The sequence below is a fragment of the Hibiscus syriacus genome, unplaced genomic scaffold, assembly GCF_006381635.1.
Source record: "Hibiscus syriacus cultivar Baekdansim isolate YM2019G1 unplaced genomic scaffold, ASM638163v2 tig00112217_pilon, whole genome shotgun sequence".
Taxonomy (NCBI): Eukaryota; Viridiplantae; Streptophyta; class Magnoliopsida; order Malvales; family Malvaceae; genus Hibiscus; species Hibiscus syriacus.
In genome coordinates, this window is record NW_024063270.1 from 951,413 (window position 1) to 1,023,501 (window position 72,089).

Consider the following 72,089-nt stretch of genomic DNA (forward strand, 5'->3'; position numbering starts at 1 on the left):
TGAGAAATTTGTAACTCAATATTAGCCTCAATGTGAGGCGTTACATTTTTGTCTTTTAGTGTTAATTGGTTGATACATGTCAAACTCGATTGGTTCACGTAGTTAAATTCATAAAAAAAATTAATAATATTATTGATTTTAAAAGTTCATTTATTTAAATATATCTTATGACAAATTCAAAATGATTTGATTTAGATCATTATTTTTTTTAGTCCTGTTTGATTTAGAACAAATAAGTTTTATAGAAAAAAATTAAAATTGGATTGTAAAATTCTATATCTAAATTGAACTAATAATGAATTATAAAATAAAAAACTCAAGCCGAATTGAATTATATAATTCGATTTAGATCATTTTTTTTTAATTTTTTCAATCTCAACCCGAATTGATGCAACTTAAAAATGGGTAGGAGTATGAATCAAGTGACATCGATGGTAAAGAAATTGTTGTTATTCCTTGAGGTCTCTGGCTCGAGCATCAAGAATATCAGATGTGTAAAAGTTTAATGTCAAATGATTGAAAGTTATCCTTGAACATATATTATCTTGTACTTACCCCAGATTAATAAAAAAATTGTAAGAATTGGTTGATGCAACTTACCGGGTAAAGGGTTATTGTTAGGATTTGCGGAAGCTCGAATTGATCGATCAAAAAATTGAAAGGGGTGAATTGTCAATAATTTGTTTAGGGAGTAAGGGGAGTAAAAGATGGAGAAATTTGACAAAAGATTTATAGCAGTTCGACTTCTCAACCAAGTCTACTTCCACTACCTAAGCTCCTCACTTGGGATTTTCTAACAAATTCACTAATTTGTTCTTTCTTTTTCAATGATCAAGAGATAATCTTTACACTCCCTATCTTTTCACTTGGCTAAGATAGAATCAATCCCCTTTTAAAAAATGTAAAAAAAAATAAACAATAAAACCTCTCAAAGGTAGGGTGTTTACAAATCTAGCTCACTAAAAACACTAATATTTACAAGAGAGATAAAATATGATTGGAAAACTATTCTCTTGTGTTTGATTGCTTGGATAGGTTTTCTAACCCTTCTTCAAGTGTCATCAACTTGTATTTATATGATGGAATGAAGATGTGGTCGTTTATAGCCGTTTGGGGATGATTTCTCTGCAAAATAAAATTGCCTAGTACAGAGGGTATTGATAACTCCGTAAAAAGATTATAATTTAGGTATTTTTGCTTAAGTTATTGATTGTCTAAAAGCAATTGACATGGTATTTTAGCTTCATATAGTTGCATTTAGGACATATTTTCATGTGGTGGATAAGTTTTGCCAAGGCAAAGTTTATTTGATTAAACTGATATTGCTGATGAGAAAGCTTGTTTGTTGATTGTGATGATGTGTGAAATGACTGAGGAAGAATTTATTTGCCGAAATAAATTAATTTGCTAGGGCCAGTGGAACACATAAGACGAAGACAGTGAGAAACATATTTTCTTTGCCAAGGCAAGATTTATCTTGCAAGTCTGACGCGGATCTGACGAACAACTGACATCACATGGCCAACTGTCCAATCTACCTCACGTGTAATCAAGCCCCCAATATTCTGACAACAACCAGCAGCCTTTCCATTTATAGCTTGGACAAGAAAACATGGGTATTTAGGGAGCATTTAATGATTTGAACCCCTAGGAAAATTCCCTTAATAAATACCCAGTCACAACCACCAAAAAGAGGAGGCAGAGGGGATAATCATACAGAGAAAATACCCTAGGTTTGGAAAAAGGCAGTCGCGGCGTCATTTTTTCCACCGTCCCCACTCGTCCGTCCTTGGTTCCCTCCATAGCCAGGCTTCGTCAGGGGGTGACCAGGCCCTCGAGAGAGGCTGGTGCGCTAGAGTAGTCATGGTGGTGGTATGATGTCACGACAGAGCTCTGTTTTGGGAGTTTTTCTTCCTCTTGTTCTTCATATTTTATTTTTCTAAGGGCTTTTACTTAATGAATATTTTTGGGATGATGTTAACCACACCATAAACTGTTTTATTTGGTGTTGAGAATGCTTGGATAATATTTTATTTTACCGTTGATGAATGATTAAGTATGTTTTTGTTAAGTGTTGTTTTGTTCACTGTTTTAACCTTTTTCCTTGACATTGTAAGAGCTTCGAGAGATTGTCTGGTGCTTAGGTGAAACATTTCTAGACCTTGTAAGAGCTTTCAAGAGATTGCCATTTTTCTATAAATAAATTCTTAGATTCGAGAGAATTAAGATAGATCTACGTGAACAATGGAATGGATTCGGGATAGTGATGTTCAAACCTGCCTACCTTAGAGATAAGGAGAGAGTTTTAATCGACTAAAATGGATAGACAACGACTATATTACACGCTGAGGGGTATTGCCACAACAACAGTCTGACAAACCAAGGGTTGTAGCTCACGCCGAGTAGTATTGCCATAGCAATTGTCTAAAAATACTCAGTAATCCTGTCGGGCAGCCTAAGCATAACATACCAAATCATTCATAGCATGAAAGAACTTCTCGCCATAGCAAAACCAACCTAAGTGCCCTGTTAGAAGTCTGATTATGTGAGGTTTCTGTTTATTTATAGAGTTTTGATAACTTTCGCCTTGACAACTTTTATTTGTTTACCTTTGCATATTTTTCTTGTCTCGACAAAACTTTTCTGCTCACTTCACTTTACAATTTTTCTTGCCTCGGCCATACTTTTTTTATTTGTTCATACCATTTACCATTGCATATTTTGCTTGTTTATATCATTAGACTTATATACTTTGGATTAGTTAGTGACACCTATTCCTAGCTGTAGCAATCTTTTAAAATCCCTCCAATCCCTGTGGAGACGATACTCACTCACTACTATATTACTTGCATCGATTGTGTACAGTTGCACAGATTTGTTTGCCCTAGCATATACATTTACAAGCAATCAGGTATCGATACTCCTAAAGGGAGTATCAGTACTACCTTTGTTATATTTAAATTAAACTAGCCGTTGGGCCTGACAGTATCGATACTATGCCTATGGTATCGATACTACTTCGTAAAGTAGTATCGGTACCCCTTTGGGTATCGGTACCATTTTTGCATTCTGGAATTTGAGCAATGATGGTAGTATCGATACTTCCCTTACCTTTGGTATTGGTATTGTTCATGAGGTATCAATATTGTAAGAACAGTATCAGTACTGCTTGTCCAAAAAAACATTTTGTGCTCAATTCCAAGTTAAATGGACTTTGAATTATTTTTGAAAACTTTAAATAAATTCAATTCAAGTCCAAAAACATTTTGTCATAAATTGTTATATCAAAATATAGTTTAACAATCTCCCCCTTTTTGATTTAACAAAACATTTGAAAATTTGTTTTTGGCAAAACTCCCCCTTAATAAAATATTTAATGAAAAAGATACCAAATGTTGGAAAATGTATGAAAATGTTCAACTTTCCCTTTTTCATTAAGAAATTGAAATTTTCAAACTCATATTTCTCCATCTTTTTGTATATAAAAAATAATTCAACTTTAAAGTTCAAAAATAACATTGGAGAGTAAGTGATAAACTTGACATTAAAAACATTTGAAAAATCAAAGCTCACCCCTCAAAAAGTGCATTACAGACAAAAATTTGACTTTTAATAACTTGACACTTAAACAAAATTGAATTTCAAAAAGATTAACACACATGTTAGTAGCACATGAAATTCAATATATCCAAGTCTAAAATACTTTATGCAATACCAAATGTTGAAATTAGGTACATATGCATAAATTCTTTCAAAAATATTATGCAATTGAAAATTTTGATATCAATTGTTAGAGAGAGATCATTTTCATTTTAACCACATGCATAAAAATTTAAATTTAGGTCAAAAATTAAAATTTGTAAAATCAAAGCATTTTAAAAATTTGATATCAATTGTTAGAGAGATATCATATGCATTTTAAAACCAATTTTGACCAAAATTTATTATTATGAACTAAAAATTATGAAAAATCATTAAATCTTTAAAGTGTTCATCATAACACCTTTTTAACATACATGAGATAGAAAACATAAAATCATTTAAAATCAAAACTCATGCATGCTTAAACTAAATGAGCAACCAAATAATCAAAATTAAAAGCATTAAGCTTAGAGGTTACGCATTCCTTTTCAAGTGTGGCTAGAGCATTTAAATATCTTCATTTTCATCACCATTGCTCCCGCACACCTACAACAGACATTTAAGTAGATTTTGGTATCCAAATTGCTTTGGATCCTTGGATGTTAGTTTCAATGCCCCTTGTTCCCTTAGGAACACATACTTGTCTAATTTTAAAATATTTTCTTTTCTTTATAGGACAGGCATGTTTCATACGACCATGAAAATGACAATGTAAGCATTTTGTCATTTTTAAACATAATGAGTTGTTTTGAGAAATTTTTTTTTCTTTTGTTAAGCTTTTAAGCTTAACTTTCAAATCAAAATTTTCTTTTTTCTAAATCATTGATTTTGACTTTTGAAAGCTATAAATCACTTTTAAAAGAATCATTTTGTTTTTCAAAATCAACTTTTGCTTTCAAAACCAAATATTTTCAACTTTAAGTTTTGAAAATAATTTCTTATATTTGGAATTCACGATCTCAAATTCTAAATACAACTTATTGTAAGCAACTTGTAACTCATCAAAAGAATAAGAATCTAATTCATTTGAGTTAGAAGTTGTAACACCCTTAACTCATATCCGACCCGAATACAAGTCGGAGGTGTCACATTGACTTTTCAAACTTTGACTCTTAAAGAAAATCCCAGGAATTTTTAAAACTTTCATTAAAATGAAATACTTTAATTTACATAAGACCATAAAATACAAAATCGATCAGAGTATTCGTAATTAACACTTATTACATGCCAACATTCTATACATAACCAAGTACATACTTTGTCAATTACTTCTGATCTGATCTCTTAGTAGTATTGATGTCCGTACTACTTCTATTTCCACTTTTCCTGATTCTTGGTACCTACGTGTAAATCACTTACACGCTAAGTCATAGACTTAGTGAGGCAATAAATGAATATACAACAATAAACATATGAATGTTCATACTTACAATTGTATCATGACATTTCAATATACATGTATCTATCGCACGATAACATATAATGCACATACGAAACTTACCTTCTTGTATCACTTTCACTGTAAATCTGTATCTCAATTTTATAGCCCATGTATATTTTTGAGAATAGAGGTATGTGAGTACATTGAGGTTGTGCACTAATGCTGTCACCACAGCTCGTATCAATTCCCTCATGGGGTACCAAACCTTAGTTCAGTATTCGTCCCGTAGGACCACTACATCCCGAAAGACTACGTCCCGAAGGACTTCTCCTTAAGAACCACATACATAATACAATGGCTCCAATCAATGTACCGAAGTACCACATATAAGTTCCACATTATTATATATATGTCCCGAAGGACCACGTAGAACCCTCGACTCTTGGTATGCCAATTACACCTATAGTTCTCATATCATATACTATGGGCATTATTCCTATATTTCATATGTTCATGTACTCATGTCATTTCTCTTGTGATCATTTAGCTGATGTCATTTCTCTTGTGATCATGTAGCTCATGTCACTTCATATCATGTTCTTATATCACATGTCATATCACATATCATATCATGAACATATATATATCTTATGCATGTATCACAATAATTATCATGTATGCATGTTCACAATTACTGTATTATAAAAATCAACATAGGGATTAGACTTATCACAAGTCTTATTCCATTATAATATACATATAGTATGCACTTACCTTAGCTTTGCTTTGATTTGATTCTAATCCTTTGATCGTTCAGGGATAAGCTTACTTTTAGTATCTACATAATCGCACATGGATCTATATCAGTATTATAACTAATATATTCTAATGGTTCATTCTTTAGACTAAGAGAAAAGTCAATTTCATCTTTTAATGAAGGTATGCATCGATGCACTACTGATGCATCGGTGCATAAAAGGTATTCGATGTAGTATTATTGTTGGGATGCATCGATGCACTACTTATGCATCGATGCATGAATTGCATTCGATGTTTCATTATTAATGGGATGCATCGATGCACTACTTATGCATCGATGCATGAATTGCATTCGATGTATTTATTTTAAAAGAGTGCATCGATGCACTACCAATGCATCGATGCACATTCAAACAATTTCTGGGTTTTAACCTTGATGCATCGATGCACCATGAATGTGCATCGGTGCACTCTGCCCAGAATCCTCTTTTTGAACCTGAAAGTTTATTCATTTGGATTAAATCCTTCATGTTTAATCCCCTTTTTCATTCTTAACTCTAGTACACATCCTTAAACCAATTTATACTCATTTATTTCATCTTAAACCTTCAAATCCTATCATTCATATGTAATTCAAGAATTACATCAATAATCCAACATGTTTGAATTCCACTTTTAACACTTCGTATATCTTAACTAGATTGATGACAAGTCAAATATAACTTTCAATTCTAGTTATGAACTCTATTCCAAGATTTCATTTAAGAACTTCAAATCTTAAATCTCTCCTAACTCCATCATCCTTTGATGTTAAGATAACTTAAGTTTTCCTTAAGCTTAGTTATCATCTAATAATCAAAACCCAATATTAAATTTAACAAGAAACTCAATAATCAGAAATCTTACCTTTGCTTTGGTTACACGCACAAGGAAGAAAGAAGAAGAAGAAGAGAACTCTGGAAGCCTTTGATGTTCTCTCCTTATCAACCCACTTGTACTCATATATATCCTTATCCCTTCTTTAATAAATTTTCCTTGCAAATGACTCTTTGGCCCTTCCATTCCTTATTTCTTTCAATTAAATCCTACACAATCATTTATATATAAATCTTTATACTATTCATTCATTCTATTTTAATCACCAAAATCTGAAACTTTCAAATTTAGTCACTAAACCGGTATTGAGGATGTTACAACTCTCCCCCCTTAAGAAAATTCGTCCTCGAATTTTCATTATGCAGAGAGGTAGGGGTACTTAATCCTCATGTCCTCTTCACGTTCCCATGTTGCTTCCTCTACTTTGTGATTCCTCCACAAGACCTTAACCAATGGAATAGTCTTGTTCCTTAGTTGTTTAACTTCGTGAGCTAATATTTGAACAAGTTCTTCCTCATAAGTTAAATCTGGTCGGACTTCAATTTCTTCAGGAGTCATAATGTGAGATGGATCAGATCTATATTTCCTAAGCATTGAGACATGAAAAACATTGTGTATCTTTTCAATTTCAGGTGGCAAAACTAACTGATATGCTACTGATCCTACCCTCTTAGTAATCTCATAAGGTCCAATGAACCGAGGACTCAACTTTCCTTTACGTCCAAACCTCAATATTTTCTTCCACGGAGACACTTTCAAGAACACTTTATCTCCAACATGAAATTCAATTTCTTTCCTTTTTAAATCAGCATACGATTTCTGTCTATCAGCTGCAGCTTTCAGATTATTCTGAATTACTTGAACTTTCTCTTCCGTATTCTGAATCAACTCAGGACCAATAACTTCTCGATCCTTAAGTTTATACCAGTTCAAGGGCGTACGACATCTTCTTCCGTATAGAGCTTCATAGGGAGCCATTTTGATGCTTGACTGATAACTATTGTTGTACGCAAATTCAGCAAGTGGTAAATACCTTTCCCACGATCCTTTGAATTCAATGACACAAGCTCTTAGCATATCCTCCAGAATTTGAATAGTTCGCTCGGATTGACCATCGGTTTGAGGATGAAACGCTGTACTGAAGTTTAACCGAGTTCCCAATGCTCTATGTAATGACTTCCAAAACTATGATGTGAATCTAGGATCCCGATCAGAAACTATGGAAATAGGTACACCATGCAATCGTATAATCTCTCTAATATACAAATCAACATACCTATCTATGGAGAAATCAGTTCGTACTGGAATAAAATGGGCTGACTTAGTCAATATATCCACGATTACCCAGATTGAATCCTTTTTGTTCGTAGTTAAAGGCAAACCCGTCACAAAATCCATCGTTATGTTTTCCCATTTCCATTGAGGAATTGAAATTGGTTGTAACAATCCTGATGGAACTTGATGTTCAGCTTTGACTTGTTGACAAGTCAAACACTTTGATACAAATTCTGTAATGTCTTTCTTCATTCCCGGCCACCAATATCGACTCTTGAGATCCATATACATTTTGTTCCCTCCCGGATGCATTGTCAATGGACTACAATGAGCTTCCGTTAACAAATCATTCTTTAATTCATCATCATCTGGAATTACTAATCTTTCTTGATAATACAAGTTCTCATCAGACTTAATCTCATAATCCGTACCCTCTCCATTCTTTATCTGTTGTATCCTCTTTAAACACTTTTCATCTTTAACTTGCAATTCTTTAATTCGATTTAGCCATACGGGCTTTACTGTCAGTTCTGCACAAATTGCACCATCTTCTCTTAACAAAAATCTAGCATCAAGAGTTCGCAAAGCTGCAAATGTCTTTCGACTCAAGGCATCAGCTACCACATTTGCCTTTCCAGGATGGAAATCAATCACCACATCATAATCCTTGAGAAATTCCACCCATCTTCTTTGTCTTAAATTCAACTCTTTCTGAGTCATCAAGTATTTTAAGATCTTATGATCCGTATACAAGTAGCACTTTTCACCATACAAGTAGTGACGCCAGATCTTTAAAGCAAACACTACTGTCGCCATCTCTAGGTCGTGTGTTGGATAATTTTTCTCGTGCGGTTTTAGTTGTCTCGAAGCATAGGCTACCACTTTGCCTTCCTGCATTAATACGCATCCCAAACCACTATGAGACGCATCACTATACACTATAAAGTTCTTTCCAGACTCGGGTTGAACTAACACTGGAGCTTCTGTAAGAATCTTCTTTAACTTTTTAAAACTCTCTTGACATTCTTGAGTCCAAACAAATTTTTCTTCCTTTTTCAACCATTTAATCATGGGTAATGCTATAATCGAAAAGTTTTTAACAAACCTTCGATAATAACCAGCTAACCACAGAAAACTTCTAACTTCCGATACATTCTTTGGAACTTCCCACTCCAGAATAGCTTTAATCTTTTAGGGATCCACTCGAACTTCTTCTGCAGAAATTACATGTCCAAGGAATGTCACTTCATTCAACCAGAATTCACATTTAGAGAATTTAGCATAAAGCTTCTTGTCTCGTAAAATCTGTAAAACAATCTGTAAGTATGAACTATCCTCTTCTTCTGACTTTGAATATATTAAAATATCATCAATAAACACCACATCAAATTGATCCAAATACGGTTGAAAAATTTTGTTCATTAAATCCATAAAAGCAGCTGGTGTATTCGTAACTCTAAACGGCATCATGATAAATTCATAATGACCATATCTTGTTCTAAACGCCATTTTCGAAATGTCTTTTTCTTGAATCTTTAATTGATGATAACCCGAACGTAGATCAATTTTTGAGAACATTGAAGCTTCCTTTAATTGATCAAATAAATCGTCGATTCGGGGAAGTGGATACTTGTTCTTGATGGTCACTTTATTGAGTTGTCTGTAATCGATACAAAGATGCATTGATCCATCTTTCTTCTTAACAAATAGAACTGGAGCTCCCCAAGGTGATACACTTGGTCTAATAAACCCTTTGTCCAATAACTCCTTTAATTGAATCTTTAATTCTTGTAATTCCTTTGGAGCCATTCTGTATGGTGCCATTGCAATGGGCGTTGTTCCTGGTATTATCTCAATCTGGAATTCTACCTCTCTGTCAGGAGGTAAACCTGGCAACTCTGCAGGAAATACATCGAGAAACTCTCTGACTATAGGAATCTCTTCAATCCCTTTCTCCTTGGTTCTAACATCCCGTACATTAGCAATAAACCCTTGACATCCCTGTAGTAGTAACTTCTTTGCAGTCATCACTGAAATCACACTTGCTAATGGATTCCATCTTTCACTAAATACAATAACTTCTATCCTTCGGAACTTCTCAATGTCACTCTTTTCAATCTACAGTCGACATCAGCGTAATAATGATATAACCAATCCATCCCCAGTATCACTTCGAATTCATCAAAAGGTAATTCCATCAGATTAGCAGGGAATTCAATTCCATGAATCCGTATGGGACACCCTCAGCTCACCATATTTACCTGAGTACTGTGCCCTAGTGGATTCGTCACTATTACTTCATTACTAGTAGTTTCTAAAGGAATATTCAATTCTCTTACTAACGTACTAGTAATATATGAATATGTAGACCCCGGATCAATCAATACAATAACACATTTGTCAAATAATAAAAAGGTACCTATTATAATATCTGGGTCATCACAATCCTCATTGGTCTTGAGGTTGTACACTCGAGCAGAGGAGTGTATCTCCTGTTGAGCAGAGGACTCTGACTGACTTCTTCCTCTGCCTCTACCTCTTCCCCTCTGGGCTACAGAAACAGACCTCTCTGGTTGTACAGATTCACTGGTTAACGTTGGACAATCCCGAACAAAATGCCCAATGTTCCTACATCTAAAGCAGACTCCAGAAATCATCCGACATATCCCTGAATGATTATTTCCACAATATGGGCATTTTCTGGATTGACTCTGATTAGATCTCCCAGCTCCAGATCCCACTGACTGAGTTTTTCTACCCCTCATTTGATTTGATCCTTTAGCGGAGGATGCCACTGATTCTTATCTAACCTGGGGTCGAAAACCAGCATCTTTGCCCCTTTTTGATGGTGCGGAACTCGAAGAAACACCCGTTCTTTTGACTGTCTGAGCTCTTGAATTTTCAAACCTCTCGTTCTGAGCTCTTTCCAGAGCCTTGGCACGGTTAACTACTTCTTGAAATGATGATAAATTCAAGACAATCAACATTTTATTTAATCGATGACGTAAACCCTCTACGAACCACTCACAAGCATCCTTTTCAGTAGGAACTAGCTCGGCAGTAAAGCGGCTCAACTTATTGAATTCACACTCGTACTCATATACAGTGTGATTCCATTGCTTCAGATTCATGAACTCTTGCTTCATTTGACGAACAAATTGATCTCCGATGTACTTATGCTTGAATTCTTCTAAAAACAAATACCAGGTTACTTGGGCGTTAGACATTCTCAATGTAACATTGGTCCACCAGATCCTTGCTTGTCCTCTCAACAAGGAAATTATCCATCCAGATTCTCAGCATCAGAACAATGAAGTCCCGTAAGCATGACTTTCATGTCATTAAGCCAAATGTCCGCAATAACAGGACCTTCATTGGCTTCCCCTTTAAACTCTGGAGCTCCTAATCCCTTCAACTCTTTCGCAACATTCATTTTTGGAGTTAAAGTAACAGGAGGTTGGAAACGCGTCAATACTGCGTCTAACGTTCTAAAGAATATATCTTGATCATTTACAGGCACTCCAGAGGGTGTCTTTTCTTCACTCTACCTGGCCAGGGCAGGTGAATTACTGCTTTCAACGGGTCTATCGTCTCCCGCTTCATTCCTAGAACTACCTTGTCCGGACATCTATAAGAATACAACCATATAGTTCTATTAGCAAAACAGCATACTTACTATTCCATCAGATTAGAAGTTTCCACTATTTTTGTTGGTATGTATACCTTATAAGACACTCTAGACTTCAGTTTATGCCGAGAATCGACTAAACCATAGCTCTGATACCATTAAATGTAACACCCTTAACTCATATCCGACCCGAATACAAGTCTGAGGTGTCACATTGACTTTTCAAACTTTGACTCTTAAAGAAAATCCTGCGAAATTTTAAAACTTTCATTAAAACGAAATACTTTAATTTACATAAGACCATAAAATACAAAATCGATCAGAGTATTCGTAATTAACACTTATTACATGCCAATATTCTATACATAACAAGTACATACTTTGTCAATTACTTCTGATCTGATCTCTTAGTAGTATTACTGTCCGTGCTACTTCTATTTCCACTTTTCCTGATTCTTGGTACCTACGTGTAAATCATTTACACGCTAAGTCATAGACTTAGTGAGGCAATAAATGAATATACAACAATAAACTTATGAATGTTCATACTTACAATTGTATCATGACATTTTGCATGTATCTATCGCACGATAACATATAATGCACATACGAAACTTACCTTCTTGTATCACTTTCACTGTAAATCTGTATCTTAATTTTATAGCCCATGTATATTTTTGAGAATAGAGGTATGTGAGTGCATTGAGGTTGTGCACTAATGCTGTCACCACAGCTCGTATCAATTCCCTCATGGGGCACCGAACCTTAGTTCAGTATTCGTCCCGTATGACTATTATCTATGTCCCGTAGGACCACTACATCCCAAAGGACTTCTCCTTAAGAACCACATACATAATACAATGGCTCCAATCAGTGTATCGAAGTACCACATATAGGTTCCACATAATTATATATATGTCCCGAAGGACCACGTAGAACCCTCGACTCTTGGCATGTCAATTACACCTATAGTTCTCATATCGTATACTACGGGCATTATTCCTATATTTCATATGTTCATGTACTCATGTCATTTCTCTTGTGATCATGTAGCTCATGTCATTTCTCTTGTGATCATGTAGCTCATGTCACTTCATATCATGTTCTCATATCACATGTCATATCACATATCATATCACATGAACATATATATATCTTATGCATGTATCACAATAATATCATGTATGCATGTTCACAATTACTGTATTATAAAAATCAACATAGGGATTAGACTTATCACAAGTCTTATTCCATTATAATATACATATAGTATGCACTTACCTTACCTTTGCTTTGATTCAATTCTAATCCTTTGATCGTTCCGGGATAAACTTAGTTTTAGTATCTACATAATCGCACATGGATCTATATCAGTATTATAACTAATATATTCTAATGGTTCATTCTTTAGACTAAGAGAAAAGTCAATTTCATCTTTTAATGAAGGTATGCATCGATGCACTACTGATACATCGGTACATAAAAGGTATTCGATGTAGTATTATTGCTGGGATGCATCGATGCACTACTTATGCATCGATGCATGAATTGCATTCGATGTTTCATTATTAATGGGATGCATCGATGCACTACTTATGCATCGATGCATGAATTGCATTCGATGTATTTATTTTAAAAGAGTGCATCGATGCACTACCAATGCATCGATGCACATTTAAACAATTTCTGGGTTTTAACCTTGATGCATCGATGCACCATGAATGTGCATCGGTGCAGTCTGCCCAGAATCCTCTTTTTGAACCCGAAAGTTCATTCATTTGGATTAAATCCTTCATGTTTAATCCCCTTTTTCATTCTTAACTCTAGTACACATCCTTAAACCAATTTATACTCATTTATTTCATCTTAAACCTTCAAATCCTATCATTCATATGTAATTCAAGAATTACATCAATAATCCAACATGTTTGAATTCCACTTTTAACACTTCGTATATCTTAACTAGATTGATGCAAGTCAAATATAACTTTCAATTCTAGTTATGAACTCTATTCCAAGATTTCATTTAAGAACTTTAAATCTTAAATCTCTCCTAACTCCATCATCCTTTGATGTTAAGATAACTTAAGCTTTCCTTAAGCTTAGTTATCATCTAATAATCAAAACCCAATATTAAATTTAACAAGAAACTCAATAATCAGAAATCTTACCTTTGCTTTGGTTCACACGCACAAGAAGAAAGAAGAAGAAGAAGAGAACTCTGGAAGTCTTTGATGTTCTCTCCTTATCAACCCACTTGTACTCATATATATCCTTATCCCTTCTTTAATAAATTTTCCTTGCAAATGACTCTTTGGCCCTTCCATTCCTTCTTCCTTTCAATTAAATCCTACACAATCATTTACATATAAATCTTTATACTATTCATTCATTCTATTTTAATCACCAAAATCTGAAACTTTCCAATTTAGTCACTAACCCGGTATTGAAGATGTTACAGAAGTTGCCATTGAATCTTCTTCGATGGACATGAGGCATAGGTTGGCTACTTCATCTTCATCATTGTAGTTATTTTCATCACTCCAAGCTGCCACAAATGTCTTTTTCTTGCTTAATCCATTCTTCTTTAGGAGGGGCACTCATACTTAACATGCCCCATTCTTTGATAATTAAAGCACACTGGGGGACTTTTCTTCTTACTTGATTCATGTTTCACTTCCTTAAAAGTCATTAAACTCTTGAATCTTTTGAAGAGTTTGGTCATCTCCTTTTCTTCTTCTTCATCGTCTTCATCCACCTCTTTACTTGAATCATGATTGCTCTCATTGGTGGATTTGAAGGCAATGCCTACCTCCTTCTTCTTCTTGTTTTGCCTCTCTTCATCTTCTTCATCTTCCTTCACCATCAACTCATAAGTGTGAAGAGAGCCAATAAGCTCATCAAGAGTGAGAGACTTTAGGTTTTTAGTTTCGATAATCGATGTCTTCTTCAATTGCCAAGACTTTGGAAGAGAGTAAACCATCTTCCCCATAAGCTTCTTATTAGGGATTACTTCTCCAAATCCCTTTAGACCATTGACAATCACAGAAAATCTATTCGCCATAGCTTTGATATATTCAACCGGTTTCATCTTGTAATTTTCATAGTTATGGTTGAGAAGGCTAATCTTGGTTTCCCTCACTTCATCAGTTCCTTCATGAGTGACTTGAAGCTTATCCCATATCTCATTGGCATTGGAACAATATCCATCTGGGCCTATTGAACAAAAGAGGATGTGCATGGCCTTAGCATTGAGCTGGAAATTTTTCTTCTCTCCATCACTCCAATCGTCCATCTCACCGGGTGGAGTGGAGTAACCCTTCATGATTGAGTTCCAAGCTCCTAGATAGTTGGCTTGAATGAAGAGCATCATCCTATTCTTCTAATAGGTATAATTTGCTCTATTGAAGTAGGGTGGCTTGTTAATCGGTTGTGAATCTTCCATGTAATAAGCACTGAAGTTGAAGCCATATCTTTGTTAGTTGCGTCGGGAATCGATAGAGCTCCTTCGAGGATCGTCTCAAGGATGTGAGGCCTTATAACGAGTCAAGCTCTGATATCAATTATTAGGATTTGCGGAAGCTCGAATTGATCAACCGAAAGATTGAAAGGGGGTAAATTGACAATAATTTGTTTAGGGAGTAAGGAGAGTAAAAGATAGAGAAATTTGGCATAAGGATTTATAGTGGTTCGACTTCTCAACCAAGTCTACTTCCACTATCTAAGCTCATCACTTAGGATTTTCTAACAAATTCACTAATTTGTTCTTTCTTTTTCAAGGATCAAGAGATAACATTTACACTCCCTATCTTTTCACTTGTCTAAGATATAATTAATCCCTTTTACAAAAGGTAAAAAGAAGTAAACAATAAAACCTCTCAAAGGTAGGGTGTTTACAAATTTAGCTCACTAAAAACACTAATATTTACAAGAGATATAAAATAAGATTGAAAAACTCTTCTCTTGTGTTTGATTGCTTGGATATGTGTTCTAACCCTTCTTCAAGTGTCCTCAACTTGTATTTATATGATGGAATGAAGTTGTGACTGTTTATAGCTTTTGGGAGTGATTTGGAGCCGTATAGGAATGATTTCTCTGCAAAATAAAATTGCTCACTAAAAAGGGTATCAGTACTCCTAAAGGGAGTATCGATACTACCTTTGTTATATTTAAATTGAACTAGTCGTTGGGCCTGAAGGTATCGATACTATGCCTATAGTATCGATACTACTATGTAAAGTAGTATCGATACCCCTTTGGGTATCAGTATCATTCTTGCATTCTAGAATTTGAGCAATGCTGGTAGTATCGATACTACCGAGTGAGTGTCGATACTTTCCTTACATTTGGTATCGGTACCATATGAACAGTATCACTATTGTTCATGAGGTATTGATATTGTAAGAACAATATTGATATTGCTTGTCCAGAAAAACATTTTGTGCTCAATTCCAAGTTAAATGGACTTTGAATTATTTTTGAAAGCTTTGAATAAATTCAATTCAAGTCCAAAAACATTTTGCTATAAATTGTTATATCAAAATATAGTTCAAGAATTATGTGACATCATCACCTCGAAAATTGCAAAGCTGATACAAGGGCCCTCGTCAATCTCAATGGTTAAAAGAATATTTGTTATTCTTAAAGATTTTAGGATCAAGTATTAGAGACAATGTGATATTTGAGCATTTATTGTCAAATAGTTGAGTCTTTAAAATAAATACTATTACTTGTAAACATTCTAGATTAATAAAAAAATTTATTCCTACACTACTATTTCATTTTTTTCTCTTTTAATTGTTTATTATTAAAAATAAAATAAATTAATTAAAATTTTAAATTAAAATGTGTTACTAACTTAAAATTGTATAAAAGTAGTAAAACAAAAATTTACACATTTTTAAGTGTATAAGTTAAATTAAAAAATAAGGTAAATTACACATTTAGTACCTAAACTATCAATTTTAATCTATTTTAATACCTAAACTTTTAATTTATTCAAAATCATACCTAAAATTTAATTTTTGCTTTATTTTAATACCCATTCAAAATTTAATGTTAAGTTTCAAAAAAGTATTGAATGTTTAAATACTAAAATAGACCAAAATTAATAGTTTAAGTACTAAATACGTTAATTTTTTAACGACTGATACTAAAATAAAACAAAAATTTAATGTTAAACATAATTTTGAAAAAAATAAATAAAAAATAAACGCTAAAACTGACCAAAACTAATAATTTAAATACTAAATGCGTAGTTTACCTAAAAACTAACTTGTCTCACTAACATATCACATCACTAAAATAACTAGATTAACAACTCAATAACAAAATTATAACTATTGACCATGTAAGTGATTGAAACATAACTTTTCCAATTTTGATAACCAAATTTGAACAAAATCAAAAACAAAAGTGATCAAACTTGTAGTTTATCCATATATTGTAACTTCCCATAAATAGATTCACTGCAAAGTAAAAACAGAAAAGGATTCTGATGAGTTAAAAATCTGGGGAAGTCATGACCAACAATTTAAAAGGATCTTGGAGCAGCAGTACGCCAATCATCGGATTATTTGACTGCCATAGTCTGCATTGAACTTCTCGTAGCGATGAGCATGCAAATGTGCCGATGGTCTGGTGTTCCTCAAAGCAGTTTCTACATCGTCCGGCATAACTGGCCCGACCTTCGGCAGCTCTGCCAACCACAAACCAGTTTCAGAGGCACTGTATCTTACATACAAATATTAAGAAAATAAACCAGAAACCAAATGAAATTGGTGCAAGTCCAGATGATGTTGGTCTTGTAACTAGAAAAAACATGATTTGATTTATCTATCCTGGTTGCCAAGATAAAAGCACAAAAATATTGTCAACAAAAGCCAGTTATACTCTTATGACTATGATGATAGTCGACTATAGGAGATAAGAGTTCTCGAATTTGCCACGCCGAACAGCTATAACTATGTAAACAGAGAGAAAAATCGCAGAAGTAAACCGATGAATGTGAGGCGATGAAAAAATACCGAGCTTCTATTTAAGACGAAAAATGATTTTGCAAAACTCGTATCAAGTTTATACAACATTTTATTAAGAATATAAGAAAGCACATACCATCCTCAGGTATTACTTCCTGCTTATTTTCAAGGACTGTCATTAGGCGTCTCAAAGGCTGCATGGCTGCTTCTTTGCAGAGTAATCGAATATCTGAACCCGAGTATCCTTCTGACCTTTCCACTAATATATCGTAAGGAAGAGCCTCCTCACCTTGCTGTTGAGGCAGAAGTTCTTCAAACATGGCTCTTCTTGCTTCTGGCTCTGGGAGAGGAACAAGGATCTTATTTCACTGGGTTAAAGGAAGATCACTTCATTGCATGCCTTGAACTTCAGAAATCAGAATGTTTATCATAATGTTTTAAACTAATTGTTAATAACGTTTTGTACAAGGATCTCATTCCGGTTTTTCGATTAAATTCCTTATTCCATCAAAAATTAGAATATTTATATCATACTGTTTTAAAGTAATTGTTAACAATGTCTGAAAAGATTCAGAATAAATTTATAATGTCAAAGGATACTCGCTTCTCAAGACGACGGAGCATGGCTGCATCCAATTCCCAAGGGATGTTTGTCGCTGCAAGAACAAACACGAGCTCTTCTGACCGCATCAAACCATCCATCTGCAATCTATTCTACTGATCAGTTGAAAACTACCATGATGAATGCTACAAACAACAGCATGCATGGTTTAATCACTTTATTTTCCAATTATTGCAAATAGCAAACGCAAAAAAAACAATGCACCGCTGAATCTGCAGCAGAATAGGTTTAAGATGCCAACCATGTTCAAGGTTAAAATCACTATCACAAATGAAAACATGCATATCTCATTGCCTAATCTTTTGTGACGATATGTCACTTGATTATAGAGTGAAATAATTAAATAACAATTCGGGTTAGGCCAGCCTGAATTCATGAAAATATTGTCCAAGGCCCATCTCGTCTAAGTAGATAACCCAACCTTTGGACAAGTCTATTAACAAGGTATCTAATTAACATGCAAGAATTATCAACCCAACTTTTAATATAATCATGCACACAACCAAGCACGCATAGTTATATCCAAAAGACTGACACACTTTTCAAGAAAGAAACATCACCTGAATAAGTAGCTCGGTTTTCAAACGCCTACTTGCTTCATGCTCACTGCGTCCTTCACCCCCACGCTGACTTATAATGGCATCAATTTCATCAAGGAAAATGGTAGACGGTGCATGGTGCCTTGCCAGGTCAAAAAGTACTTTTATTAACTTTTCAGAATCACCTGAAATGTTTTGGACTCCATAGTTAGATAACTGAGCACTATTTCTGTTAACTATAAAAGTTATTTGGTCCAGCCCTAGTAGGTCCTTCGATTAATACCGATATCATGATCCATTTAGCTTGGAAAACTTGTGTTTAACATACCACGCCATTTGCTGACAACAGATGATGCCGAAATGTTGAAAAATGTGGTATTGCATTCTGTTGCAACAGCCTTTGCTAGCATTGTCTGCAACCAGAAGGTGATTCAAATAGAAACTAGCATCATTGACAAAGAAAAAACAGTAAGCACTACCAAGATATATTAAATTATCTACCCTGATGTGAAACTTTGTTCTCTAGTGTTGAGGAAATGATGACCTATGAAGATCTCTAGTTCCATCAATCTAAAGTTTACTATGTGGTAACTGAAGACGGGTTTCCTCCATATCAACCAAATATATTGCATATATACAACAAATGAAGATGGCTTGCATAACACAAAATCAATCTATTGGAAATAATGAAACTAAATATACACCTTTCCAGTCCCTGGGGGGCCAAAAAGAAGAATACCCTTCCATGGTGAAAGAAGACCAGTAAAGTACCTACAAGAAATCAAATCGATTGTGAAATGAAACTCTCAAATTCTTTTGATAAATGTATCATTGAATGTTTCATCACATTACTAAATCAAATTGACAAAATAAAATCCCTGAAGATGCTTGACAAAATATTTCCATTGATCTAAGTGTTTGTTCCTAGAAAACGAACTCATATCATACAGCTGAGCATCCACAACATTTAGGAGAAAAGTTTGAAATTCTTTGTAGTATTTTCCTTTTATCTTTCAGAGCACTAGCTTCTAAAATACCTAAGCCCTATAGTCACAAATCCACTGCTCTTTGTATCAAGAACCGGAAAAATAGAAGAATTCTTCGTAATGAAAGAGCTATTCTCAATTGTAGCTCTACTAAGTTATTTTCCAAATGTCGAATCACATCATTGATATATAAGTTGATTACATAAAATTTAATCTAATTTCTACTCAATCCGAGTTATACTTTGCTACGTTATTTATATCATATACACAATAGGAAACTTAAATATAGGGGAAACCACATAAGTTTAGGTTTAAATACAATGCAGATAACAAGAATGCATGGAAAACTGGACTTTATATATAATGAAACATAGAATAGCAGTCAAGTGAAAATACATTCTTAGTATGATTAATTTTAGTTCATTATTAATTCATATATGTAATACTAATTTATTACACTGTTCAGAGATAAGTTCTTTAGTTCACGGACAAAAAATTATGCTGATCAAAAAGCTCATTGACAGTACAGAGATTATTTCTTTGTATATTTTGTATCATTCAAGTTTATAATTTTTCCATTAGCTTTTTTTATCAAAGATTTTGGCAGTATTTTTATCCCAGCACCCTCAAGATGAAAGTTCTGGCTTCACCCCTGCAGTCACCCTTTTCAAGGAGTACCGAAATGCGGTACTCAGAGTTCATGGTCTGTCATAGCAAGACTTACTTGGGATATTTTATTGGCATAACAACTGCTTCTTTAAGCAAGCGTTTGGCATTCTCTAGTCCCTTGATGCTTTCCCACTTAACATCTGGGTTCCCTCGGACAATGTCCCTAAAATGGATATGATGGTAGACAAAAATTTCAAGTAAAAATGTTAAAGAATATACTACACAAGCTTTCAAATACAACAGCCAGAACTTATTTTCTATCACCCCTGAAGATAATGATATTATAATTACCTACTTAAACTCTCTCCTAACGCGCGCATTTCCGCAGTTTCAAAAGCAGGAAGCAGAGATGTTTGCCTGAAAAAGAAAAGAGAAAAAAGAAAATCAAAATCCTCATTTCCTAAAGAACTGGAGAGAATCACAGAACTAATCCGGCGGTCTATGTGGAGAATTATACATATAAAAGCGTATTTCTAAGTGTGACGGAAGAAATATATTATGATCAGGAATCAAAGGAAGGAATAAACGTACGGTCTTGAATCAAATCCATTAGACACAGCACCATTCGAGTGCACCGCGTTTGTTCCCTTAAATCGAATCAAAACAACAATTAAATCATTCCAATTTCCAACCAAGAAAACAAGCAAGTTAGACTTCAGAAAAGAAAAAAAAACAAATATTAAAATCGCAGAAGTACCTGATTTCGATACTGCTCGTAAATAGCCATATCAGAAGTGTTCCTGACACCATTCGAGGTGACGTTGGAAGTAGTGCCGTTGGAGACAGGAGCATCAGCAGGATGACCATTTTCCGGCTCAGGCAATCTCTTCCTCCCAAACTTGGCATCATAAAACAGTTTAAAATCCTATAGAATAGTAGACATAATTGCTTAAAGAAAATGCTAAGAGCTATTCCATTTCCCTTTTCCTTCTCCACGTTTCTTCACAAATTTAGATCAAAATCCTTTAAAAACAAATCTTCAATCCAATGCAATCTAAGCTAAAAGTTAAGTGCAAAAGAAAAAGATCAATTGAAGAAAGTCAAGTAGCTTCATAGTCTCATAGAGTTCGTTGACCGAGAGAGATATCAGGTGGAAACAACAGTTTTCCTTCTCTCTTGCTTGGATAATTTTGACAACCAAACAAGAGATTCAAAAATTAAAAGGGAAAAAAAAGGGAAAAAGAGAGTACCAGAAAAGACCATCGAGTGAGAGAAGGTTCATCGGCCATTGCTACAATAAAATTGTTCAAAAGAAGAAAAGAGAGATGTTGATTGAGATCTCTCTTCTCTTTCGAACTCTGTGTGTTGGTTGAAATGAAGTAAAAAAGAGTGATGCAGAGAGGTCCAGAGAGCATGTGCTTTAAAACCTGAGAAAATGGAATGAATATTATAATATTATTATTTCTTCCTTTTCAAGCTTTTTTGTTTTATGAATGGTCTTTTCTAGCTGTCTCTTGTTCTATCATTATTATTAAATAGGGTAAATTATAAATTTATGAGTTAAACTTTATTTTTTCTCATATTTCACTCAATGTATTTTAAAAACTTTCAATTTACTCATTAAACTTTATCTATTGAATTTTTTTGTCACTCTACTGTTAAATAATTAACGGCATTATGACATGAAAACTTGTACTAAAGTGACATAATTTTAGATCTCTTAAAAAATTAAATTTTGACCAAAACGATATTATTTTGATCTAAACAAAAAATTATGTTTCTCTCTCTTTTCTCTCTTTATTCTTCTTCCTCGTCCTCTCATTTCTATCCAAATTCTCTATTATAAAAATTGAGGAGAAACATGTAATGACCTTAACCGGTACTAGAGCCAACGAAGAAGAAGACATGAATAAAAATATAAACAGAGAAGAAAATTAAAATAAAAATCGAAATATTGTTAACATCGAATTCAACAACACCAAATCTCTCTTAGTTCATCACCCATCACTCTTTCAACCTTTATAAGAACATCAAACTTTGAACAGTATTTTTCGTTTTCACTGTCGGCATATAAATTTTCACCGAACCTTGTTGTTTTACACCTTTCATAATCAAATATCTCTCTTTATTTTGATTCAAAAAAATATAATGAAAAAAATTATTGCTTTATTATATAGAGAAAGAATAAATAGTGAAAAGATATGATTTTTTTATCTATGTACAGATGAATGACTGTTTTATTATAGTTTTTGGAATAGGTTTATAAGATCTCCATTATAGTTGTTTGTGGACTTTCATGACCGTTTGATTAATTTGCAGAGCTTTTTAGTGATAGAATTTGGCGTTAGGGTTTGGTATATGATTTTGAGTTAAATTTAAATTTGAAACTTTTTAAGATTATTTATTATTAAATATAAACTTTATGTGACATCTTATGTGATCGAATTTTATTATTAAAATAAATCACGTTATATCATCGTTATAAAATTAATGTTCGAGTGATAAAAAAACTAATGTATAAAATTCAATTATTAAATTGAAAGCTTTTGAGTATAGTGAATAAAATAGGAGAGGAAATAAAATTTAAATAGTAAATTTATAATTTATCATATAAAAATTAAAATAAAATAATGGAAAAATACACAAATAGTCATTGAAGTATAGTACAATGATCTTTTGCATTATTAAATTATGATAAAATAAACATTAACTTTTTAATTGTCAATGTTTATCATAAAACTGTCATTAAGAGATATTCCATTTGATCTCTTAATTATAACCACACTTTTTAATTTTTGTTATTTTTAAAATATTTCAATTTTTATATAAATTTTCTTATTTTTTAAATTATATAAATATTTTCGATCTTTTAGACAAAAGCATAAAAAAATTCAACCCATATTTTTTTTTTAATTTTTCTCATGTAAATAGATGGGCCAAAAGATGTTAGAGAGTGATCGTATCTTTAAAACAAATTATATAGTTTATTTTTTATATTTTTATTAATAGTCTAATTTCATATTTTTAAAATTTTTATTATTTTAAAAATAATATTTTAAATATATAATTCTACGTTAAAGACGGGAGACCCAAATTAATATCCATTTTCGAAATATGAAACCTAAATGTACTTTATTTGGATTAAACTTGTTAAAAAGGAAAAACAAAACTTACGTTGGTTACTTTACAGGGAAACAATATTTGTATATAATATCGATCAACGATTATTCTATCATCGATGAAGCTCTCTGTCCAAATTAGTAGAGATAAACCGTCAATGACCAACAAAACCAATTTGCTCTCATCAATAAATTATTATAATTATAATTTTATTAATTTAGAATTAAAATAAAATTATTAACCAACAATAATAAATTGGTCTAATAGGATAAAGCACTAAATCCTTTATATACAATCCTAGATTCAAATCCTAATAATGTAAGCAAAAAAAAATAAATTGTAAAAATCACTCAATTATGATCTATAAATCAAGGGTAGTTATGTTGTACGACAGTCTTAATATACGACTAAGGAAATGCCCTACCAGAAATGTTAATATTTTTTAATATTTCCGGTAAAGCGCTACCTAAAACATTATTTTTTTTATTGAAAATGTTAATTTCGCTACCTAATTTCCGTAGAAAAATAACATTTTAGGTAGCTCCCAATATTAACATTTCCGGTAGAAAAAATAATGTTTTAGGTAACACTTTACCGAAAATGTTAAAAAAATTATTAATATTTTCGGTAACACCTTTTTTTAACCGTATGCTTTTCGACCAACACATCTATAGTAGTATTTTACCTTCTACCTTCTTTTCATTAGTTTATGTTATATTACATGAATTAGAAGATGCCCTAATAATGTATTTTATTAGTCTATCAATAAGTTACTTAGATTGAATATAACCTACTCGTCCCATAATTTGTGTTTTATATTGACTATATACATAGTTTTAAGAGATATATTTGATTAAAGAAAATAATAAAATTATTCTAAAAATGTGGTTGATAGATTTGACAGATTTATTTTATGTGTAAAAGAGTGGGACATGTAAGGATAAAAAAGAAAATACAAATGTTGAGACACATTTAGTGAGCCGAAAGGAATATTTAATAATGTATTTTAGACTTATATAAATTAAATTCCTATCACTGAAATAAAAAAGTTCAATATTTCATCAACAAGTTGCATGATCAATTAGATGATATATCATGAGTTTATTATTGAGGTAATCATTTTTGTCTATATATAAGTGTGGCATGTGACATGTCACATAGTACTAAACGTTGGGACTCGTACACTTTGAAAAATGTTACAATTTTACTTCTAAGAGTGTTAAGAGGATATCACTTTGTGATAAATGTTCGATTATAGAGTTATTTTATCACATTGTCTTAGTTTTATATGTTTATTTTTTATTTTATTTTATAAGAAACAATTATAATATGATAAATTTTGATGCTTTGCGATTTAACCTTATTATAAAATATTTTAAGAGTCTAATTTTAAAAAATAACACATAGCCTATACATCTTTTGGGACGGACATAGAGATCATTTGTAAAGAGAATTAAAAGAATTCAAACAAAATTTCAAATTGATCATATATTTAAAATTTCGACAATTCTAAAATGAGATACCTAGAAGAAGATAAATAAAAGTATGATGTACTATTTAGTAGAAGGTGGATTACGAAAAATGTTAAAAGAATTACACATTTAGTTAGAAAAGTTAGGTATAATGTTAGAATTTATAAGAACAAAAATGAAAACTATTCTAATATTTTTTTTTATAATTTATTACTATAAAAATAACACGAACCAAATTACTTTAGTAGTTAAGATAAGTCCTAAATTCAAGCACCATGCATGTAATAGTATATGATTAATAATTGTAATAGTCGAGAGTTTCATACAAATACTATTTTGTAATCCTTCCAAATTAATTATATAAAATATTTATCGCAAAAATATTTTTTTTAAATATCACTATATTAATGAACCTATAATTTTAGCGTGTGAAGTGCTAAGTAGGAATTTAAAAACAATAAATGCTAAATTTTATATTGAAAAATATTTGTAGAAAATTATTCATTGAATGAACAACTAGAGTGTTCAAGGATTTGTATATGGTTTTACCAATCTTATTTTTTATTATTAATTGATAAAATTTCAACAACAAAAAAATTTGTTACTACGAAAGTTTAGGTTAGTGGTGGCTCCCCAATCCAGAGGCAAGACATATCTAAGACCTAATTGTGATTTACATAGGAATTTACAGATTGCCCACCAAGAGTGACGATAGTAGATTCCTGAATCCCAACCACTTGTACCAACACTCGTTCGCATACAATTTCAAATGTTTTAAAGTTCATTTTGGATATTATTAGTAACATTAGTCTGTGTGTATGTTTGTGAATTTGATAAGCGTCCAAGGAAGGTGTGGAAGAAGGAAATAAGAAAGGGAAAGGATAAGATTCAAGAGTGAAACCTTTGGAGAACTCTTTTTGTTGGTTAGGTATTTCTAACTAAGCATTGAATATAATTTTGATTGATATGATTCATATAGATGGAAATGACGTCAATGTTAGGGTATATTCATGATTATTATTTTTATATATTATCCATGTCTCAAGTTATGAATGATAGAATCATATAATAAACTATGATAACATGAATAACTTGAAAGTATGAAGTCTAAATGATACACGATATGGATACATATATGATGACATGAAATTGAGTTATTTTCAAGTATATCATGCAAGCATGTGAATGACAACTAAAGTTAAATGAGATTTGTTGTAAATATGGGATTTGTTAAGTACAACTAACTAGCTAATGTTTCAAGTTCAATGGCCTCAATCAAATTGTATAACCGTGATAGGCATGAAAAGCTAACATTGTGTATATGGATGGGCATGGGTCGGGTTGGGTAGGGTTTTTGGTCCACCCGACCCGACCTGAGAACAAGGAGTCCTCCACCCGAGACTCGACCTTTCCCGACCAAAACAAGATTTCACCCGATCGAACCCGACCCGATATATAACTTAAAAACCCGACCCAACCCGAAAAAAAAAATATTCAATAAAAACAGTGATTTAATTGAAAAAAATAATATATAGAGGGATATTATTATAATTATTCCTAAATATAAGATAAAATTATATATTTTTTTGGCCGGGTCGGGTATTTTTCACCCTAAACCTGAATCTGACCCGAACATCACTTTAAAAAATACGACCCGAACCGACCCGACCCAAACTTGAACCCGATTTTTTAAAAAACCCTGACCCGATCGAGTTAGGTCAAAACTCGTCGGGTTCGGGTCCTATGCCCATCCCTAATTGTGTATGTCATCAAGTTTGATGACATGTATGCAAATTATGATATTGCATTGATAAACGTTTTTAAGTTTATACCTATGATATCTATGTATGAAGTATGACTTAACATTTGATTATGTTTTCCTACACGTGTACAAGTTCACATAGTAATTAAGGGATACCAATGAGCTGTTTTTGAGTATGAGTCACAAAGATCTATTGTCAAATAGGTTATTGTCTTTTTTGTAGTGGTAAATATATAATTTGTGTAAAGTTCCTTTGTATAGATTTCTTGGTGGTCCATAATGCATGTTTTGAATGTATATAAAAAATGGGTGAATGGATGTATATGAACATGATAATACAAGATAATATAACAAGATGATAAAATGAATCAAATTAGGTATGTTTAAGATTTTTTTTTTTTATTTCGAGCTTCAATTCATGGTTTCGAGTTCGAGTCAAGTTTGAAAATTTTATCATTAAGTCAATTCAAAATTTAATTTGGGATCTACAATAAATACTACAATATAGGATAAACTCATCACATCAATATGACGAGTTTGTCCAAATAATATTTTTTTATTCAAACTGGATAAGTCAACTTGATGAGTTTTAAAAAAATAATTTTTATTAGAATTTGTCATATCAAGGCGATATAAAAATATATTTTATTAAAACTCATCAAGACGACGTGACGAGTTTTAAATTACTGTAATAAATACCGTATATCCTAAATTAATTTTAAAGATGATTTAATGGGTTATTTTTTTTTACCCAACTAATCTATGGAGTAAATTTTGCCTACACCCAAACCTTAAATCATTTAATTTTGGACCGGATATAAAATTTCAACCCGATCTTAACCCATATACTACATAACTAAATTTAACCTGACCCGGCCCGTGTTTTTTGATCTAGGGTTTTGATCTGTCAAGTTCTACTACTATATAATCTAAAGAAAACCCTAGTTTCGCCTTCTGTGCTAAATTCTTCAGATACTCTTTCATCAGAAATGGTTACTTTCAGGGTAAGCGATCAACGTTTCTCTTTCCTCAGATCTTTTACGTAACCCTATTGATTCCCCTTTTCTAGCTCCAGAATTCTACGATGATTACTCGTTTTGGTCTATTTTTAAGCAGTTAGTGTGTAGATTCGGTGTTGGTTTTGTAATTATACTATGTCTAGATCCATGTGCTTTTATTTTTTTCATTTCGCTGGAAATTGTTCGTAAAATGTGGCATAAAAGGCTTCATTTCGTCTTATTAGAAACTAAATGGAGTAATTTTTCATGCTTTTGTTGATTACCATGGGGGATTATATTTAAGTTTCGATTTGTTGTTGTTTATGGTTGTAGTTTCACCAGTACCAGGTTGTTGGGAGGGCTCACCCAACGGAGAGAGATGAACACCCTAAGATTTACAGGATGAAGCTTTGGGCCACCAACGAGGTTCGGGCCAAGTCCAAGTTCTGGTTAGTGATTGTTTCGATTGGCATCCGTGATTTTCTGGGTTTTAATTTTAATCCCATTTGATTGAAGTTTCTATCTTTGAATGTTTATCAGGTATTTCTTGAGGAAGCTGAAGAAGGTTAAGAAAAGCAATGGTCAAGTCCTTGCCATCAATGAGGTGTGTGCTGGATGTTGTATATTTGCTGGTTCACTTTATATGAAGTAATTTATTATTTGGATGTTATGTTGAAATGTGAATAGAAGTATACTTTCTCTTGTATGTTTTGGTAATTTTCTTAGAGCTAGTCATGTTGGTTATGTGAGATTTGGTAACATTTAGTTTATGCCTATGCAATGCATATCAAAGCTTGTATCTGGTAAGCTACATTTTTAAATTTATCCTGTAAGAAACTTGGGAATTAGATGATAAGTAACACGTGATTTAGGATTTAGGGAATTTTATTTACGCTTTAAGAGTTCCATGCATCTTGAATATGAAGTATCTTGTCCTTCATGCTGTACCCTTTCTTTGTAGAAAATTACTTTTTGATATCATTTCTCATTTATTTCTCGGGAATGCCATTGCATTGTATGATTAAGGATATTGAAAGCTAGAGTTCCTCGAATGCAAGTTGGTTGATCCTTGGATAAACTTTACATGTGATCTCTTACTCTTATCTCTGCTTGTTGAGCACATGTCATTCACTATTTTATAAGGTCCTCCTGTTTGAAAAAGGAAAAGAAATGTTAATGGTTGCATATTGATTATCTTATGAAGCATTTGTAACTTGGTTTTTGATGCATTTATCAAATTTCTTTTCAATGCCTTTTTGTCTAAAATAAATTATCTGCAGATATTTGAGAAGAATCCTACTACGATCAAGAATTATGGTATTTGGCTTCGTTACCAAAGTCGTACTGGTTATCACAATATGTACAAGGAATACCGAGATACTACTTTGAACGGAGCTGTTGAACAGATGTATACTGAGATGGCTTCTCGCCACAGAGTTAGGTTCCCGTGCATTCAGATCATCAAGACCGCAACCATCCCAGCCAAGCTATGCAAGAGGGACAACACCAAGCAGTTCCACAACTCAAAATCAAGTTCCCCTTGGTGGTGAAGAAGGTGAGGCCACCTACCAGGAAGCTGAAGACAACCTACAAGGCATCAAGGCCCAACCTGTTTATGTAATTTCTCTTTCATAAATGAGAGTTTAAAGTTTATTGTTCGGATGTTTTTGTTTGAGAACCAGACTAGTTGAACTTAGTTGGATTTCAATATCTCATTTTATCTGCTTATGAGTTATGGTACGTCATCTTGTTGAAACAATTTTACTTGAGCTCCCAGGTTTGCTTGAATTTAAGGGTTATAATCCTCTAAATAACTTTCCACTTGAAATATTTTTTTTAATTTTTTAATTTGGTATTTTCTTCTAAATAAATCCTAATATTAGATAAAAAACAATTCAGATGTTCCACTAATAAGCTGACATGTGTATTTCTTGTTTAATTTTTAAAATAATTAATTTGAACTTTACCTGTTCAAAAATAAAGAACAAGCACTTCACTTTCATAAAAAGAAGCACCACCGCCGTCTTTGCCTTCAATCAAACTTAATCAATCACTAACTAATTGGATGTTTGTTAATTAATAATATTAATCAATTTCTCAATCTTTACCATGCCCTTGAACAAAGGTTATATTAATCATATAATAAACATAATCAGCCCACAGTATATACCAATGAAACCATTCCATATGCAGGTTTTTAGGTTTTCTATAATGGTAAAAAACCAACGTTTCAACCAAGTTGATAAATACTAGCCTTTTAAGAAAACCTTTTAAATTACAATTATATTTGTGTTTTCGATTGTATTATATTTATCGCGATTACATACATAACGAATGTTATTATAGTTATTGTAAGTATTGTGATTATAGAATAACAATTTTAGATGGTATCATGACCGCTATTTTGATAACGAACTAAGGTTTAAATCCCTGAACTGAATGAAACCCAACACAAAAGAAAATAAACCTAGCAGGTTATCATGGGGGCAAAGAATAATGATGATGGTGATCGCCTACCAAATCTATGATGATCTTCTTTAAGAATTGCTCATTGAATTTTATTGCAATGGCTAATGATTACTACGACTTTGCCAAAAGATTTAATCTCATTATTCAGTTGACGAATATCCTTTTCAAGTTTTCACTCTTTTTTTCTAAACCAAACATTATCTGAAACCTGTATATTCAAAGCTTCAACCTGTGATTTTACCAGTCTTACATCTCTCCAGCTGCAAGTTCAACGATTCTGATTTCTGGGTTTTCTTTTTCAAAATTTTGATTTGGAACAATATATCAACTTTTTTATTTATTAACATGGGATAAGGATGAGACTATATATGTTCAAAGACAACTTTTCATCTTTTTAATATTGAACACTCACACTTCTAACATCTATAGTACTCGAACCCAAATCATCAAAAAATAATAACAATTCTTTTATCACTGACGTAATATGATAATTTACGTGACTTTATCTTTAATGTGACACATTCATTAAAATAGTGTCGCATTGTTGATGGACATTACCTCTACCGAATAATCAAAAAAAAAAAAGAAACTAGGACCTACATGTCTTTGAGGTTTGTAAGTTAGTGATGGTGCGCACCCTAATGATGAACGTGAAGAAATGGAGTGCAGTGCTCCATTGGTGGGACAAAGATTCTTAAGCCTTTTTCAAATCACTATCTGCATCTCTCTTAGTCATTTTTTCTTTTTTATCTTTGGATTTCATCAAATTTGGTTTTGGCCTATGACTTTATTCTTTAGAATACTATAATCCCTTGTAAGTTGCATCTTCGTTGCCCATCCACAGCCTATTAGAACTTTTAGAATTTATGAGAAGTTTTCAGAGTTTCTTATCCTCTAGAATGTTATAATCTCGTAATACGATTGTTGCTCTATTAGCTTTATTTACCTTGTGATTTATAAATAATTATCATCATCTGAGATCTGACACTAACACCAAGGCCCGTATATAAATCTCGTACAAAACTGACTATGGTTCTTTCTTTTTCTCCTCATAGTATGAACCTTCTCTGCTATTCATTATCTTTTTTAGTTTATCATCTTTCTCTCCCTATCATAGAACCACTTACAATAATTATCTGCTCAAATAGAGAAAATGAACCACCTATAATTATCTCAATCTACACTTTTACCATCAACAATGCTATATTATACTTTCTTTCTCTCATTGTCAGCTTAAAAAAATAAAGGTTAACTTAGAATAATTTTAAAATCTCCTCCAAAAAGCACCATTATGCTTTTAAGTTTTAAACTATTTAAACCAATACTCAATGTTAGGTTTGCACTTTGCTCATCTCCCTTTTTTGTATTTCAGTAATCATAGCACATTACCTCTCCTTCATCCAAAAAGAAAAGTTTAAGCTGTTTCTTAAAGAGCTGACTCATTTTATAAACCCATGTTTTGAGAGGGAGGATTGGTAGTTGAAGCTGCTTTCTTTTCCATTGCTTGGAAATTGATACATTGGAGATGCAAGTTCCTGATCATTTGCTAAGGTATTTCATCATTGCTGCATTATCTTATGCTTTGCTTTTACCAATTGTTTCTTGCTCATCTGATGGAGAGGTTGTTAGTCACACCAACATTAGAGAAAATGTGCACAAGGTATGCCGAAATTTTCTTCTTCTTTTTTCCATGTTCAAATTAATGATCAATAGAGTGTTCCCTTTATTTTTTGATGATAATTCAACATGAAAAATGAACATGCATGGAATACCGCAGGTGAGTCCACAAATGACATCTCATATAGCTGTTCACGGCCTTTTCCTCTGGGTTTCCATGGGGTTCTTAATGCCTGTTGGTGTACTTACTATTAGAATGGCCAACAAAGAGGAAGGTGGAACAAGGGTTAAAGTTTTATTTTATCTCCATGGTGTGTTGCAGGTAATAAACTTTTGCTTTACTATATCACTGTATATTCGTAGGCATATACCGATAATTAACTAAATGATATTTGCTAATGGGAACAAGATGGTTATGCCTCTCGTGCACGGTTCATCTCTTCTTATTTAGGAAGAAAATCGTTATCAGAGGTTAAACTACGATTGGCAGGAAGATGTGTATTCAAGACGTAACTAATATCATTAGTTTTCTATTTACACTAATTCAGTTTTGGCAGACACTCGCAGTGCTTCTTGCAACAGTTGGAGCTATAATGTCCATAAAGAACTTGGAGAATTCGTTCAATAACAACCACCAAAGATTAGGCCTTGCCCTGTACGGTGCCATTTGGATGCAAGCTCTGGTTGGATTTCTCAGGCCTCCTAGGTAAACCATCAATCCAGTTGCCCTTAACTTCAGTAAGACACTGTTTTTTGTTCAATTTTGCTTTCCTTTTTCATGCAGAGAAGGTAAGAGGAGAAGTACATGGTACATAACACATTGGATTCTGGGAACAACAACATCAACGGTGGGGATCATAAACATCTATACTGGTTTAGAAGCATACCATAAGAAGACATCAAAAGGCACTGGCATTTGGACCATACTTTTCACAGCTCAAGTCTCGTTCATGGCTTTACTTTACCTCTTCCAGGACAAATGGGAGCATATACAAAAGCAAGGCTTGATGTTACCCAACTTACATTCACAGGCTAATCAGCAGCAGCAAACTTTATCCTCTGATCATCGAGAGGATGCAGTGATTGTAGTGACTCAAAGGGTTAACCAGAAAGTGTTGTTGCCTGAACCATGTAGTAAAAGTAATGCACTTCGGAATCTGTTTGACTAACTTCGAATTCTTTTCATCAAAAAGCAAATACAAATATTCCTTCATGAATGGTTCAAAAGGTGAAGTTAATAAGAACCGACTCCGCTGGGGATCGAACCCAGAATCTCTGGTTTCGTAGACCAGCGCCTTATCCATTGGGCCACGGAGTCATATGCGTAGCACTTATTGAGCTCAATATATTAAATTAAAAAAAGAACTAATGCTTAATTTAAATTGTTTTTGTTTATTTTTTAAATAATTTCCTCCTTATGCATTTCTTTAGGGTCTTTTTTCTATTATAAATATTTTATATAAGTAATATAAATATTTAAATTTTAAATAATTCATGAGCAAGTGCATATAGAAAAATTAAGATGAAATATTTTGCATTTATTTTTATTGACATTTCATTGTATTTTTTATTTATATTTTAAAATTTAAATTGAAGTTTATTTTAATGTAGAGTAAACTATACGGATGATCCTTAATGTTTTTAGTCTGATTGATGTTGTTAGTCACTAGTTCAGAAAAAAGAGTGGTTTTAGTCCATTATGTTATTGATCCGTTTGATTTTAATCTCTTACTCATAACCCCTTAACGACAAATGTACAAGGTAAATTAAACGACAAATGTGAATCCTTTCTACATTAGATTTGATCATAACTTTGGGGTTAACACATCTTTCATATTGCTGGTCACTCCCATATTATTTTTCTTAGCTTATCATTAACTAGTCAGATTTGTGTGAAAATTATACTCCGTCATCTTTCCAATTGGTTTTAGATTTGAAAGTGGTTATAATGTGATAGCCTTGAGATTAATCTTGAAGGTGCAAGAGCTTGGAGTTTTACGTTTGCTATTATGTGTGGGGTGATTTTAAACACTACTAAACTTTCTACTTCATCGTGGCAGTGCTACCGTACATGGCTCGTCATTGTAGCTATTTGTTTGAGAACAGCTTACCATGTTAACACGGGATTGGATGGAGAGTGATAGATGGGATTGTATCGGCCATTGCTGCAATATTTGTACGTATTAGGACTACATTTATGACTGGTGCTCCTGAATCGACACTCCAAGAACCCCTGGTTGAGAGACAAACTTCTTGTTCCTCACAAAAATATACATTTTTAGCTATATATATTGTTTCCCAATTTGAGTTCATTCATAGTCCTTCTCTGCTAGAATGATAAAAGAGGAGATTCATGGCATAGAACTTTACCCAACACCCAGGCTCATCAGCAAGGCCTACCCTTTGATCATCAAGAGAATGCAGTGATCGTAGACGTAGTGACTCAAAGGGTTAACCAAAAAGTGTTGTTGCCTGAACCATGTAGTAAAAGTAATGCACTTTGAAATTTGTTTGACTAGCTTTGGATTCTTTTTATCAAAAAAGCAAATACACATACTCATTAGGTTCAGTAAAAGTACATCTAAATCATCTGGGATCTCACCATCAGCCACAAGCATCGACTTCTTGTAGTGATGATGACAGATTAATGAATGATGGTGGCAACACTACTTCTTCACTGTGTTTCTTTCATGTTTTCAGTACAAAAGGTTGGGGGTAGAAATGAGTTAGGAAAGAGATTACATGAATCTCATTCAACATAAAAAAATCTTAAAACCAAGGGACTACTACAAGTTTTACCCTTTTTTCCTTAGAGAAATTGAATAACCGACTCTCTGCTGGAGATCGAACCGAGAATCTCTGGTTCCGTACCCCAGCTGCTTTATCCATTGGGTCACAGGGTCGTCTCTTGAGAACTAATTGATAACTAAAACTGAAAAACTCAAATGTATTTAATTGAAAAAAGAGCTAATACTTATTTTAACTTTATTTTTTTAAAGAGTCAATTGTATCATATATCCCTAAAACTATTACCCTCATTTCAAATTATACCTTAAAATTTTAAACATTCCAATTAAATCCTCAAACTATGACTCTTATTCTAAATTACTCCTTAAACTTTCGAGCATTCCAATTTTATCCCCAAATTCATCCAAATATATAATCCATTCCAACCATAGTTTAGCCTATATTTTTCAAACATACAATAATATAACTTGGTCTAATGATTTTATTAACAAGACATGTGATTAGCATATACCTATAATTTAGGATAAAATTGAAATATTCAAAAAGTTTGGATACCAATTTAGAATGAAGATCACAGTTTGAGGATGAAAATGAAAGTTCAAAAGTTTGAGGACTAGTTTAAAATAATAGTCATAGTTTAAGGATGAGGTTGAAATGTTTAAAAGTTTAATGACCAATTTGAAATGAGAGTCATAGATTAGGATGTATGATGCAATTAACTCTTTTTAAAATTTAATTTTCTCCTTGTGCTTTTCTTAAGGGGGTTTTCTACATTGAAAATTTCATGATAAGTATAATCATATTTAAATTTAAAATAATTCATGAGCAAGTGCATATAGAAAATTTATAATGAAGAAATATTGTGTATTTATTTTATTGATATTTCACTATATTCTTTGTGGTTTTGTTTATACTTTAAAATTTAAATTAATACTTTTTATTTTGGTTTAATACAATAAAACCTATTCTAATTATATTTTATTAAAATAATGATTGATTTTTAAATTATATTATTCTTTTAATATTTTTATTTTGTTATTTTAAACCTGTGAGTCATAATCTATTCAAACATTGGTTAAATATAATCTTTAATCGATTCACGTGTCAAAAGTTTAAGGGTCTGTTTGGTAAGATTTTCTAAAAGCATTTTCAGTTAAAAAAAAATTTTGACAATAAAAATAATGTCAAACGGGTAATGAAAAAAATGAGGTGGAAACATTAGTTTCAGACCAACAACAAAAGCTAAAATTTATAGTATTTTCATTTTCAACTTTGAATTTGAAAGCAAATTATAATTTTACCCTTACTAATACATAAGTTCTACTCAATTATGTATTCGTATTTTATTTTAATAACTTAATACTAACATCTTTAAAATATAATTTATTACTTTTAATAATTTATTTTAATTATTTAAAAATAAATAAAATTTATTATTTATATATTAAAATATTAATATTGAATTATATAAAATAATTTTTTTATTATAATTATATTTTTTATTTATATTTTTGTTATAGTTTAAATTAATATAATTCATGTATAATAATAGTTTTGTTTAAATTTATAGTTTAAATTGATGTAATTCATATATAAGTGTAAATATAATTTAAATGTTATATTTTTAATTTATAACATAATATTTATAATAGACATTTTATCTTTTCAAACTCAATTTTTAACACCAATCTCAAACAATTAAATTTTAAATTGCATTTTTGTACACTTTTAAAAGTCACTATTCCAAAGTTATACCAAACTAAACCTAAGTAGGAAATTAATTTTGGGTTCGTTGATGGATATGTCATACGCTCATTGGTTGAAAAATTCAGAATGAATACTTATGGATGGGCATGGGGTAGGATGGGCTAATATTTTGATCGTCCTAGTCCCGACCTGAAATATATTGCTTATACTCGATCTCGTCTAGCTTTCTCTTTTCCCAAATTTGTCTCGATTTTTAGATTAAAATTCTGACCCCTTCCGATATGAATATATTAATATTTTAAAATAGTTAAAATAATATATTATAATAATATATTTATAATCATTAATTAAATTTTAAACGATGAAAATAATATATTTTATATTTTTCATAACTAGGGAATATATTTTAACATTATAAAAAATAAAAATCTCTAAAATCTTAAATATATTATACACATATAAAAATAAATTAATAATTCATATCAGATTAGTTCAGGTTCGGTGATTTTTCACCTTAAATCTAACCTCCCGCCTCTAACCCAAGAGTTAAAAAAACTGCTCAATCGGATTAGGTTGAGACTCGTTTAATTCAAATATTTAGACCATCCATATATATACCCAACCTAATTATGTAAGTTTAATGTATCAAACAATACCCAAGTTAATTATGCAAGTTTAATGTATCAAACGAAATGATGAAAAAACATATAATATATATCTTTCAATGCCTTTGTGGTGAATAATGTACATGTATAAGGTCAAGTTTTACTCTTATTGAATTCATATCTCGTGCTAAAGACATGGTACTATGCAGTAGGTACATGCTTGATCTTAATCAAGTGCTACCTACTTAGGGCTTAACTATTCTATCACTGAAGTAGAAGTCTCACGCTTCCCTTAATCCTCTACTAAGAGCCTCGCCATGAGTACACTACTAAAATGACTCTAACCCTAATGAATGTAACTGCTACACATTATCTAAAAGCAATACTAACACTCTTGTGCATTATCTAAATGCAACACTGACTCTGTTGTGCATTATCTGAATGCAACACTACCAATATCTAGCCATCAGATAGATGTTGAATGATCCCCTGGTCTCACATAGACATCAGATAGATCATGGACGGGGAACCCGGTGTCATATAACATCGATACAATTCCCGCTCAAATAAATAATTGGCTCGGTCTCACATAGCCATCTAGCCAAGCTTTTATGATATCTGTTGTACTATAATGATGCAACTATACATGCATAACTGAGGGCCCAAAGGCCACCTGACCCTCACAATGCCCTAATATGGCAACTGACGTAGCCTAACTACACACTAGTGTAGCTCGACACACTAAAGTGATGTTAACCCTCACTAGATGCTATATCACTTGTTCTCTTCTAGAACATTATACGAAAGTTTATTAGTTTCTTATTCCTGATAGTTTATTAAGCTGCTCTATTTTGGTCATTAGCACTTAAGGGTATTTTAGTTATTTTTATCTCTATGTGTTTCATGATTTTACGACGATATTGATTCTGATGTTCATTTGTTATACTATTTACCAGCCCTATACCTGACTCGGGTTTAATAATGAGTAGCGATACTATATTCTCTCTTACTATGTTTTCAATTTACCCATGAATTGGAGGGACAACAGTACGTTCACCATTTGTTGATATTCTTGTAGTACGTAACTCTACTAGTTTGTAATTTGATCAATTTGTCACACTGCTTGCTGGTATATCCTCTATAATGATCTTTTGTTCTTAGATACTCGCTATGTGCTTAGCTGATGGTACTTGAATGTATTATGCCTACTATAGTTACTTCGGTTGTACCCTACTCCTATGAGTGTTTTCGAGTCCCTTTGGTCATTTACGTCCCTCATGGACTAAGTTCTAACATTATATATCATCCTTAGCTCTTACGGACTTTAAAGAGGATGAATCTAACCACCTAAAGCAGGTAATATCTATACTTTACTTGTGGTATTGATACCATATGGTCAAGTATCGATACCCTTATGAGTATTGGCACAAAAAATGACTTATGTTGGTGAAAATATGGCCCAGTATTGATACTCTATGCCATGAGTATCGATACTATAGGGGAAATATTGATACTCTCCCCCCAACAGTATCGATACTCTCTACTTGAAAACCCTAAATTTCATCCCAAATCATCCAATATCGATACTCGAACCCAGAAATATCTTATTTAAGCTCGGGAAACACCCAAAAATCACCCCAAATGTATTTATTTTGTTTCTAATCATGTGATAAAGCTTTAGAGAGTTATTTAGGGTCTTAAGGTAGCATAAAAACACTTTCTTTACACTTAAAACAACATTTAATTAGGAAATCATGTATAAACCCTAAAATACTCAAATACACAAATCTTAGCAATTCTTCATATTTATGAAAGTCTTAAAACTCCAAAGGATTAAAAATACATTACCTTGATTAAAGAATACTTGAATGTATTATGCATACTATAGTTACTTCGGTTGAACCCCATCCTACGAGTATTTTTGGGCTCCTTTGGACATTTATGTCCCTTGTTGACTAAGTTATACCATCACAGATCATCCTTAGCTTTTCGAGCCTTAAAGAGGTCAAATCTAACTATCCAAAGTGGGTAGTATTGATACTCTACTTGCAATATCGATACTATAATGTCAAGTATCGATACCCCTATGAGTGTTGGCACCAAAAATGATTTATGTTGCTGAAAATGTGGCCCATAATCGATACTCTATACCCTAAGTATCAATACTATAGGGGTATCGATACTCTCCCCAACAATATCGATACTTGAAAACCCCAAATTTCATCTTAAATCATCCAGTATAGATAATGTTCATCGAGTATCGATACTCGAACCTAGAAATATATTATTTAAGCTCGGGAAACACCCAATAATCATCCCAAATGTCTTTGTTTTGTTACTAATCATGTGATAAAGCTTTAGAGAGTTATTTAGGGTGTTAAGGTAGCATAAAAACATTTTCTTTATACTTAAAACGACATTTAATCATGAAATCATGTATAAACCCTAAAATGCTCAAATAAACAAATCTTAGAAATTCTTCATATTTATGAAAACCTTGACACTCCAAAGGATTAGAAATACATTATCTTGGTTAAAGAATACCGAAATGAAGCTTCTTTGGCTAGAAATCACTCTCCACCAAGACTTGGATGACAAAACCCCTCACTTTTCTTGCAAACAAAGAACACGAGGCTTTGAATCATAAAATCAATGTTGTTGGAGGGATTAGGAACGAAATTGAAGTATGAAAGGGGCTCAAGAACTTAACTTTGTGCTATGGATCTTGAAGAGGAAGAAAGAGAGGAAAAATGAGAATAAAGTAATAAATGAAGAGAATAAGAAGATGAAAGAGATAAAAGAAGTTTTCATCTTTTTAAAAGGGTGAAATTCCCCATTCGGTCCTTCCTCATATTTCTACTATTTAAAAAATCTTTTTTTGTGTGGCTAATTAGGCCCAATTCCAGCCCAATTAATCCCACACTCGGCCCAACGACTTTAATTATAAATTTCACGAGATCCACTTACCTCTCGGGTAAACTCGAAACTACTAGACCGGAATTGGAGGTGTTACACCTTTTCTCTAAACCCGCTTGCCAGTGATAAGAAGCTAGCTTAGCGTTTTGGTTTTATAGTTGTACTTAAAAAGAGTTATTCATATGGGAAATTTGCATTGAAGATGGTGTGAAGTCATTTTTCTACTTTAATGATTTGTTAAGGTATGGAGGAGACCATCTATGGGACAAGCCGATCCGCTTGGGGGAGACTTTCCTTTAGTCACCAAAGAAGGTCATAACATTATCGATGTCATCTTTACATCTCCAATAGCCAGTCTTGGTAGGTTTCAAGAAAAATAAATTGTGCTTTTGAATTTTGTTTTTAATTTCTTTTCTAACCTATTTGTAGCTGAAGTTGCTGAAAGCCTAGAAAATGCCAATGGTGTTGTGGAACACATAATCGTCTCTAAATTCCCGTGAGTTCCATCTTCTCTTTCGAACTTCTTTTTTTTTCGCATACACTGTCGTTAATGATATGCCAAAGAAAGACGAGTTGACGGACAAAACAAACGCGTTTAATCCGAATGCATTTGTCATTCGTACGTTTAATCTAATAATCTTTCCTCTAACTCATATGATGTTGGACTTGGACTACAGTTGCAAAGCAATTGTTGCTAACATTACAACAAATGCAGTTAGGGGAGTTTAATTAGAAGCAATTTAATTGTTTCATTGAAGCAGGTGCTCTTTGTCGACATAGCTCTTCGGATAATCCTTAAAAACTAAATATTAGTATGAAATTGTTCTGTCTTTTCACTAAGAATCATATCATTGAGGTTTACATTCATATATGTGTAACTATATTTATGTCATCCATTGTATAGACACTTTCGATTTTTATTTTTTGGGGAGTAAAATTATATATTAGTAATGCAAAGCTGAATTTTATTACCTGGTATATGCTTATTTTCTTAATTCTACTAACCAAAAAAAGGCTTAATTCTTGAAATTTTATTTTAACCTTTTATTATTATTTTTAGCTTAGTTTAGTCCCTCAACTTCCAATTTGTTATCACTTCCTTTGACAATTTCCAACGTGAAAATATCGTGTGGTTTAATCAATTGGGGTTTTTCATTTGTAATTACCTTTTTAAAAGTTCCTTTTAAATGTATCATTTTTAGGCTATATCATTTTCTTCTTAAAGGAAACTTTTTAGGGGGTTAAAATGATACGAATTGAAAGCTGATGGTAAAATTAATTTAAAATTTGTAAAAGGGCTAAAGTAAATTTTACTGCAGTAGAAGGACTAAAATAGGGATTAAGCTTTGGTTAAAAAAAACTAAATTTTACCCTCATGTGAAGGGAGACACTAGCTCAGATTAAAACTAAAGAAACTATGAATTTAGTTGATCATATTAAAAGTTACTTCGTTGAACTCAATTTGCACAAGCAAAGTAATATCCCAAATTTTGGATTATTGACCAAAATGTAATTTTTGAAAGTTTAGTGTCTAAAGTGTTAACTTGGGAAACAATTAGGGACCAAAGTGGTAATTTTCTCAAGAAGAAATTTTATCATGTAAATGAAATAGTTCACCCCTAAGAATGGCGTTTTCATGAGTTCTATATTTTTTATCCGGAATTTGTATAAAAAGCTATAAAGCGATAAAGTCCAATAAAAAATTCGGATTATCAGATCGAATCAGATTTTCAAGAAATTTTTGAAGGATGATAGTATAAGGTTAATAATATCATTTCCATAATTTAAATTAGTAGAATTTAACATGGATCATTAGATTTACGATTTATATTCTTTGTTAAATTGAGACCGTTGGATTAAAGTGGTAAGATTGAATTTCTGGAAAAGTGTAAGGGAAAATATAGAAGCTAATAATATATTATTTTATATTGAAATTATGATGTAAGTAACAATGTCATAATAATGGCATGGTGTAATTATCATGATTCATTAAGGGTAAAAAGGTATTTTTGCATAAAATGAATTTTATATTCATTTGAATTAGTTTAAAGCCAAGTGAAAGATTTTTATGAGAAAAATCAAGAGAAATCAACCATCTTCCTCCTCAAAACCGTGGCCTTCATAGCTAAGGTAAGGAAAAATTTATTTTTCATTTTTAATCCATTTTATTAGATTTTTGGATTAAGACATGAAATAGAGAATTAATCTACATCAAATTCCGTATCACTTGGTAAAAATATTTCATGGTTTTCATGCTTGGATCATTGATTTAATGAAATTGGTGGATGAAGGAGAAGTTGAAATTTAATGATTTAAGGTTGGATTTTGATGTTAATGATGTAGTAGAGTTTTTTTCCAGGCATGTATGATGATTAAAAACATGTAGAAATGATGATTTTAAATTCGACTATGGTTATGGTTTGTAGATAATATTTGAATTTGGATTTAAATTGATATGGAAATGATTGTAGAAGCATGAAAATGATGTTTGTAGCTTGAATTCATGATTGAATCAAAGTAGAACCCATGCAATTTTACCCTATTAGGTTCGACCATGAAGGCAAAATAGGGGAAAATTATAGAAAAATTATACAAGGGTTAGAAATGATGTATGAATGATTCTACATGCTTTGGAAAGTTGTTTGGACCAATTTGGAACTTTGTAAAGTTATAGGGACTTTTCATAATATAGAAAATTGAGGAATTGAGATGAAATTCTTTAAAGGTTGATGTGCTATACTGAAATTAAATGTTAGAATGATGATTTTGATATTAGAATGTTAATTTGGATTGATTTGGAAGTTTTTACAAGTATAGGGACTCAATCATAGATTATGAAAAATATAAGTTTGAAATGAAAATTGTGCAATAGTTGATTACAACATTTAAATTAAATGTTGGAATGTTTAATTATGCTTTTAGAAGCTTGCATGTGAAGTTAAATGGTAAATGGACTATTTTGAATAAATTGAAAATGTTGGAATAAATTATAAACGAATTCATTTTATTAGTCAAGAATGTGAAATTGAGATGAATATGGAACAATTGAATGAATACTAATATTAGGAGAATTAAATTTATATTTTTATGCGTTAAAGTTAGCATTGATCATGTGAAATGGAGTTTATATCGAATATGCATTAATTACACTTTTAGCAATTTTATGCTATATGCGTCTGTCATGTTAGTGAAGGTATTAACATGTGCTTTGAAATGTGTATTTTATGTAATTGAGTCACATTTAGATTGTGATCAAGATTCGAGCAAGTTTAAAAACAAGGATAAAGTACAAAAGTGACGTTTATATCGATAGAAAGATTAGCTAGTGAGGCATTACTAGGTGAGTGCATTCTTACCTACTTTATATATATATATTTATATGATATGATACAAGGAAGACTTGCAATAAGTCAACCTCTGATGTTTTTTAAAGAAAAAAAATTTGAATCATGAAATATTTTTATAATGATTTTTTTGAAATGATTTATGAATGATTTTGGGTATGAAGTACCCAATTTTTATATGATATTGTAATAAAAGGATTATTGATGATTTCAGGTATGAACTGTCCAATGCACTTTTATATGATATTTGGACATGTTGGTATCTATGGATACTATTGATAAATGAATGATATATGATTTGATATGAAAAGTCCATTGTATGTACTTTGAGACTTGATAGTATGATTGACATACCATGAGGAGGAGTGTTTATCGATCGATCTTTTATAGTTATATTCGTGTACACTACACAGAGGACATGATACATTTTATGACACATATGTGATATGTTGTCTGCACATATGATATAGTAGTGTGATATATCCTGATTATAGGCACAATATTGATGTGTTCTACAATATATGTACTGGTATAAAAAGGGCACTATATGTCTAAACGGTTATATGACACCGATGCGCAATTGATTCACATAGTATTAAATGTGCAATTTATTTACAAGCAGTTTGATTTGTATGTCAAAATATTATTTTTTAATTATACTCAATTAACTAGTTTGATGAAAAATAGATTTAAATGAATACATTTTAAAGAAATAAAATTTTACTGATTTAGAGTGTAAACTACTTTGTTCCATTAGTTTTTTTCTCAACACCTCATGCAACATGCACTCAAGCTTTTGGTCGTTGCAATGAAAAAATAAAGGTCATATAGCTCGAAAGAACTTGGGAGTCGTCGTCTGGAAATCAGACAATTGCGGAGAACCCTAACCTCCACCTATAGGAGCGCAATTATCATCACCGCTACAACAGTGCACCATCTGGTAATCGAACCCGGGTCAGTATCATGGCTGGTACCGTTCTACCACTAGACCACTAGTGCCTATCGACACTCCGACAGATATAGATATTAAACTTGTGTTTGTTGAAGTAACTTTTAATTACAATTTAAAATTGTGTTTGTTGAAGCTCACTTGAAAGACATCCAGGATCCAGTTTTGGTTGAAATTTTGAGCAACCTGGCAATTAATTGGTGGTGGCATGCTTTACTCTTGCCTCCCAGCAGCTCCGTGCATAATTTTAGTATGCAACCAGCAGTGGGCAAAGAATTAGAATCCCAGAGGTTTGAGGCAGTTGTTAAAGATGAAGGCACTCCACAGTCCACATCGCTTGCGCTGCCCAACAGAAGAAGAGGACGTGCTCAAGTGTTTCATAATTTAACCGTAAAGAGAGAGGAAATTATTTTGTTATTGAAGATAGGTGTTTTCGGTAGTGGATTTGTTTGAGTTAAGCCATGGATTTGCAGGTTTCTGTAGGAGAGAAGCCATTAAAGATTGAATATTTTGAAACGAATTTGTTTTTTTTTGGGGGAAATTTTGAAACGAATTTGATTGTTAATAAACGGGTCTCTTTGAAATTGGCACAACACTTGCATTGTTCTTTTCGTCAAACTGCACTTCAAATTTCAAAAAACAAAGAATAATAGAAAAAAGAAGCTCGGATGCGCTTGTGATTCGTCTTGAAATCAGAAGACTGTGAGAACCCAATTCTCACCTAGAAACGCAATTATCATCATCGCTTCAAGCATTGCACCAGCCGGGAATCGAACCCGGGTCTGTACCGTGGCAGGGTACTATTCTACCACTAGACCACTGGTGCCAGTTAGGATTAAGTCGAAATATATATATATATATATATTATTTTAAATATCTTCTTTCCATTATAATCCCAAATCCTAACACTTCGGGCCCTCCTTTCATTGCTTCTCAAAAGTACTTCTACGGTAAAAAAAAAACCAATAGATTATATATATTTTTATATCAAAATTATTTTTCTACTGCAGGTTATTTCTATGGATGGATCTAGGCGGGGTGGGTGGGACGGTTGCTCTCCCCTTTTAAAAATTTTAAGTTATTATGTATTTTATATTTTTTTATATATTTTTTATTGAAAATATGTTTTCGTTCTCCCTAAAATTTTACAAGGTCATATTCACCCCGCTAGAATTTTATAAGTTCAAGTCTGCCTTTAACATAAGATCATGTGTCCATCACTGGTTACTTCATGTACTTATCTAAAGAATATTCGAATAAAAATATATGTTTACTTCGTTCATATCACGTAATCTTTTATATTTTCAAAAGTAACTTTTAAATATATATTTTATTTATTTAAAAATATTTTCTCATAATAGTATTAAGTATTTGAATTATAAATTACACAATTCATAAACATTTTCCATAATAAAGTTGGCTATAATTGAAGAAATAAATTGAATGAGAAGGAAAGAATAAAATAAATAAGCGTAAATTACGCATTTAGTATTTGAACTATCAGTTTTTTTTAAACAAAAGAAATTATCTATCTATTTTACTAGAACTCACAACAAAGCCCAAAAATAAAACACTACAGTTTTTTTAATAGAGAAATTGTTGAATATTTATTAGATAAAACTGTTTTCTATAGAAACGTAAAATTGTAATGCACTTTTATTAATCCTTTACACACATATATAATCCTTACAATAGTTTTAACTAACTAACTTCTACCCGACTAACTAACTAACTTACCAGCTATACATTTTCTTGTTACCCCCCTCAAATAAGAGCATACACATTCTGAATGCCCAACTTGAGAATAGAACGCTTAAACAGGCCTAGGGCTTTTGAAAGAGCATTGGTAAAACAAGAAGCCAATTGATTATAAGAAGAAAGGGCCAATAAGGCATCTACTCATTGTTGAACTTTTTCTTTGATTAGGTGAGTCAATCTCTATGTGTTTTGTTCTTTCATGTTGGACTAGATTTCTTACAATTCGGATAGCAGAAATATTATCACAATAAAGATTTGTTGAAGCAAAAGAACACTTAAATCTTTAAGAAGAAACCGGAACCATTATATTTCACTAGTAACAATGGCCATGGCTCTATATTCTGCTTCGCTAGAAGAACGAGAAACAATTTGTTTCTTCTTAGATTTTCATGAAATTAGTGTTGGGTCTAAAAACACACAAAAACCATGATCTTAATCAAGTGTTGCTTACTTAGGGTTTAATTATTCTATCATTGAAGTAGGAGTCTCACACTCCCCCCTTAATTTTTTGTTAAGGGTATCTCCATGAGTACACAAATAAAGGGTCTCTAACCCTAATGACTCTAAATGTTATACATTATCTAAATGTGATATTGATACTCTTGTGCATCATCTGAATGCAACATTGACTCCGTTGTGCATTATCTAAATGTAACACTATTAGTATATGGTCTCACATAGCCACCATACATTAGTTATCTGAGGGAACCCACTGTCATATAGTATCGATGAAATTTCCACTATGATGTAGAATGATCCCCTGGTCTGACATAGCCATCAGGTAGATCATAGAAGAAGAACTCAGTGTCACATAGCATCGTTACAATTCTAGCTCAATTGGCTCGGTCTCACATAGCTATCAGGCCAACCTTTAAGGACCTCTATTGTACTGGACTGATGCAATTACACATGCATAACTGAGGGCTCAAAGGCCATCCAACCCTGACAATGTCCTACTAGGACAACTAAGGTAGCCTAACTACACACTAGTGTAGCTCGACACACTAAAATGAGGTCAACTCCTCAATAGCTGCTATCTTAGTCAGTCTCTCATCTAGAACATTATACGAAGGTTTATTAGTCTATTATTCATGATAACTTATTAAGCTGATCTATTATGTTCGTTAACACTTAAGGGTGTTTTAGTTATTTATGTCTTTATGTGTTTCATGTCTTACGACGATATTGATTATGATGTTCGCTTGTTGTATTATTTACTGGCTCGATACCTGACATTAGTTCAATGTTGAGTAGCGATACTATAGTCTCTCTCTTACTATGCTTTCCCTCAATTCGCCCTCAAATTGGAGGGACAATAGTACGTTCACCATTTGTTGATATTCTTGCAGTATGTAACTCCGCCATTTCATAATCTAATTAATTCGTGATACCTCTTGTTGGTACATCCTCTGTAATGATCCTTCGTTCTTAGATACTCATTATGTGCTCTAATGAAGGTAATTGAACGTATTAAGCCTACTATGATTACTTCAGTCTTACCCATTTTTACGAGTGTTCTAGGGTCCTTTTGGCAATTTACGTTTCTCACGGACCAAGTTCTACCATTACAGATCATTCTTAACTCTTACGGGCCTTAAAGAAGTCGAATCTAACCATCCAAAATGAATAGTATTAATACTCTACTTACAGTATCGATACCCTAGATTCAAGTATCGATACAAAAGCAATGGGGAAAAATGGGCTACGAAAGAGCATATCCCATTATAAAGACCCAACAAATACCCAGTAGATATATATATATATATATATATATATATATCAGCAAAAAACTGGTGGTGAGATGTAAAGAAATACTGCTAGCTGGAAAGGAGAACTGTTGGGAAGGACAATCAGTTAAGACACGTGTAAAAAAACTAATTTATTTGTGTCCAATATTAGTTATATATGCAAAACAATGTAAAAAAACATTCTTTCGCGAAATCGATGAATGAAATTTTCTGAAAACCCTAAACCCTTTCTCAATTCTCTTCTAAATCTTTCTCAATATTCTTGTTCACAATCCTAAATTGTGACAAATCACTTAAGGCTTTAATTTTCAAATCACTTTTTGCGGACAAAAAAACCTTGTCTGGTCTACCCTTCAAATACCAAAGTACCTTATGAGCAGAAATTAAATGAATTTTAGTAGGAGCTGCAAGAAATTAAGATAATTATTGCACAACATAGGTAATATTCGACCTTGTATTAGTAAGATATATCAACTTTCCAACAAGCTTTCTATAACCTGTGATATCAGAAAGGGTTTGCCCTTCTATTTTGGATAACTTGGTAGTGGAAACTATAGAGTTGAAACAGTGGCCCAGAAAACCTGTATCATTTAACAAATCCAACGTATACTGTCTTTGAAGGAGATTGATTCCATTTTTAGAACAAGATACTTCTAGTCCTAAAAAAACTTTAATTCTCCTAGATCTTTAATTTTGAACATATGATCGAAGATATTTCTTAACATTATTAGTATCTTCAATATCAGCACTTGCAAGAATGAATCATCAATATATACAGTCCAAGCTATAAATTTAGTACCTGTGCCCTTAAAAAATAAAGAAGAATCAGAAGAAGCTTACTAAAAATTCTGACTAACCAAAGAAGTAGACAATCTTTCATTCCACTTTCAACTCGCTTGTTTTAAGCCATACAAATTTTTGTTTAGTTTTCAAACATTATTTGGATTAGTAGTACGAAATTATTGGGTAGATCCATGTATTCCTCTTATAACTCCCCATGCAAGAAGACATTATTAATGTCCAACTAATGTAAGTTCCATTTCTTTACTGCAGCTCTAGCCAAAAGAGTTTTCATGGTAGTAATCTTTGTTACGCGGATAAAAGTATCTAAGTAATCAATTCCTGATTGCTGAATATAACACTCAGCAACAAACATTGCCTTATACCTCTCTAGAGTTCCATCAGCTTTGAGCTTAGTTTAATAAATCCATTTGCAACCTATTATTTGCTTTCCCTTAGACAACTGCACCAAATCCCAAGTCCTATTAGCTTCTAAAGCATTCAATTCAATTTTCATTGCCTCCTTCCAACAATTATGTAAGATTGTTTGATTATAAATTTTCGGTTCAGTAAGAAAGGAAAGAACTACATATATATGACTGATACTTGGGAGAAATTTTGTCATGCGATAGTACCTTAGCAATATTGTGAGAAATATTCTTGGTTTCGGATAAAGAAACTTTAAAATCTCTATATTTATGTTGTAAATGTGTGTTCCTAGAAGGTTGACATGATTGTTGAAGTGACAACGGATCTGTAGGTTGATTTGTATAATGTCGATTTGTTTGTGGCAATGGATCTGCAGATGAAATAGTAGCAAATTCTAAAGAAGTATCTCGAGCTCTTTCACAAGCTGTGGTAGAATCCTGAATTGGGAAACTAATAGATGGACTATCTATAGTCACTTCATTACGAGGATTTGGTTCGGTTGCTCGAATAATAACTTAAAGTAATATGTCATTATGATATGTAGGCAGTACCATGCTAAAAGGAATAGAACAATTAAACCCTTCTTTAAAAGGAAACTTTTCTTCTGTAAACACCACATCTCTCGACACAAAAATATTCCTACTCTCCAAATCATACAACCTAAACAATTTTATGTTTTAGGGTAACCAAGAAACATAGATTTAATAGCTCTATGATGCATTTTAGTTCCAAGTTTAGGCATGACAGAAGCAAAATCCAAACATCCACACACTCTCAAATGATCTAAAGTAGATTGTTTTTGAAACAAAATCTCAAATTGAGTCAAATTTTTCAAATTTGGTGTAGGTGTTAAATTTATAAGAAATGCATAATGAAGAATACAATCTATCCTGAAAGTAAGAGGAAGATTAGCCTGAATTCTTAAGGTTTTTTCCACACATAGAATATGTTGATGTTTTCGCTCAACTATGTTGTTTTGTTTAGGTGTATGTGTACAAGAATTTTGATTTACAATCCTTTTTTCTTGAAAAAATCAACCAAATCAAACTCTTTGACATTATCAGTGACGATGTTCATCAGGAGAATGACATGTTTTGTTAGAGACGATAAGCTTTTAATTCACTATTTTCAAACAAGTCTGACAAGTTCTGCTACTAGATGGTATAACCAGTTAACCAGAGCTCAAATAGGATCGTGAAAAGATTTGTCTAATGCATTCAAGGAGAAATATCAACACATCACAGGCATGATACATGATAAGGTAACTCTCCAGAATATAGAGATGAAACAGAATGAAAGCTTCCGTCAGTATGCTCGGCATTGGAGGGATGTTGCAGCTCAAGTTCATCCCCTGTTGGTGGAAAGAGAACTCATAACAATGTTTATTGACACATTGAAGTCCCCTTATATTGATCATATACTAGGAGTAGCTACAAAAAGTTTCTCTGACATAGTCATGTGTGGGGAAATGACTGAGCGAGCATTAAAAAAGGGAAATTTTTTGTGGGAAAAATTCAGCAAAGAAACCCTTTGTGAAGAAAAAGGAAGGAGAAGTGAATAATGTAAACATTTTTGTAAACAAGCCAAAGATGGGAGGATCCAATTCTTTGTGAACCATAAAGTGCAAAAATAACAATCAGAAGATGACATATAATGAATTCTCCCAAGGTTTGGTCAAGGCACATGTGGTAGCTCGGAAATATTTGGACTAATATGAGGCGTCATACCCAAAATGGTACAAGGAGAATGAAACTTGTGAGAACCATGCTAACATACTTGGGCATTCAATTGAAAATTGTATTGCTTTTAAGAGGATAGTGGAGGATTTGATTAAGGGGAAGGTAGTGTCGTTCAATGACTCAGAAACATCTTGTGTGGCTCCAAATCCACTCTAAAATCACCAAAAGAAAGGCTTCAATGTCGTTGATTAAGCTCAAAGGACTAAAACTAAAGTAAAAAAAAGGTCAAGACGCATTTGAGCTAGGTTTATAAATAAATGCTACCTAGAGGACTAGTAAGACCAAATAAAGGATATGTGGATGAGAAATCTGAAATTTATTGTGAGTATTACTGTGAAAAGGGTCATCGACTCCAAGACTATCAGGAATTCAAGCAGATAGTCCAAGAGAGGATGGACAAGAAGGGAATGCAATTTTTTTTTGAAGAGAGTTCAATCAACAATGAATGTGATATTTATGTATAGAAAAGAAGTTTAAAAATGTTTCAAGGAATAATGAAGAAGCCAATGTTAGTTATTTCTAAGCCTAGTTATGAGATGGACAAAGGAAAAATAATGCCAAAGGTAGTAATACAAGCACCGACTTCGTTTTCTTATAAGAGTAATAGAAAGTTCCCATGGAATTACATATGCCAAATTAGTACTCCTGAAGAAAAGAAAGATGGAGTGGTCAAGGTTAGAGGATTCACTAGGACTAGTAGATGTTATGCCCCAGATCTAGCTGGAAAAAACAAGAGTTGTGGTGGTAGGCGAACCAAAGGAAAGGGTGAATGAGCTTGTTCACACTAAAGAGGCTCAAGAGTTCTTAAAATTTCTAAACCATAGTGAATAAAACATTGTAGATCAGTTATGAAGGACCCCCGACGTGAATTTCAAAGTTATCTCTTCTTTTGCATTTCGAGGTACATAAAAATATGTTGTTAAAAGTATTGAATGAGATATCCGTACCAAAACACATACCGTTAGAGCGCTTTGATAGGTTGGTGAATCACATCAACGCTGATAACTTCATATACTTTTATGACGAAGAGATACCAAAGGAAGGAAAAGGTAGATGCAAGGCATTGCATATAATTGTTCACTGTAAAGGGGTTATTATGTCTGGGGTACTAATAGATAATGGGTCAGACTTGAATTTCATGCCATGGTGAACATTGAACAGACTCCCTATGGAGACTTCACACATGAAGGTCTATGGTAAAGCTATTCATGCATTTGATGGCAGTAAAAGGAATATTATGAGTAAAATAACAATTCCCCTCCGCATTGGCCCAACTATCTTTGAGGTAGAATTTGTAGTCATGGATATCCATCCAAACTACAATTGTCTGCTAGAAAGGTCATTGATACATATGCCTGAGGTAGTTCCTTCTTCATTACAGCAAAAGCTTCAGTTTATTTCTTATAGAACTTTGGTGACCGTCAAGGCTGAAGAAAAAATTATAGCGTCTGTCATCACTGAGGCACTATATGTGGAGGTGATAGAGAATGCACTTGACTCTTCATTCCAATCCATAGAGTTTTTTAATGCTACTTTCTTACTTGAGGGAAAGGATATGCCCGCTCCTAAATTGTCGGAGCACTATAATGTAGCTGATAGAAACCTTAGCTTAAGGAGCTCAAGTTGGGAAAGAATTTGGAAGGACGTTACAAGGAATCACTGAGGTTTCGCCTTTGGTTCCCAAAATAAATGGCTTTGGAATTGGGTACAAAACCACTCATTGAGATAGGATTAAGAATGCCAATAAGCTCAGGGAAATAAAAAATGCAAGGGCAAGTGGTCAGGATATTACTTTGGAGCCTATGGTTATACCGTACATCACTCAGACCTTCTCATCAGGGGGTTTCATGATTGATACATTAGAGCACCCATTGGTTTACCAAAAGGTTGTGGAAATTAAGGCTACAATGGAAAATTTGAGCATCAATGCTATCACTAATGAGTTCAATGTTGAATGCTCACGAGCTTTGATTCGGCATTGCCCTCCTGGATATAATTTGGACAATTATACTGTCGAAGAACTACCTATATCCTACAAGCTCGTTTCAAAGTAATGCATAATAACAATCATGTATTTTTTGTAACCTGAATATAGTAGGGTTCTTTTTGTAAAATACAAAATTATTATTTGTCGTTACTTTAATAAAATGATACAATTCCTTTATTCTCTTTATGGAAAACATTTTGTTTGTTTCTTTATTGCATTATTATTGCTATTTTTGGTAAATATATATAATAAAATTATTGTGCATAGCATAAACACATTCTTTTCTATTCACAAGTCTTCATATGTCAATTACTCAAATAATGATATTTTTGAACCAAATGTTGATTTTGAAAATGACATGTGTCTAGAGGAATTTGAGGGTTATAAAGATGATGAGGAATGTGAATTGAACATTGAGTTTGTCAGATTGATTGAATAAGAAAATAAACAGATTTTGCCTCATCAATAGATGACTGAGATAGTGAATCTGGGGATAGAAGAAGACAAAAAAGAGGTCAAGATCAGTACCTCACTCTCAGTAGAAAGAAGACAGGACCTTATAAAATTGCTACGTGATTTCAAAGATGTGTTCTTTTGGTCATATCAGGATATGTCTAGTTTCGATACAAACATTGTTGTGCATAAGCTACCAATAAAGCCAAGATGCAAGCAATATAGTAAAAACTTCAAATGATGAGGCCAAACATGTTGAAAATAAAAGAATAAGTAGTTTGACGTTGGATTCTTATAGGTGTTCAGGTATCCTGAATGGGTAGCTAATATTGTGCTAGTTCTAAAGAAGGATGGGAAAGTTCAAATGTGTGTTGATTATTGAGAACTCAATCGTGCAAGCCCTAAAGACAACTTTCCACTTCCTTATATTGTTACCCTGATTGACAACACAACTAGGTATACTCTGTTCTCTTTTATGGGTAGCTTCTCAAGGTATAATCAAATCAAGATGGACCCCCGGAGATATGGAAAATACATTTTTGACAATGTGGGGCACATTTTGCTATAAGGTGATGCCATTTGGACTAAAGCACGAAGGGGTAACATATCAACAAACCATGGTCACTTTGTTCTATGACATGATGCACAAACAGATAGAAGTATATGTGGATGATATGATTGGAAAATCAAAAACCAAAGAATAACATGTTGAAGTTCTGAGGAATCTGAATTTGAGATTAAGTAAACACCAATTAAAGCTTAACCCATGTAAGTGTACCTTGGGGCCACATCAACGAAGTTACTCGAGTCCATACTCAGTGAAAAAGGTATAGAAATAGACACTGATAAGGTTAAAGCACTCAAGGAGTTTCCATCACTAAAAACTCCAAAAGAAGTTCAGGGATTCCTAGGGAGACTAAATTATATTACCCGTTTTATCTATCAATTAACAGAAAAGTGTGATCTAATCTTCCGCTTGTTGAGAAAGAAAAACCCAAGAATTTGGGATGATAGTTGTCAGGAAGGTTTTGATAAAGTAAAGAACTACTTATAAAACACATTAGTTCTGTCACCCCTAATTCCAAGGAAGCCATTGATTTTGTACTTAACTGGTTTTGAAAATTTAATTGGGTGTGTACTGGCACAACACGATGAAACTAGAAAGAAAGAGCGGGATATTTATTATCTCAGTAAGAAGTTCACTTATTGCGAAGCTCGATATTCCCCGATCGAGAAGTTATGTTACGCCCTAGTATGGATTACAAAAAGACTGAGACAATATTTTTTGTATCATACTACTTGGTTAGTATCAAAGTTGCACCTGTTGAAATACATGATGGAATTCTCAATTTTAACTAGGAGAATGGCCAGGTGGCAGATGTTACTATCTAAATTTGACATAATTTATGTGAGCCAAAAAATGGTGAAAGATAGCGCCATTGCAGACTTCATGGCAAGTAGAGCATTGGAAGATTATGAACCAGTAGAGTTCCCTAACGAGGACTTAATATGCATCTCGAATGTAGAAGAAGAAGAAACCCTAAGAGATAAAATATGAAAAATAAACTTTGACGTTGCCTCAAATGTCGTGGGGCATGGAATTGGGGCGGTATTGGTTTCACCATAAGGGGATCATTATCCTTTTACCAACTAGCTTGCATTTGAACATATAAACAACACGGATGAGTACGAAACATGTATCATGGGAATTCAAGCTACAATTGAGCGTAAAGTTAATATCCTGGAGGTATTTAGGGACTCAACCTTAGTCATTTATCAACTTCGTAGAGAATGGATGACTAGAGATTCCAAGTTGGTAGAATATAAAAATCTGGTCATGGATTTGATAAAAGAATTTGAAGAAATTACTTTCACTTACCTCCCGCGAAAAGAAAATCAAATGACATATGCTTTGACTGCATTAGTTTCGATGTTCAATGTTAACGATCATGCTCAAATGGTGTATATCTGAATGAGCATAAGAGAAGCCCCAGCTCATTGTTGTAACATTGAAGATGATGAAGAAGATGGTCTCTCGTGGTATTATGACATCCTTCAATATGTCAAATATTGAGCTTACCCTGCCAAAGCTACGAAAAATGATAAAAGGACCTTGAGGAGATGGCTATGAGATACGTACTCGATGGGCAAGTCCTTTACAATAAAGGGAAAGACCATATATTTTTTATATGTTTGGACAAAGTTGAGGCCAAAAAGATACTTGAGGAAGTCCATAAAGGAATATGTTGAACACATGCCAATAAGTTCACAAGGGCAAAATAAATTATGAGGATAAGGTATTACTGGTCTACAATGGAAGGAGATTGTATCAGTTATGCCCGTAAATGCCATAAGTGTCAAATCTATGGCGATAAGATTCATGTACCTCCCTCACTGTTACATGTAATGATGGCACCATGGTCTTTCTCAATGTAGGGAATGAATGTTAATGGGCCTATCACATCAAAAGCTTCTAATTGAAATTGTTTCATCTTTGTGGCCATCAATTACTTCACGAAATGGGTTGAAGATGCATCTTATGCCGATATAACCAAAGGAGTGGTATGTCGATTCTTAAAGAAATAGATCATTTATATATATGGAACGCCCAGTAGAATTATTTTAGATAATACTTTAAATCTGAACAACAACTAGATGGCTGAAATTTGTACAAAGTTCAAAATAAAACACCATAACACAGCTCTTTATTACCCAAAAAAATGAATGGGGCAGTAGAGACAGAAAACAAGAAAATCAAGAAAATTGTCACAAAGGCTACCGAGACGTATAAGGATTAACATGAAAAGCTACCATTTGCTCTACTTGTTTATCGCACCTCTGTTCATACACTGACTGGGGAAACACCTTTCTCACTAGTCTATGGGATGGAAGCAGTTTTACCAATAGAAGTGGAGATCCCTTCGTTGAGAGTACTGATAGAACTGAAATTAGAGAAAACAGATTGGGTACAAAATAGGTTTGACCAGTTGAACTTAATTGAGGAAAAGAGATTGAGAGCTAGCTATCATGTCCATATGTATCATAAATGAATTATAAGAGTTTATAATAAGAAGACCAAAAATAAAGAATTTCATGAGGGAGACTTGGTGTTGAAAAAGGTTCTCTCTATACAAAAGAACTTTCGATGGAAGTGGATGCCAAATTGGGAAGACCCTTACGTAGTGAAAAATGTTTTTTTTGAATGAGCTCTAATTTTGATTAAAATTGATGGAGATTAGTTTCCTAATCATGTGAATTCTAATTCAGTCAAGTGATATTATATATGAAGAAAAAATAATGAAATGAAAAAATAATGAAAAAATGATGAAAAATGAAAAATAAAAAAAATGATGAAATAAGATTCAAGATAAAAATCAAAAAATGGGCGTTTTAAAACAAAAGGAGGATTCAAGTTGAAAATCTACAAAGGATGGCTTGAATATTCAAGATTTGACTTATGAATGGCGGATTCCCTTGAAAGCCTGCCAGTTAAGGGAAAGATTTTCATGCTCAAGCATCTTTAGTACAATCTGAATCTTCTAGACACATGTTAATCATTAGAAGAGGTAGAAGAATTCCTGTACTTGATATCAATAATATTAGGTTTTGTTCTTTCTTTAATGTTTGCCTACTTTTTGGCACATTTCTTAATTATTTTTTTTTGTTAATAATAACATTTTATTATACTTTATTACTTATTTTCATAAGCATCGTGCATATAAAATATTGGCTAATAACATTTTTTCTATACGAAAGGGTTATTATGCTTTATTTTGAGGAAACTTAGGGGTATAGGGGTTTCACAACATTTGTTTACTAAGAAATATACCCCTCAGTATCTCAGGGTGATTGATCAAGGCATACACTAAGATGATTTCAATCAATCCATCAAGATAAAGATAGTTGGAACATAAGTTTGTCTTTAAAGTAATTCCGATTAGGGATATACTCGATTGAACTCCACATCATTTCAATAAAATAAGACATTGCAAAGAAACTTGGTTCTCTAATCAAATTAGAGGAAACATGTTCAAGGCAGAAATGGGAAAGAATAGTAGCTGTCAAAACGATTTTTTCATAGTTCAGCGAGATTTTGAAAACCACATCATTTTTTAATTATGCTCTTTATGGTTGATTTTTAATTAAAAAACATTGCGATTTAAAAAACCTCTCGTTTTGAAAAATTTAGGAATTCATTTACGATAAAAAATATGATTCGAGGAGTCGCCACCAATCTTTGATTAGGGTGTGATTGGGCACCCAAAAATGTTGTCATTTTAAATAAAAATAATAATTTTAATTAAAACGACAAATTTGCAATCTACGTTACCAAAATCTGGTTTCGGGAGTCGGTTACGCGTGAGAAATGATTAGCACCCCCACAGCGCCCTAAATCGGTACCTAGTCGATTAATTAATGTCTTTACAATGAAATTCACAAATTAGAATTTTAATTTGATTTATGATCCCTATTAGAAAAAAATTCAAGAAGAAAAATATTTTGTACAAACAATCCTAAAAATAAACACACTCCTTGCTAGTTAAGGCGCATTTTTTATGGATCATCCATTCAAAAGATCATTTCCATGTTTTGATCAAATTATATTTAATATTCATATAAAAGGTAAATAAAATAAAATAAAGAAATCATTATATATTTATATATATATAAAATAAAGAAATCATTATATATTTATATATATATAAAAGATATTATTTTTCATAAAAAATTATTATACTATATTATACTTAACATGCAAAAATTAATAATATAAAAATATATGTCATGCAAACTAAAGGAATGCATATAAAGACTAAGTGTATTACAACAAAATATGGAAAACATACTAATACATAAAAATCATAGTAAAAATAAATGCACATCAAGACCAAACAAATCAACACTGAAATTAAGGGGGAAATGCAAGCTAATAGGGAAACAAATGGTGTAAGACAAACAAAATATTCCATACATACATGCAAACATAAAAGGACAGATTTTATAAAGGAAATACACAATTACAACATTCCATTTTGACACCTAATTATTTCAAAATTAATACACGGTATGGAGATAATAAACTAATCAGCGTAGAATATGAACAAAAGAGAAACGAACTTAATGATTTACACACAAAATTAAAGGCTAAATTACATATCGAACTGTGAAACAAAATGAAATACAATAAATGGTAAATTAAAAGGTACACATATAAATGCTGAAAAGAAAATAAATAAATGAAAATTGGAATAAATGTAATGGATCTAGTAATTTAAATAAAAATATGGAATGACTAAACCGAATTAAAAACTAAAACAAAGAGCAAGATCCAAAAAACAAAAATCAAGGGCTCATATGAAAATTTGTCAAATAAATATTAAAGGTTCGAATAGGACTAAAATAAAATTACCAAAAAATGTAAACCAAAATTAAAAGGAAAAATAAATAAAGGCATGACTAAGGTGAAATGGAGACAAAATAAGAGGGACCGCATAACTTATTTACCCTTGAAGTTGTAATATATAACCTAATTTTTGACTAAACCTAGGCTACCTCACGCACAACCATTTCTCATCTCTCTCCCCACTATCTCCTTCACAATCTCACTCACGGCAGACTCACAAAACAAAAAGGGAAAAGAGTCTTTCCCAACAACGCCGCAGCTCTTCCCTCTTGGCCTTTCACTCTCATGCCAACAGAAGCTCAGTGACCACCGTGATGATTACCCACGATGATGAAGGACTCGAATCGACAAAGAAGGTTTCCGGCGAATAAAGTAACTCGGTTATACCTCTCTCTATTTTACTTTTTTAGGATTTACATTTAGTTTAGAAATTATTAAAACAAATGAAAACAAATATTAATGTAAATAACAATAAAAAAACAACCTCGTATGGACTGAATTTCTCTTTGTATTGCTTTGATTCACTGAAATGAGAACTTCTCTGCTTCTTTGTTCTTCGAATCAAAGGAAAAATACAATACAATATTTTTTCTTTGATTTAAAAAAAACAACGGGGAAGGGTATTTTCTGGCTTCCGTCTCCTCCTCCCTTTTTTTTTTCTGGTTCCCTCTTTTTATTTCTTTTCTCTCCATCGAATCCTTTGTCTGCATGTTGATTTTCTCTGCGTTTGGTGATATTTGGTTGAGCAAGTATTGACTTTGATAATATTTTCGGTGGCTAATTGTTTCTTCGCTGTGGATGATTTGTGCAGTAAGCTTTGATGGTGGCATGATTGGCGGCAACTCATACACGTGGATAGAACATCACTGAAGTACACTAGTGGCTTAAACAAGTTACTTGTAATTATTTTAGGACTGTTGGATTTTCGTTGGGCTTGCATTGGGCTCCGGGGATTCTTTTGTTGTAGTGGGCTTGAACTTTAGGCCTACATAAATAATGTAATTTGTATTAATAATAATAATAATAATATATTTTAATAATAATAATAATTAATATTTATAATATAGTTTTAATCTCGGTCAAAAATGGGTGTCTACAGTAGCCAAATAATACAGGGACCAAAATTGCCAAAATACGAGTAACAGGAGAAATTCGTATGTCGTGATGATAAGATGCATATTAGACATATTCTATGATATTTTCCTCATATTTGAATAACTAAAATTGTTTAAATCATGAATTTTGATTATATTTCGTATTTTGTGGATTAGGTTGAAGATTTGGATAAAACAAGTTCAAAATCTAATGATTAGCATGATCTTCACAAAATTCCCAAATTAATGAGGAAAAATCAGAATCCAAGAAGTTGGAAAGACTAGAAGAGGTTTTTGTATAAGGCGTTGGTGCGCTTTACCAGTCCGTATAACCCTAAATTAGGGTTATGAATTTACTAGGGAAAAGAGTTTAATGACGGCTGAAAGACTCTTTTGAATTATTCTTATCTTTAGGAAAAGATGAGGGCATTTAAAACTCCTATTTTTGTGGGATTTACTTTTAATAAACTTCCTTATCTAGAATAGGGAAGTCCTTATAAAAGGGGAGCTAGGGATTTCATAGGAGGCATTAGTTTTACATCAAGTTTTTCATTAAGTTTTCTTTAAGTTTTTCTTTTGGTTTTCTTTCAATTATGAGTGGCTAAATACTTTTGTTCCAAGTGGAGGATAATTGAAGTTTTGCTTCGTCAATGATTGTGAGATCTAAATAATTTTCATTGTTCTTTTACTTCTTTGCTATTTATATATCTTCTGTTTTTATTAAGAATTATTGTCTTGATTTATTGTGCAAAGGGCCCGTTGTTCAATTATCAGGTTGATAAATTGCCATTTAGAACTTTAAATCCATAATTGTTTAAACGTTATAATATTAGTGGTAAAGTAACATAGTTGATTTTGATTATGTTATGAAGGTATATAACCTAGTCTAAATGAATCGAGCTTGTGTATTCGTTGGCTAGAATTGGTGGTCCCTCTAGTGGTTAATGTTGTTGGTGGATTAAATCTTAAGAGCTTGTCTAGGGTTGTTCATTAATAAGGGAAATAATCAAAGAGCTTCTCTTGATTATCGAGAAACTAAGGAGAGACAGGTTGTTAGAGCTTCTCAATAACCATAACCAATTTAGTGAAAAGTAGAAGATTTTACACTGCATCTATGATCAATTCTCTGAACCAATTCTGAAATTATACCTTTAGTTGTATATTTTCTTAATATTAATCTCTATAAATTCTTGGTTGATTTTAAATGCTTTTTTTTTTGATTTCTTCTCGGTTTTAAAACCCCTTTTATTTGCTTTAATTTTCATTAAAATAAGTCTACCCAATCCATGTGGATTCGACCTTTCTTACCGCTACTACAAATTTATATTTCTAAAAGAAAGTATTATTATTTGTTGGATTCGACACCCACCAAATTTTTGGCACCGTTACTGGGGATTGGTGTCATTTAGACGTATTTTAATGCCTCGTTCTTCTCATGCAGGTGAACTCCAATACGATCCTAAGATCGAGAAGACTGCTCACAGGTTAAGAAAAGAAACTAACTTGCGTAACAGACAAGCTTCTTATTCTTCATCCTCTGAATCGTAATATGCAATCAACTTGGTTGATTCATCTAGCGATTCTGAAATAGAAGGAATAATGGCCAACGAAGAAAAAACTCTAAGAGAATTGGCTGCACCAAATGTGAATCAACAACCGCTCTGCATTGACTACCCAGCTTTAGAGGTAGATTTTGAATTAAAATCTGGTTTGATTCATTTTTTGCCTACTTTTCATGGACTTGAGAATGAAAATCCTCATAAGCATTTGAAGGAATTTCACGTAGTATGTTCAAGTATGAGACCGAAGGAGTGACTGAAGAGCAAATAAAACTACGTGTTTTTTCGTTCTCGCTAACTGATAGAGCTAAAGATTGGCTCTTCTATTTACCCCCTGGTTCTGTAAGTACTTGGGCTGAGATAGTGAGGATATTTCTTGATAAACTTTTCCCTACTTCAAGAGCCGCTGGCATTCGAAGGAAGATATGTGGAATAAAACAAAAAGATATTGAGACCCTTCACGAGTATTGGGAACGATTCAAACGACTGTGTGCTAGCTGCCCTCAACATGGGATTTATGAGCAAGTTCTCATCCAATATTTCTATGAGAGACTTCTACCCATGGAGAGTAAAATCATGGATGCAGCTAGTGGAGGTGTCATAGTGAATAAGACTCCTCACGATGATAAGGAATTGATCTCTAACATGGCCGCTAATTCACAACAATTTGGCTTTAGGTAAGACACATCTTCAAGAAGGTTGAATGAGGTAGGTTTTTCTTCTATTGAACATCAATTATAGCATCTCACCTCCCTTGTTCAACAATTAGTTGTAGGAAAAACGCAGCAAGTGAAAGCTTGTGGGATATGTGTTGCGATTGGTCACCCAACTGACATGTGCCCTATGCTTCAAGATGACTCTTATGAGTACGCCAATGCAGTTGGAATGTTTCCCGATCCACCACAAAGAAAATATGATCCTTACTCAAATACCTATAATCCAGGATGGAGGGATCATCCTAACCTTAGCTATAGACCAAGACCATCGCAGTTCCAGCATTTTCCACCTGAGCAGTCTTCTTCAAAGCCAGGTATGTCTCTAGAAGAAATTATAAAATCACTTGCAACTAATACACAATAATTTTAGAAAGAGACAAGAACAAGCATACAAAATTTGGAGAATCAAATGAGTCAATTGGCATCCTCCATAAGTCAATTAGAATCCCAAAGTAATCTACCTTCACAAACCGTTGTTAATCCAAGAAAAAATGTTAGTGCAATCACATTGAGAAGTGGAAAGGAGTTGAAGAAACCTAGTCTATTGACACATGGGAGAGCCTTAGAGGAAGAAATTGAAAAGGAAGTTGTTGCTCTTCAGACTCAGAAAGACCAACCTAAAGGATTCAAAAGCGAAAAATCGAAGGAATTTGTCATAGATCTTCATTTTCCCTCTAGATTCGCCAAGTCCAAGAAAGAAGTAGAAGAGAAATACCAACCTAAAAAACTCAAAAGTGAAAAACTGAAGGAATTTTTCATATATCCTCCTTTTCTCTCTAGATTCGCTAAGTCTAAGAAAGAAACAGAAGAGAAAGAAATTCTTGAGACATTTCGCAAGATCGAGGTAAATATTCTTTTGCTTGATACAATTAAACAAGTACCTCGATATGCTAAAGTTCTTAAAGAATTATGCACCAACAAGAGAAAGCTTAAGGGTAATGAAAAGGCAAGTATGGGGGAGAATGTTTTAGCTGTCCTCCAGAAAAAACTACCCCCAAGTGCAAAGATCCATGTATATTTACTATCCCTTGTAAACTCGGTAATGTTAGGATTGAGAGAGCAATGTTAGATCTAGGAGCCTATATAAATCATTGCTCTTTCTATTTACTCATATCTGAATGTTGGTTCTTTGAAAGAAACATGAGTGATTATTCAACTTGTTGATAGATCTAATGTATATCCTGAGGGAGTTTTAGAGGATGTTTTGGTGCAAGTTAATGAATTGGTTTTTCCTGCAGATTTTATGTGCTTGATATGCAAGAAAATGATTCTTCTAAATCAACATCAATTTTTTTAGGAAGGTCATTTTTAAAAACAGTTAGGACAAAAATTGATGTAAATAATGGTACACTTACCATGAAATTTAATGGTGAAATTATTAAATTCAATATTTATGATGCCATGAGATGTCCTAGTGATGTGTCCTCTGTTTTTGTCATGGATAGCACAGGAAATTTTTGATCAAAACGAAGATGACAAGTTGAAAGATACACTTGACATGAATTTCACTTCTAAAGGATTGCAGGGAATCATGAAAAATTTTGTGTTGGATCTTGATTTGCAAGATACAATCCAAGAACTAGAATCACTCAAACCCATGAGGTATAAAGTATCTTATATTGAGTCACCTCTTTCTCACACCAAGCTTCTTCCTTCTTTTGTGCAGGCACCCAAATTAGAAATGAAGCCATTGCCAAATCATATGAAGTATGCATATTTAGGAGAAGAGGAAACTCTTCCGGTGATCATTCCCAACAAACTCTCTCGCTTAGAAGAAGAAAAGTTGATTCGAATGCTTAGAGAGTACAAGGAAGTTATTGGGTGGAGAAAAAATTTCTCTATCGATGAAATACAAAGTTTGGATACAGGTCAAATATTTAAGGTCGATGATCATCGTTTCAAACCTTTTGTGAAGGTTCTCTAGTGCATACTGTTGGTCAAACCATTTTGGAGTACCCACCTTAGGATGATTAAGAAGCTACAACGTCTAGCCAAAGACGTTAAAGAAAGGCGCTCTTGGGAGGCAACCCAATATTTTTTTTCAATTTATATTTTTATTTATTTATATTTATATTTTATTTTTCCTTGATTTTTCGGAGTACAATTAATCTTGTTGAGTTAATCGATTGACGGAATCGACCAAGAGGGGGGTGAATTGGTAATAAAAATTTTGGTGGAAGCTTTTGCAAAAAATTGAAACTAATTGCACAGCGATTTAGAGTGGTTCGACTTTCTCAATCAAAGTCTACGTCCACTACCTTAGCTATCCACTAAGGATTTTCCACAAATTCACTAATTTGTCTTTCTTTTGAGGACAAAGAGTAACCTTACAAACCCTCAAGAATTATACCCCAAATTCTTGAGAGCACTCTCTCCCAAAGAGAACAATAGAAATTTTGCAAACTTACAAGGAAATCCTCATAAGGTAGATTGTTTGCACAATTCTAGAACAAAGAAAAGAACACTCAAAAATGAATACAATTGAGCACAATAAGTGTTCTTGAAATCAAAATGAATATTGAATGAAAAATAGGCTTGAAATACTCAAACTTGAGGTTTGATGATTTCTCTTTGATTCTCTCTTGATTCTAGTTGCTTGATATTTCTTGTTTTTGATCAATGGCTTCTAAGCTTGCTTAAATACACCTTGAATCACTTCTGAACGTTGGGGATGATTAGAGAAGATAATATAGCCGTTTTAGTGAGAAAACAATTAATAAAACAGCTTGGAGCGTGGAGGGAATCGGTTCCCTAAGTGTAAAATTCAAATATTTCGACCGTTACACAAGGGGGGAATCGGTACCCCCTAGGGGGGAATCGGTTCCCTCCGAGCATACTGGAATTCTCGGAGCCAAACCATTAAGGGGGGAATCGGTACCCCCTTGGGGGGGGAATCGGTTCCCTCTGAGCAATTTGGAATTTTTGGCTTTGAAATGGTTCGAAATACTTTGTAAAATTATTTTGAAATTGTTTTAAGATTAAAACTTAATTTTACACTTGAGTAAGGATTAAAAATGATTTTTGAAAGATTTAGAGTAATGTTTTGATATTCGAATAATTATATCGAATATACTTAGAAAACCTTTATTGCACAATCTTAAAATTCATTTAACTTAATTTGTTATATCGAAATATCAAAATGTTTTCAACAATCTCCCCATTTTTGATATAACAAAACATTTTAGTAATTTTAAGATTTTGAAATCAAAAACCGACGTTTTGAAAATTACTCTTGAAATCAAAAACCGACGTTTTTGAAAATTACTCCCCCTTACTTTAACACTTACTCCTCTTTTAAAACATTTAACACTTCTCCCCCTTTTTGTTAAATCAAAAAGACATTTGTAAAGAATTTAAACAAGGTTTTGAAATCATTTAGCCAATTGAATATAGTTTAAGCTGCTAAGATCACAATCAAGAGAAATGTTAGCCATTAGTTTCATAATCAATATTCATAATTAATGTGACATGGCAAAATTGGTCATATTTCTAAAATGATGTAAATGATGCAATAAATTTAACTAAGCCAAATATATAAGCTCAAACGTCCAAACAAATCCAAAGTCTAACAATCCTCAAAATCAAACATTCCAAAATATTCAAAATGTTCAAGCAATAATCTTTTAGTTTAGAGTTTTAAAACTAAGCATAGAATCAAACATCCGGATCGGGAGGAGGAAAACGTGCGTTGGTTGCTTCGTTGTTTGCACGCATCTCCCGAAGAATTTCTAATTGTTGAGCTCCTATTGTGGATAAATGGGACTCTATAGAAGTAAAGCGTGAATCCATGGTAGCATATCGGAAATCGAATGTCACCATAAAGGATTGAAAATATGGAGGCATTTGATGCGTTTATTGTGCTTGCTCCTCGGGCTGCTCAGGCTCATATTCGGCTTCATCAATGTCTCGCATTAATTTTTGAAGCTCGGTATCATCGTCAGCTTCTGGTTGAGCTCGTGAAGAACTAGCTCCCGGAGTATGTTCAGACGATCGAATCCATTCACCGGTTTCCTTATCCTTTATCCATCCCGCTCTCATTAAGGAAAGAAGATTAATTTGTTTCTTTAGAGGAAATGAGGCATCTAGACCTCTAAGTCCGGCTTTAGAAAATAGGTTACTCAAAATGCAACCGTAAACTAGAGATGAACAGAGTTTCTTGTTAGGTACAAGGTTTACGGTTTCAACAATTTCAGTAAAAATGATCTAAGGTAGGTTTATTTTAATATCGTTTTCAAAACAATGTAACCACCAAAGATCCAAGGCTCTAAGAGTATAATAACGACCTCCGGATGGTTGAAACCACCAAGAAATCATTAGATGAAGAAAATGTTCATGAAGGTTTAAGACACTTGCACTATCCCTTCTTTTATAACGAGATCCTAAGATTTGTTTCTCATTTGAAATACCATCATTATCTAATATGAATGCATTGGCTATGTAAGCTGAGTCAATATATAAGAATTGTCCTAGGAGGTAGGAACGAATTCCTATGGTTTCGGTTTCAGTTCGGCTTTTAACACAAATGGCATTAGAATAGAAAATACGAACAAGTTGATGGTAGACAATGGGTTCAAGATCAAAAAGTTTATCAAATTTCCACTCCTGTAAAAGAGGAAGATATTTAAAATTAATATCTAACATAGCTTGACGAGAAGGAATACGTTCTTCTCTAATTTTGTAAGAGCTGAAATATTGATAATACCAAAAATGATGATTTCTAGGACTAGGATGATTAAAGCACAAATTTTGGATAGTCAAATTAGGATCAATGGGATTAGGATTAGGAATTGGATTTTCAGGAATAGGAGGAGGATTTGGAGGTGGATTTGGTTGACGGTGTGAGCGACTAGATGACGACCTAGCACGTTTAGGATTGGACATGGTTTAGGAAATCAGAATAGAATGGATAACCTGCAATTTAGAAAATACATGTATGCAATTCAATCAATCCCAAAACTCAATTGAGTCCTCAATATTTCAAGGTTCTCTAAATCAATCCTAATGGGCAAGGTTTTTGAAAACTTTTGAAAAATACGATTTTGAGAAACAATATATGTATAGTTTCAACAACATAATTCAACCAAAACACAATAATTTGAAAAACATTTTTTTTTATTTCGAAAATTTCAAAATTATTGAAAAATTCTTGTGTTTTTGATGAAATTAGTTGTAATACCTAGTTTCTAATCACTAAACACTCAATGCCCGATCTAAAGTTCAACCTAGAACTAATTAAAAATAGTTCTATGTTCATAAATTGATGAAATAGAATTTTTGGAAAAATACCTTGAAGGATTTCGGATTTGAGTGAGATTAGATGAAGTTTGCACGTTTTTGATGATTCCACAGGTTTAGAAGATGATATTTGAAGTGAATTCTGGTTAAAAAGTTGATTTGAGGCAAGAATGGAGATTTGAGAGAGTATAGGGAAGAAATGGCGTGAAGAGAAGAGGGTTTGAGCAAAGAAAATAAGGTTTTGCCCGATAAAACCAGAACCCCAGGGGGTATCGATTCCCCTGTGGGGGGGAATCGGTTCCCCTTCAAAGGGGGAATTGATTCCCTCATGGGGGTATCGATTCCCTCTGCACCAAAATGCTAAAATCCTATTTTAAACACACAAAATGCTAAATTAATTTTCTCTAGTGGTATTGGCAACTCATATATTGAAAATTAATCATGTTCAAACAATCAAATTATTCTTTAAACGATATTTGAACATAAAATTAATTTTTCATCAAGAATCATAAACTCCCCCTAACTAATAGCAATGAATGCAATTAAAAATTAGCATTTTTCATTTAGTCTTAAAAGTGCTAAAATTATTTTAAACACTAAGTGAAGATAGGTTGGTTAAACCTAATTCTCTCCTAAGTGTCCAAAATCTTTCCTTGTCTAAAGGTTTTGTAAAGATATCCGCTAATTGGTGCAAAGTATTAACAAATTCTAGAACTACATCTTCCTTAGTGACATGGTCTCTAATGAAGTGATGTCTTATTTCAATGTGCTTAGTTCTAGAGTGTTGGATGGGATTTTTAGTGAGACAAATAGCACTAGTATTGTCACACTTGATAGGAATGGTACCTACTTCAATTCCATAATCAAAAAGTTATTGTTTCATCCATAAAACTTGTGCACAAGAACTACCAGCTGAAATGTATTCGGCTTCAGTGGTAGATAATGCAACACAATTTTGTTTCTTTGAAAACCAATAAATCAGCATATTTCCAAGGAATTGGAAAGTATCGGAGGTGCTTTTCCTATTTAATTTGCATCCTCCATAATCCGCATCAGAAAAAGCATGCAAGCTAAAGCTAGAGTCTCTAGGATACCAAAGACCTAAACTAGGAGTGTCCTTAAGGTATATAAAGATTCTCTTAACAACTAGTAAATGTGATTCCTTAGGGCATGATTGAAATCTAGCACAGAAGAAAACACTAAACATAATATCCGATCTACTTGTAGTTAGATAAAGTAGAGATCCAATCATTGACCTATATAATTTAATATCTACAAATTTACCTCATTCATCTAAGTCAAGCTTTGTTGAAGAGCTCATTGGAGTGTCATGAGGTTTTCCATTTTCCAGTCCAAACTTCTTGAGCATATCTTTGACGTACTTAGCTTGATTGATGAAGATGCCATCTTTTCTTTGCTTGATTTGGAGTCCCAAGAAAAATGAGAGCTCCCCCATCATGCTCATTTCGAATTCACTTTGCATTAGCTTGGAAAATTCTTGGCAAAGAACATCATTAGTAGAACCAAATATTATATCATCAACATAAATTTGAACTACTAATAAATCTTTACCTTTATGCTTTAAAAACAATGTAGTGTCAACCTTCCCTTTTGAAAAACCTTTTTCAATTTAAAAATTTAACAATCTTTCATACCAAGCTCTTGGAGCTTGTTTTAAACCATAAAGTGCTTTTGTCAATTTAAGAACATGATCCAGAAATTTTGAATCTTCAAAACCTGGAGGTTGTTCCACATACACTTCTTCTTTTTTAAAACCATTTAAAAATGCACTTTTAACATCCATTTAAAAATAGGCTTGAAATACTCAAACTTGAGGTTTGATGCTTTCTCTTTGATTCTCTCTTGATTCTAGTTACTTGATATTTCTTGTTTTTGATCAATGGCTTCTAAACTTGCTTAAATACACCTTGAATCACTCATGAACGTTGGGGATGATTAGAGAAGATAATATAGTCGTTTTAGTGTGAAAATAATTAATAAAACAGCTTGGAGTGTGGGGGGAATCAGTACCCCCTATGGGGAATCGATTACCTAAGTGTAAAATTCAAATATTTCGACCGTTACACAGGGGGGAATCGGTACCCCCTGGGGGGAATCGGTTCCCTCCAAGCATACTGGAATTCTCGGAGCCAAACCAATAAGGGGGAATCGGTACCCCCTTGGGGGAATCGGTTTCCTCTGAGCAATCTGGAATTTTTGGCTTTGAAATGGTCCGAAATACTTTGTAAAATTATTTTGAAATTGTTTAAGATTAAAACTTAATTTTACACTTGAGTAAGGATTAAAAATGATTTTTGAAAGATTTAGAGTAATGTTTTGATATTCGAATAATTATATCGAATATACTTAGAAAACCTTTATTGCACAATCTTAAAATTCTTTTAACTTAATTTCTTATATCGAAATATCAAAATGTTTTCAACAAATCTTGTTCTCCTCTTTAGGTCAGAAGAGAAATTTTTATAACCCGTGGGCACGCCTTACAAAAGCATAATTATTCCTAAAGTCTCTCACTACCCAAAAGATGTTTTTGTATAAGACATGCCCACGTCTAAACTCAACACAACTTTTGATTTAGGAAACAAGATTCAAAGAAACTTTTTAAATATAAATTTGGCTTATTTTTTCTTTATTTTCTGTGCTCCTTCAAAAAAATACGCTCCGCCAACCGTGCTCTCTGCTCCACCCAACCCACATCTCCGCTCAGTCCAAGAACCAACCCAGCCGATGAACAAAACCTTCACCCCCAGCTCGTGACAGATATTGTGGTTGATGTTCAACATTTTCAGGGGAGTTTTCTACTCTTACTCTTTTATGGTTTTTGAGCATATACTTTTGATACATTGAGGACAATGTATGAATTAAGTGTGGGGGAGAGTATTTCATACATGGTTTTGCTTTGAACATAATTTTGTTTCAATTTTTTTTAAAAAAAAACAAGTATGCTTTAGTTCTTTTTGTGAATTTTCTCTTCAAAATTTCAGATTCTTTCGATGTTTATCCTTACATGATTTGGATTGTTGTGAATTATCGAATTAAGTTGAAGCATAATGGGGGATTAGCTTGAGTAGTTGAATTCTTATTTGCTACACACTGTTGATTACTCTTGATGACTGATTAAATGAAAAATGTGTGGGATTTAATACATGTTTACCCTTTTTGTGAGTTTTTGGGCCAATGAGCACTCATTTTCAGCATGCTCCATTTCTTGATTGAGTGATTGCCATACTAATTGATTTTTCTAGAACTTGTTTTGATATACATGTCGAAGATCACATTTTATAATTGGATGCATCAAGAATGATAATGGCATTTAGGTGAAACCACTTTTAGCTTTCGTAAAGAGCCTACCCTAATTATCATCCTTAGAAAGCCAATTTTGAGCCTGAGCCTTTTTGTTTGAAATTAACCATGGTAAAAGCAAATATCAAATCCTTTTTGTTAATTTCCCCTTTTTTGAATCTTGAATTAGAGGATTGTATGAGTTTCTTCACATAAGAATTCAAATTATCTTGAGAAGATCGGAAGATGTTGGAATAAAGTAATTCAAGTTGCAATCTCTTTCATTTGAAAAAAAAATCGTGCAAAAGAAATGAAGAAAAAGAGATTGTGCAATGAAAAAAAAATGTTATGTGGCTTGAAAAGAACATTTGAGATTGAGTTCCATGTTGGTAAGTTTGTATGACTCATTCAATGAAACAACTCGAATTCATTTCCTACCAAACCTCACCTAAGCCCCATTACACCCTGTTTAAGACCCTGAGGTTTTTATGTATTTAATTCATTGATCAGTGGTGGGGATGTGATAGGTTAACAAGCTTATGGTAAAAATCTTTCTATGTTTTGGCTTCAGAGTTTATTGACACCCTAAACACTTCGAGCGTATTGAGTGAATCCAATGTAAGGGTATTAGGTCCCACAGTATTTTGATTTCGAAAAGATTGATGGAGTGATTATTTATGTGTGTTGGTTTTTGAGAATTTCTTCTACGAATTGTTTGTTCCTTACTTGTGTCTAGATTTGAGTCTTTAAGGTATGGCAATTTTAATTGTGGAATGGTGAGCAAATGAAGAAGAAGGATTGATGTTGAGAAGAGTTATGAATTTGAACTATTGTATGCTTGAGGACAAGCATTGGTTTAAGTGTGGGGGAATTTGATAAAATGCATATTAGACATATTCTATGATATTTTCCTCATATTTGAATAACTAAAATTGCTTAAATCATGAATTTTGATTATATTTCGTATTTTGTGGATTAGGTTGAAGATTTGGATAAAACAAGTTCAAAATCTAATGATTAGCATGATCTTCACAAAATTCCCAAATTATGGAGAAAAAACCAGAATCCAAGAAGTTGGCAAGACCAGAAGAGGTCTTCGCATAAGGTGTGGGTGTGCCTTATCAGTCTGTACAACCCTAAATTATGGTTATGAATTTACAAGGGAAAAAGAGTTTAATAACGGCTAGAAGACTCTTTTGAATTAGTCTTATCTTTAGGAAAAGATGAGGGCATTTAAAACTCCTACTTTTGTGGGATTTACTTTTAATAAACTTCCTTATCTAGAATAGGGAAGTCCTTATAAAAGGGGAGCTAGGGATTTCATAGGAGGCATTAGTTTTACATCAAGTTTTTCATTAAGTTTTCTTTAAGCTTTTCTTTTTGTTTTCTTTCAATTATGAGTGGTTAAATACTTTTGTTCCAACTAGAGGATAATTGAAGTTTTGCTTTTTCAAGGATTGTGAGATCTAAATAATTTTCATTATTCTTTTACTTCTTTGTTATTTATATATCTTTTGTTTTTATTAAGAATTATTGTCTTGATTTATTGTGCAAAGGGCCCTTTGTTCAATTATCAGGTTGATAAATTGTCATTAGAACTTTAAATCCGTAATTGTTTAAACGTTCTAATATTAATGGTAAAGTAACATAATTGATTTTGATTATGTTATGAAGGTATATAACCTAGTCTAAATGAATAGAGCTTGTGTATTCGTTGGCTAGAATTGGTGGTCCCTCTAGTGGTTAATGTTGTTGGTGGATTAAATCTTAAGAGCTTGTCTAGGGTTGTTCATTAACAAGGGAAATAATCAAAGAGCTTCTCTTAATTATCGAGAAACTAAGGAGAGACAGGTTGTTATAGCTTCTCAATAACCATAACCAA

The 72,089-nt window shown here is 32.8% G+C and overlaps 2 protein-coding genes, 3 non-coding genes and 1 pseudogene across 6 annotated transcripts; 2 read left to right on the top strand and 4 right to left on the bottom strand.

Moving 5' to 3' along the window:
- Nucleotides 1-17,028: 17,028 nt before the first annotated feature.
- Nucleotides 17,029-21,666, bottom strand: LOC120175893 (katanin p60 ATPase-containing subunit A-like 2). 2 transcript variants are annotated; one of them, XM_039182441.1, is made up of 11 exons: nt 21,546-21,666; nt 21,053-21,193; nt 20,887-20,942; nt 20,647-20,712; nt 20,411-20,518; nt 19,405-19,471; nt 19,029-19,113; nt 18,722-18,885; nt 18,140-18,241; nt 17,676-17,898; nt 17,029-17,259 (listed from the first exon to the last, which is right to left on the bottom strand). In XM_039182441.1, exons 1-11 carry the CDS (start codon nt 21,582-21,584, stop codon nt 17,126-17,128), a joined length of 1,185 nt encoding a protein of 394 aa, XP_039038372.1. In that variant the 5' UTR covers nt 21,585-21,666; the 3' UTR covers nt 17,029-17,125. The 2 variants fall into 2 exon arrangements, with proteins under 2 accessions (XP_039038372.1, XP_039038371.1); XM_039182440.1 differs by having other exon boundaries at nt 21,053-21,220; nt 21,546-21,665.
- Nucleotides 21,667-27,571: 5,905 nt separating this feature from the next.
- On the top strand, nt 27,572-29,370 carry LOC120175922 (annotated as a pseudogene).
- Nucleotides 29,371-31,424: 2,054 nt separating this feature from the next.
- Nucleotides 31,425-32,913, top strand: LOC120175890 (cytochrome b561 domain-containing protein At4g18260-like). The gene is made up of 4 exons (XM_039182437.1): nt 31,425-31,776; nt 31,894-32,055; nt 32,291-32,439; nt 32,518-32,913. The coding sequence occupies exons 1-4, from the start codon at nt 31,642-31,644 to the stop codon at nt 32,900-32,902; spliced, it is 831 nt and encodes a 276-aa protein (XP_039038368.1). The 5' UTR covers nt 31,425-31,641; the 3' UTR covers nt 32,903-32,913.
- Nucleotides 32,914-32,978: 65 nt separating this feature from the next.
- TRNAR-ACG lies at nt 32,979-33,051 on the bottom strand. The gene has a single exon. It is a non-coding gene; the product is annotated as a tRNA-Arg (tRNA).
- An 11,611-nt stretch (nt 33,052-44,662) lies between these two features.
- On the bottom strand, nt 44,663-44,750 carry LOC120175963. The gene has a single exon (XR_005521289.1). It is a non-coding gene; the product is annotated as a small nucleolar RNA snoR114 (small nucleolar RNA).
- A 7-nt stretch (nt 44,751-44,757) lies between these two features.
- Nucleotides 44,758-44,828, bottom strand: TRNAG-GCC. The gene has a single exon. It is a non-coding gene; the product is annotated as a tRNA-Gly (tRNA).
- Nucleotides 44,829-72,089: the final 27,261 nt, after the last annotated feature.

Excerpts from the sequence above, each read along its gene's own strand:
- LOC120175893 (XM_039182440.1), bottom strand. The coding sequence starts at position 21,584 with ATGGCCGATGAACCTTCTCTCACTCGATGGTCTTTTCTG. Across the intron at positions 20,519-20,646 it reads TTAGGAGAGAGTTTAAGTAG|GGACATTGTCCGAGGGAACC; the intron begins GTAATTATAATA and ends TATCCATTTTAG. Across the intron at positions 19,472-20,410 it reads ATGCCAATAAAATATCCCAA|GTACTTTACTGGTCTTCTTT; the intron begins GTAAGTCTTGCT and ends GATTTCTTGTAG.
- LOC120175890 (XM_039182437.1), top strand. The coding sequence starts at position 31,642 with ATGCAAGTTCCTGATCATTTGCTAAGGTATTTCATCATTGCTGCATTA. Across the intron at positions 31,777-31,893 it reads TTAGAGAAAATGTGCACAAG|GTGAGTCCACAAATGACATC; the intron begins GTATGCCGAAAT and ends GGAATACCGCAG. Across the intron at positions 32,056-32,290 it reads ATCTCCATGGTGTGTTGCAG|ACACTCGCAGTGCTTCTTGC; the intron begins GTAATAAACTTT and ends CAGTTTTGGCAG.